Source organism: Benincasa hispida, chromosome 9 (assembly GCF_027475165.1).
Source record: "Benincasa hispida cultivar pf3 chromosome 9, pf3_genome.v1.1, whole genome shotgun sequence".
Taxonomy (NCBI): Eukaryota; Viridiplantae; Streptophyta; class Magnoliopsida; order Cucurbitales; family Cucurbitaceae; genus Benincasa; species Benincasa hispida.
The window spans coordinates 69,151,858-69,223,946 of record NC_143486.1 but is presented as its reverse complement, the minus strand read 5'-3'; the positions used below and the strand labels follow the sequence as shown (position 1 = coordinate 69,223,946).

The following is a 72,089-nucleotide window of genomic DNA, read 5'->3' as shown; positions in this document are numbered from 1 at the left end:
TTAATTATATAAATCTCATTCGTACAATTAGTATTTGAATCATATTCAAATATTTAATTACTCTCAAAATAATCTTTATATTATAATGTATCAAATACATTATATTAATTATATATGATATATTAATTTAAATTAATTATATCATATATAATTAATTCACTCGATTGATTTGATCAAATTAATTCTCAATAATCCTTGTTGAGTTACAGAGGGAACCTTATGGACCTGTAGATTGAAGCTCCAGTGGTACTTGGATAATTAATTAAACTCTTTTAATTAAATTATCCAACATCCATTAACTGTCAGTCACTCCACTAAAGATCGACAGCTGCACTCTTCACACCACAGATATTTTTCTGTGTTCGTTAGATATAACCAGTCAACGATGCGATGACCCTTCACAAATTGCTCATAAGTACAGTTGGGTCAAAATCACTGTTTTGCCCATGTAGTTACATCTAACTTCTTAAGTACCACTGATCCATCTAATGAAGAGTAAGTCATAGTCCAACTATGACCAAACCCCTTTTGGCCCATGAGAGGGTGTGGCGCCACATTATTCATGCCTCAGAATCAGCCCTTAAATGAGCAATTTATCTATTTACCCTAACATTAGGGAATGAGCGGTTTCCATCTTGTGTAGTTGTGTTCCCAGCTCCCTAATTAGATGAATCGCCAAATTTGTAGGCTTATTCAGTCGACGATCTAGCCACTCTCACCCATACAAATCAAATGACCACCTTCATAAGTAGGAGTTCACAACTCACTCAAGATTCAGGCCATATCACCTATGGTCATCCTGTTTGAAATATAAGTCTCTAGTATTAGTGACATTATATAATGAGACTATTCATTTCATGGTCCGATCTTATACAAACCTCTTTATTTAGAATACCCTCACTCACATGTCTCTACATGAATGATCAGGATCATATCATTTGTAGCATTTTACAATAATTGTAACGTCTACAAAGCGGACCGTATTCGTAGTGTCACAAGGATAAGGTATCCAACTTTATTCATCTTCTACAGACCATAAACATGATTGATCTACATGTCTCTACATACATGTTTAAGCTACAAAAAATAACATTGAGTTAATGATACTAAATGTCAAATAAAATACCTCATATTTTATTAAATAAATAAATTGTTTGTACAATACAATTACAAACTACAGGACTCACGAGATTTAGGGCATTAAACCTAACACATACTACCTTGCACGAGACTTTACAAGGTAGAGGAATAGAAAAATGTCTTTGTTAAAAAGAATATTCAATATTCTCTTTGCTCTCTTAAATAAATAAGCTTCAAGTGTTCGACGTCGCCTACTTTAAGTTCAAGGCATTGCTCACCTAAAGTTCGACATTTCGTCTTCAACATTCAATATATCTTCAAATTCAAGTTTGGAGGCTTCGACGATGATATATCTTCAAAACTCAAGTGTGAAGGCTTCAATGACGCATTTTCAAAATCAAGTGCAGAGGATTCGATGATACTTCATCAAGTAAAGTGCAGAGAATTTGTTGGTGCTTCATCAATGTTCGAAGAGTTCATCGATGTTTCATCAAGCTCAAGCTCAGAGGATTTGTCAAGGCTTCTTCATGTTCAAATGCAAGGGATTCGTAAGTGTTGCATCATACTTAAGATTGGAGGTTCCACGAAGTCAGATCAGATGCTCAGGTCATGATGTCAAGTTTAATATAGAAGGCACAAATCCATGTCTGATGCAGGAGGTGAAAAGCCATATTTGGTGCAAAAGGTGAAAATTCAAGGTGAATAATTAAAATGTCCCTTTCTAATAAGGAGAACCATTATTTTGCAAAAAAAAATGTCAACGTAGAGAAGTAAGTCTTGACTACACAATCTAAAAGAAATAATGACGTGAAAGGCTTAAGAAAAATAGTGAACTTCATAAGGTTTGGACATATTCTGAGTCCAAGTAGATGGAGAATACTAAAATGTACATATGTCCAAGGTGTTGAACTTATAATGTCACTATCCTTAGACAACAACCAAACATTGGAATATAATCCAAACCTCTCAGAGTTTGACGTGGCTCGCTTCATCTCCCAGAGTTTGACATGGCCCACTTCATCTCCCATAGTCTGGTGTGGCTCGCTTCATCTCCCATAGTCTGGCGTTTTCTTCTCTGCCTTCTCCTCTCAAAAGACCAAGGGAGAAACAACATCTCTTAACTTCGGCGTGACTCACTTTATCTCTCATAGTATGGCGTGACTCGCTTCATCATCCCTATAGTCTGGCGTGACTCGCTTCATCCCCATAGTTTAGCGTGGCTCTCTTCATCCCCATAGTCTAGTGTGGCTAACTGCATCCCCACAGTATGATGTGGCTCACTTCATCTCCATAGTCTGATGTGGCTCGCTTCATCTCCCATCTTCAAAGCACAATGGTATTCACGCTTCATTTTTAAAGATAGATGGCGTTTCTGCTTCATCTTCAAAGCTTAATGACGTATTCACTTCATCTTCAAAGCTCGGCATCGATATTTTTGTTGTCCCCCTTTCTTTAAAGCTTGGGATCAATGACTTTGGACACCACCTTACTTTCAAGTTCATTTCTCATTTTCAGGATTGGTTGGATAACTTTGTTGTCGCCTCATTTTAAGCTTGATGATTAAAAAAAAAAAAAAAAAGTTGGGGCAAGTTATTTACCAAATAGTGAATTAAAAACAATTATATAGGCACAAAAAAATGTAGAGTTGCCAAAAATGTTAGATTCAATTCATTACCTGACTTTGATTTGTTTCTAAAAGGGTGAGAATAAAATAAGTTGAAAAAAAAGCCATTAAAAAAGGATATTGTAGAAAAGGTGGAAAAATAAATTATTAAAAAAAGAGTTTTCAAACAAACTAAGAAATAAAATACTTGTTTAAAAAAATTGAAAAGAAAAGTCCAAAAAAAGTGAACAAAAAAATGAAATTGAAAAGGCAAAAGTTATAAAACAAATTCTATAAAACTAAAGAAAATGGTAGAAAATTTAATGAAGAAAAATTAATTAAAAGAAAAAAAATGGTGAAAATAAAATTAAAAAGAAAAAAAGAAGGAAAATAGTTTGAAAACGTAAAGAAACAAAAAGTTTTAAAAAAAAAACAGTTAAAAAAGAAAGAAGTAAAATAAAAGAAAATAAAACCAAAGAAACAAAAAAAAAGAGTGAAAACTGTAAAATTAAAAAGAAGAAAAAAATGTAAATATATTTTTTAAAAAAATTACAAAAAAAGTGGGAAAAAATAAAGAAAAAAAATTAAAAAATTTAAAGAAAAATCCCTAATTTCCCTCATCTTTTCTCTCTAGGCTCGCAACGCCCCCTAAACAAAAATTCCTCTCTTAAAATCACCCTTGCCGCTTGAAGTTTGTGTTGTGCTCCGTCCAACTCTTATTGGCCGATTGATTTGCAGATTGCACCGTCGTGTACTAATGCATCATCTTCCTTAACAGAAGCTTCAACCAAACAGCGACGATCCATAGCCTCCATTAGTAGCACTAAAAAAGGGAATGAGAAATAAAAGGAAACAAGAGTCAAAGATTAATTTGAATTGTTTAAATTAATTAAAGAGAATTGATTATATAAGATATAATAAATATAATGTATGTGATACATTATAATAATAAGTTTCATTTTAGAGAAAATAAATATTATTCAAATATTAATTATATGAATGTGATCCATATAAAAACTATATGTTAAAATTAATATGAATACGATTTATATTAATTCTATAGGTTGTTTGAGAGATTAAAAACTACAAGTTATATTTCAAAATTCAATTAAAATTAATGAGAGGGAGTTATTTTGATATTAATAACATAATGTACTTCATCTTCCTCGATTAAATTTTTTCGGTGGACTCTCAAAGAAGAAATTGCTCTCAGAATCAAAAGCTCTCTCCTTCAAAAAATTAATCTCCTGAAGCCCACACCTCTCGACAATTCTCTATCTTGAGAATAACGGGGAAGAACTTGTGGTAGTGTACGGGTTTTGAAGTTCAGTTGTTTTTTTTTTTTTTTTTGGCGTTCATGAGTTCGAGGTAAGAGTTCGAACCGTTCGTGTTCGTGCAGTGAGTTGGAGGAGAATCATGAAGAACTTGGTCTTCAAGGGTAAGTGGTACTTTAATCCCTTCTTCCTCTCAATATTATGTACAAAGAATGTTGTATGTGTTATATCCTAGTTTTCGTCCTCTGATTGTTCTGCAAAATTAAAATTGGGACACGATCTTTTGTTACGAGTAGTCACATACTCCTTTCAAGAACACCCTAAAAAAAACAAAAGTTCTATATTACTTCATAACAAAAAAGTTATTGTTACAACTCTAAAATAGTTATTTATAACTTTACAATAAAACAAACAATTAACCAATTAATTATAAAATAATAATTAACACTAATTAATATTAACAAATAAATAAATATTAAACTTAAATAAGCTAATTTTCTTTTTATTATTTCCATCACATACTACATTAATTGAGTTATGTTCACTTCAAGAATATAAATCTAGAGCATTACTCATCAATTCTTTCAATATAAAATATGTACATATATTGAGAAACATTATCAGTTGTATTTTATATAATTTAACTTCACTATATTTGTTAAAATGATCATAACTCAACTGTCATAATGAACTATCAATCTCGAAGTTAAAAATTGATCTTCCTACCCAAAAATTATTATTGCTTTTTAATTAAAATATATATACTTTTGTTTAATAAATATAAACCGGAAATTTCCAAGCCGTTGGGAGGAAAAAACGAAGAATGAATAAATAAATTAAAGAGGGGCCGTTTCATCGTGTGGTGTTCAATAAACGGGGCAGATGAATGAATCTGAATCCGCGTTGGGGGTGAAATTACAATTAAGGAAAAGTACGGATTCGCTTCCCAATGATTACAAAAGGGTTTCCTTTCAAGATTTTATTTTATTATTTTTATTTTTATTAATAATAAAAACAAGACACGGTAATTCATACTTGTTTGTGGGAAAATTCTTATAGATAGACAAAAACATTTTCGGAATTTTTTTGTTATAAAATTTAAATATTTTTAAATATTTTCAATTATTTTAAAATGATTATTAAATTACCATTTTAGTCATGCTATCTTTAAAAAATAACAAATATGTCAAACTCAAATATACTTCTTCTTTCTTTATTCTTTTTAGTTTGGTTTGGAAATTAAACAAATCATCTTTTACATATAATAATTTCACTAAACACTGAATTAAAATATACACTATTATTTTAATATTTAATAATAGAAATTAAATTACAAATTTAATCCATAAACATTTTCAAATTTGTGTCTAATAGTGGTTTGAAGTAAACAAAAGTATTCATGATGTTTCAATATTGTATCTAATAGATCAACTTTATTAAAAGAGTTTAATAAAATTTATTTCGTATCGTTCAAATTCTTTAGACCCCGTTTGATAATTATTTTGTTTGTTCTTTTTCTATTTAAAAATTAGGACAAAAAATTATCATAGTATGACTGTAGATACAATTATACCCTTAAACTTTCAATTTTAAAAATCAAACCCTCAAAATTATATAAATCTTAAAATTGTGTCAGCTTGGACTTTCAAACTTACATAATTGTATATAACATTTGTTAAGTTTAAGAGCCTAATTCCCGTCATTTGTGGGTCCAATATTTATAATTGAGGTAAGTTTTGGGTCCAATTTTAACATTTGTAGAAGTTCAGAGGTCCAATTTTTAGAGTGTAATTGTAACTATTACATACTTCAGGAGTGACTTTTGCAATTTACCATAAAAATTAAGTCTATAGTCATCACTTCCAACTCTAATTTGCTTACTTTCTTGTCTACTTTTTGCCAGTGGTTTTAAAAAACCAAACAAAAAAGTAGCTTTTAAATTTTGTTTTTGTTTTTGAAATTTAGTTAAGAATTCGACTATTATACTTAAAAAGATGCAAATCATGGTAAGAAATGAGGAGGAAATATGCTTAATTTTTTTTTAAAAAAAAAATGAAATGATTACCTAACGGAATTTTAACTTTTAGTTGTATATTTAATGAATTTCTGAAATATTCACCATTTTATTAAACTAGTAGATTTATTAATCATAAAATAAAATTATGGATTTACACATTTATATAGTCTATTAAAATTGGTTCAAAATTGTATTAAATTAAACTTGTAATTTAATGAAAAAAATGAAATACAAACATTGATCACGGAAGAAAAGTAGTTCAAAATTCAAACGTACGCCATTAGAAAAGAAAACAGCGTGGAATTTACGTTCAAAATGGGGGAAACGAGGTTTGGGAAATTGGGCATGTATCATTGTTATATTATTATTATAATCTAACGTAATCATATTGTTTCAAATTCCTAGCATCGCATTCACATCTTATTAGTGGATTTAATTTAATCAGCTATGGCTTATTGAAAAGAATCATAAAATCATCCACTTAAAACTTAATAGGTTAAAATGTCGTTTCATTTTGGCAAAAATATTAGAAGTACAGTTGTCATTTATTGAAGAAATTCAAAGAAGTGATGGATTTCAAATATTAAAAAATGAGTCTACGCCTTCGGTTTCAATTTGTCGCGGTTATAAACACTTATTAAGTGTGTTAATTTTAATTGAATTCTCTTTGCGTATTTTATAGTTTGAGAGTGAAAAAAAAGCGTGAATAATATAAAACCTTCGAGAGAGTGTTCTTATAATTTGGATTAAGAGAGAGAATTATTCTTTGTGGGTGTAATAAAATTTTCATATAGTAGAATTTTTTTGGTTCGTGATTTTTTTCTCAAGTTTGAAGTTTTTCAAGTTAAATCTTGTGTTTTCAGTTTTATTGCTTTCTTTTAACTTCTCAATTGTTTTTCTTCTTATTCTTGCAGTAGTAGTGGAAGATTTTTCCCACCAATAAATTTGTTCGATTTTAGTCATGTACTTTCAATTGTTTGATTTTAGTATTTGGATTTTCAGTTAATGTGAAATTTAGTCCCTCGATGTTAAATTTTGAAATTGATTAAATAATAATAATAGTTTTAAGAAAATTATTTTAAATGACAAATTGCTAAAGATATTTACAGATGATAGCAAAATATCATAGTTTTTCGGTGATAGACAGCTATAGATAGCGATAGATTACTATCTGAGTCTATGTCTATCATAACACAAACAGACACAAATAGATATTTTGCTATTATGTATAAATATTTTGGTTCATTTTTCTATATTTGAAAACAACATTAATTTTAATACGAAGAAAGATGGTACGTTTAATACGTTTTAAAATTTACAGGAAAATTATTATTTTAATTATTATATAAATTTTGGAAACATATTTACATGTTATATTTTTTCACGAAAAATATTATTATTATTTAACTAATTTTATTAAACTTGAGTTTTTTTAATGACTAAATTTAAGATTTATTGAAAATATGAAGACAAAAGTTGAACCAACGTTAAAGTATATAGATCAAAATGGTATTTAAAAAAATAAAATTATTGGGTAAAAAAAAGGAGATTTGATTTGAACTTCTAGAAAAATGCATAAATATATACCAACCTATAGGAAAATATCTCTCTAAATGTGAAGAAACAAAGGTTAGTGGAGGTAGATGCCCCCATTAACTTGACATGTTCCTTTATTGAGTGGGTTTAATGGATATTGTTTTAAGAAGCAAAATCATTGTGTAAAGATTATAAAATTAGCTTTTGAAAATATATTATGGTCAAATGACTTAATCATTACTTTATAGAAGAAAATAATTAATAAAGTTTTTTTAAAAACCTTTTTAAATTAATTAACACGTCATATTTTAGATAAATAGAAATTACTTTTTTTAAAAAAATTGAACTTCTTGATGTTGATAGCAAAATTTAGTCAAGAAGGCATGCTCATTTTATCTTTACGTATCTTTAACAATAAATTTGTATTTTGCAGATTGAATATAGCTTGCAAAACAAAGAAAAATGAGCATCAGTGTGGTGCTTGACACGAGAACTTCGATGCTTAAGTCAATATTTAACAAAGAGTTTGAGTAAGCTTTTAGGGGGAAAATAACTTACCTTTTTATGTTGTCATACGGTCTCTTATTTATAGAGAAGTGAACCCTAGGGTTTCTATTTTGAATAGGACTTGCATATGTTGGTTCTAATTGATCATGTCGGTTAAGATTGTGGCTCCTATGGTCGAGCCAGGTAATGGTATACTGGGTCCTTTCGTCCAATCACTTATCTTTCACTTGTTTTATCTCTCTTGGTTTGTTTCCTAGACTCTTATAATTCTAATACTACTATTGTATTCAAAATTTACCTTAGTTTTATGCTTCTTTCAAGCTTGTAACTCTTGGTCCAAAATGACCTATAACATTAATTATCGTTGAACTACACATATGTTAAAACAAAATTACATCTTTTAATGAATTTTCCTAAAGCATTATATGGAAAAAGTATATATATTCTTAGTCATTTTTATTTTTGTTTTCATTAATTATTTAATAGAGACAAATAAATATTTGGCATCTATTAAATAAAAAATTAGCAATTTGTAACAATCTAGTCTTGTATTTTACGATTTGTAACGTTTTAATTCCTATCTTGAAAAATACTAGTAAGATTTAATAATAAAATTTCTTATATATGTAAATTGATAAATTAATTAAAAGTCAAGCTTGATTATAAATGAGATAAAAAAAATTAGACCAAATCATTGCATAATCAAAATTGAAATTTAAGTTAGATGAGATTTAACTGATATGATATTAGCTATCAAGACATCTACGGTTCAAATCCTCTCATATCTTGATGGATACTAAAAAATAAAGTTTGCATTGTTTCCTTTTACCATAAGATCTAAATTGTTACAAATTTAAATTAAAGTTTAAGAACTAAATTTCTACTTATATAAAATTTCAATAACTAAAAGTGGTTTTTAACCTAAATAGATAGGTATAAAAGTAAAAAATTAGAGCTAAATATAACCAGTCGATGTCAATAGACGTTTTAATTAAATTTCGGTTGCAAAGTACAAAAGAGAGAAAATTACTTTTTTTAATAATAGGTATCGAGTTTTTATTTGTTTCAAAATATTACATTTTTACTTTGAATTTTGAGTTTTATTTAATTTGATCTCTAAATTTCAAGATTTATACATTTAACCTCAATTTTAAATAAATGTCAATTTTTGTCATTGACGATAATAGGCCATTAATTAATTTAAAATCATTATGAAGTGAAAATTTTAAATTAATTTTAATAGTCGTGAATAATAGTAAAATTTAATTAATTATAATTCTTTCAAAATAATTAATAGATATTAACCTTTAAAATTAAAAACGAGAATTTATTAAAAAATTAAGGTTAAAAATACAATTCTTAAAATCTAGGCACCAAATTATAACCAAACTCAAATCTAAAAGTATAATATTTTAAAATTTAAGAATTAAATGAGAGTGAAACTCAAAACTCGACTACTAAAAGTATATCATTTTGGATAAAGTTATTTATCAATAAATTATTAATAAACAAAAAGTTATAATTAATATAAAATCCAAAAAACAATATGCCTCATCTTGAATATTTCTTCATAATTGCGTACAATGTACCTTTCCCAACTTGTAAGCACATCGCCCTAGATGGTAGAAAATGGAATAAAACAACTCAGAGAATTTGTTTTAATCATATGAATTTTAATATTTACTTCCATCTTAATCTTAAATAACTTTATGATAATAATAAAATATCAACACGAGAAAGCACCATTTATTATTATTATTATTATTATTATTATTTTAATCAAAAAGTCAGACCTTAAAATCTCCAATCTCATAAATCATTGAATTAAAAAAAGGAAAAAAATATTTTGACAGTATAATTATACCCATTGTTTTAAATTTTTATTGAGATTTCTATATTTCACATGTGTATGGATTGATATAATGGCAAATTGAAATTTCTATTATATTATTAAAAAAGAAAAGAATTTTACAGATAAAAAAATGTGAAATTATTTACAAAAATATATATAAAAAAATTGATAAACACTTATAGACTTCTATTCGCGTCTATTGCATAGTATCAACGATTGACTTCCATCAATTTCTATAATTGATAGATATTAATAGACTTCTATCCGCTTTTATTTAAGAAGATTAAATTTTGTTATTTTGTATAAATAATTTCATTTTTTTTTTTTTTTGAAAATTTCCCTTAAAAATGGTTTTTTTTTTTTAATTATTATAAGCAAACACTGTGAAAATTCCAACAAATTAAGGTTGTGTTTTGGATGGATCCTACACACACATGCCCAAGCACAAGTGGGTTTTTTTTTTTTTTTTTTTTTTGAATAATAATAAAAAATTAAAAAGTACAAAATCTCTCAAAACCCCAAATACAAAAATCCCAACTTGGGACTTATTTGATTTGATCAAACAATAATCAAATACAAAAAGATGTGAATTTTATAATCCATTTTTGCAGATTTGGAATAATGGGTTAATTGATTTGAAGATCAAATGCAATAATATTCATGAACTTGTGCTGGCTTCTAAGCTTTCATTAGCTGTAAAGGTTTAATTCATAATCAACTTGCAAAATTTCCCATGCTTTCATGGAATAATGTGCCATCTTTTCTTTTAACAATATTTCATGTGATTTCATCTCATCTAAGTTTCTACACTAAATTATGTTTTAAGTTTGGTAGGTTAGTTTAGTATTAATCCTAGTTTAATTTATAAGTTTATTCTATAAACTTTTATGTTCGAGTTTAATAAATTATGGAATTAAAAAAAAACTATTTAATAAGTATTTGTGTCTGAGAAATTCCTAGTATGTTCTACATTTTTCTTAAAATTAACAAATCTATTAGACATAATATTGAAAACTTTATATTTAATTAGGAATAAAATTTAAGTTAAGGTCTAATAGATTTATTTGTTTTTTTAAAATATTGAACATATCATATACATATGGAAGACAAAATTGAAAACTCGATGACATACTAAGATAGGAAAATTGAAAGTTTATAAATTAATTAAACACTTTTTAAACGTTAACAACCTATCAAACACACCCATCTGTATATACCATCTCGAAAGTAGGTAGTTTATTTTCCAAGCATTTAATAAATGTGTTACCAAAAAATTACCTAAATTGAAATACTACACTTGTACTTTAATAATCAAAGTGATCACAATTTAATTAACCTAATGTATTTACTTCTCTCAACTTAGGAAGGTAAAATCTCGTATACTTCCGTTTATTATACTAAAAAAAAAACTTGTAATACAACGGTTTAATAAATAAAAAGTCTATTCTAGCTAGACTAGTTAAAATGATCATTATTTATATTGTATTTACATCATTGTCAAAATAAACATAATTTGATATTTAAATGTGTTAATAATTACGAGACTTGTGGTTCGAATATATTTATTTAATTGTTGTATTAAAAAAAATATTGATGAAAATATAAGATATTATCTCCGTACAATGAATTAAAGTAGAATATAAACGTTAGAAAATATAAGGTTTAAACATGTGGTCAACCGACCAAAAATTTAAAAACGGAAGTCGACAGAAAAAAGAAACGGAGTTTGAGTTAAGACGGCACGGAAAGCACTAAATACGGAACTGAGTCGGGCTCTGAATCCGGGTTAAATTCATTGAATGGCGCGTGTACGTCAAACCCTTTTATTTTTATTTTTTCCAAATAAAATGCCACTTCAAATGTATGTACCATTTTATTTATTATTATTATTTTCTGGAACAATGTATTTACCGAATTTTATTTATTTTCATTTAATCTTCCTGAAAATAAAATAATTACAAATACATTATAAATATATATCATTCATGAAATTAACTATGTACATTGAATAGTTTCATCCTAAACTTCATAAGTTGAATGGACCGAAATTGATACCAAAGGTCAATTGGTATTTCGGTATATTGTATAAATAATGGTAGCTATATATTGAAAATAAAAAGTCAATTTATACAATAATTTTTTACTAGAATATTATTATGCAATAAGTTAGAATAGTCTATGTGAATATAGTTATGTAGATAAAATATAAATTATTATATTAAAAAAAGTTGACGATTCTTATTCAATGTAATTGTTAAACTAAAAATAATAAAATTGAAATAAGAACGACTATCATTCTGTTAGATAGATCATTAAACTTTAATAAGGGTATAATATATTTATATATTTTTAAAATTGTTTATTTAATAGATTTTTGAATTTTGAATTTTATATCTAATAGATTAATTTTTTTTACAAGGTTTATAAATTTATTGAATAAGGGTAAATGTCTTATTAATCACGATATTTAATTGATTTTTAATATATATATATTAAATGTTAAATAGATTAGGAGCTATTTGACATAATTTAAAAGCTTGACTTTTGTTTCTAAAGTAAAAAAGAAAATGTTTACCCCTTAAAAAAAATAATGGTTGTCAATTCAATCCTGCGCGCCAAATGCTTTTATACTAAACTAACAATTTAGGTATTGTTAGTTTAGTGTTTTAATTGACACGACTAAGAAATTGTTCATGCCTCCAATTCAAGTGGGTGAAATGAGTTATTATAGTTCACTCCACGTTTTTTGAGGCTTTAATTATAATAGTTGTGTTCTCGACTATTATAACTTACTATTAACTACAATATTACTATTTCATATCCATCTTTATTATGGTGTTTACTATTTTATACTCAAATTATCTCTCCATCTTTGTTAGTGTGTTTATCCTTCCTTATCAAAACTAAAATAATTTGCATCTCGACTATTATAACTCATATTAAAATAGTATATATCATAAATACAAACGGTTATAACTTCTAAATTACAATAACTATTTATTATAATAATCAATTCAACGTCTCGATACACCAATAGTTTAGAGTATAATTATAAGGTATTTTCACTAAAATTTAACAATGATATGAAAGACAAACTTTTCATTTCAGATAAAACAGAATTTTTTTCTTAAAAAAAAGTTTAATTTAAAATTATAAAGTTTATTTTTAGCTCCTTTGTACTCATTAGTCATTGCATATGCATATTATGTCACCAAAAGTTGAAAATAAAAATACAAATAAAAGGGTTAATTCCAAAGCTGACGCGACACCCAAACACTCATCACTTTGGTGGAAGGAACCACAAATTAAGAAACACAGAGAACTAAAATTAAATACGTCATTTACACTTATTATTATTTTAAATATTAATATGGATTGCACTCATCTTTATACATTTTATATGTGATAAATTAATTTTAATTTTTTTAAAAATTTTATTTACGTTTTTTTAACATAAATTTGATTGAAATGAGCATGGTATTACTCTTCATTTTAATTACTATGTTGTTTAGCATTTGAAATGTATATCATTATGTGCTATGATTTTTTTTCTACTGATTTTCTTTTTTAATGGAAATGGAGGATCGAACCATTGTATTTAAATAGTTAAAAATCATTTTTAGTCTCTAAACTTTCATAAAAATAATGATTTAGTTAATGAACTTTGATTTGTAATGATTTGGTCCATATATTTTTAATTTTGTAACAATTTAGTCCCTGAACTTTACTGTGTAACAATTTAGTTTTTGTCATTTAGAATTTGTAACAATTTAGTTTTTGTTGTAAAAATTAGTGTTAAAATTTAATGAAATTATTTGGATAGATAAATCGATAAACTAATAAGAGAATTGATATTTTTTTATAAAATACAAAGTTTACATCATAAAATAATAAAAATTGACATTTAATCTTAATGATTTTTTTTTACGTGAGGGATTAACTTGTTATAAATTTAAAAGTATAAAGACCAAATTGTTACATGTCAAAGTTTAAAATACTTAATTGTTACAAAATTGAAAGTACAGGAACTAAATCATTACAAACTAAAGTTTATGTACTAAATTGTTACTTTCATAAAAATTTAGAGACCAAAAGTAAAATTTAACCTATTTAAAATGATAATTGGTGCCTTTATCCACTCACATGCGTTCATATTAATGAATTTTCGTTAATTATGTGTTTATAACTTTTTTATAATATGTAAGTTGGAGAATCGAACCTCTAAATTGATAGTATAAATTATAGTAAGCAACTATGCTTATTTTATAACTTAATTTCATAGTTAAAAAAATAATAAATTTATTTAATTTCAAACTCACTCTTTAGTTTAAATTATATTTTAAAAAACATACCGTATAAAAAATGAATCAAAATATTTATAAATATAATTTTAGCATAGAAAATGACTTGATAATTTAGTTTAAAAGATGTATATTAACTTTTTGAACCTATTTAGGTTCATTGTATTCTTTTTACTTTTAAATCATCCATTCCGAAATTTTAATATTTATTTATTTTAGTTTATGTACTTTACAAAGTTTATTTAAGTTCTCAATTTTCATTTTCATTTTTATCTTACTCATTTCTTTATGAAGTTTAAAATTACACTTCAATTACTGAACTGTATTAAAATGTAAAAGCAAATTTATACTATAAGATTTCAAAATTTTATAAAATTTTGTAATTAAAGATCAAAATAGCCCCATTTTGAAAATAAAGAGAAAAAAAAAATAGATGTTTAAATATACATGACTAAAACGAATCAAAATAAAAAATAAATGAAGTAAAATATAAATATTTTAAAAGTATATTGATAAAAAAAATAAATGAAAGGTATATAAATTAAAATAGTATTCTAAAATAAATTTTAAATGATTTAAAATAACGTCTATTTTTAAAGTAGAACGATTAAGAATATAATTTATAAAGATTCGAACTTAGAAGAGAAACAATGCATGTCAACTATTATTGAAGTTTATTTGAAAAATATGATATTTATTAATAAAAAACACAAAAATACATTTAATGGAACACTATTTGGCAATTAATAACACCAAAAATAAGGAAAAGGAAAAGGAAAACAGAGTCTGGTTTTGGGTTTGTGGTTTTTTCTTTTCTTTTATTATTATTATTATTTTAAATTAAATTAAAATTGATTTATTTATTTGGTGGGAGAATATTACAATGAAACCCCACTTTGTGAACAAATACAATGCACTTGGGTTTTTATTCGGTGTATGTGCATGTACCGTAACTTTCTTGAACCCACCATAAAGCCTTTTTCTAGAGTAGACCGCTTCAAGCCTTCCATTTTTCCTCTCTCTTCTTCCATTTTTTCCCTATCTGATAGGGTTTCAACGATCTTCTTTGCCCGTTTTTCTCTCATGCATTCACAATCTCAGGCTGAATTCATCTTGATCGTGTTCATCATCTTCGTTTCCTCTCTTCTTTTTGCTCTCTTTCGAGGGTTTTTGGGTGCAAATCCGTGCAGATTCCACCTCCCGGGGTTTTTTGAGCTATACTCATGTCGAAGCTCTTTGCCTATTCCGGTAAGTTAATGGGTTTCTTCTGAATTTATATTTGGTTTCCCTGTTGTGTCATGGAGCTTGTGAATTGGACTGTGGAGGTTCTTTAGATTGTGAGAGGCAGATTGGATATGGTTTAGATTTTGAGTTTTAAGTGCCTTGTTTTGTATGGTTGTAGTAAATTTTTTTTGGGATGAAATTATGGATCGTAGGGAAAAATTTGGAATTATTGATTTAGTTATGCGGTTTCTCGATTCGCCAAGTGGCGGATCATGTCTTGGTATGAATTACGAGGGAGTATGGATGTGGGTTTCTTATCTTAGGATTGGATTTTGGTGTTGATTGGCCGTTTTATTGTCTTGAACAGTCCAAGCTAGATGTAACTTTCGGAATCGATCGGTTTATGTATCTTTTTTGAAAATAGAAATCAAAATTTGAAGATAGGTTTAGTTAAGTGATATGTATGTGTAGTTGATTTATCATCCCAATTCAACTTAGGGTTGATTTTATGTTTTAAATATTACCTTTAGATTTGAGTTTAGAAAAAAATAGCATATCAATAATAAATTTTGAAGGATCAAATCATGGATTTGCAGAGATTTCTTCCTGCCTTTCTCTCTTGATAAATTTTGAATAATTTAATCTGGAAGTTGAGCGGTATTTTTGATCTGAGGATTTTAATTGTGAAGTTGAACGATGTATCTAAGCTCTAGTTCTTGTTGTTGAAATTTCAGGTAGTGAAGATTTTTGCCCTGGAGGGTCAATATATCCAAATCCCAAGGACTCAAGTTTATTCTTGTCCCTTCCTTACCACGTCGATGTCTATTTTCCTCCTCGCAAGAAGTCTCGCATCATCGCTCCATTTGTGTTTGGTGGAGGAGTTGAATCAAAGGCAAATGTTTCCATCGAGATTCTTCCAGATGAGTGCTTGTTTGAGATTTTCAGACGATTGTCTGGTGGCAAAGAAAGGAGTGCCTGCGCAAGCGTTTCTAAGCGATGGCTTATGCTTTTGAGCAATATATCTTCCCACGAGTTGAAGTCCAAGGATGAGGTGACCTTGAAGGAGGTTGAGGACATTGAAATTGAGAGTGATGGATATCTGTCTAGGAGTTTGGAAGGGAAGAAGGCAACAGATCTCAGACTTGCTGCCATTTCGGTTGGAACTGCAAGTCGAGGGGGTTTAGGCAAGCTCGTGATCCGTGGAACTAATCATGTCAGCAAGGTTACAGACCTCGGACTCAAGACAATTGCTCGTGGGTGTCAATCTCTAAGGGCTCTTTCTTTGTGGAATCTGTCTTCAATTGGAGATGAAGGTCTTTGTGAGATTGCCAAGGCATCTCACCATTTGGAGAAGCTTGATCTCTGTCGATGTCCTGCTGTATCTGACAAGGCTGTGGTTGAGATAGCTAGGAGCTGCCCAAAGTTGACTGATATTACAATAGAATCTTGTGCGAAAATTGGAAATGGAAGTCTGCGAGCTATTGGGCAGTTCTGCCCCAAGCTGAAGTCTATTGTGATTAAAGATTGCCCGCTTGTTGGAGATCAAGGAATTGCAAGCTTATTGTCTTTGAACACTTGTGCTTTGAATAAGGTGAAGCTTCAGGCGTTGAAGGTTTCCGATGTGTCCCTTGCTGTTATTGGGCACTATGGCAAGGCTGTTACTGACCTTGTCCTCACCGATCTTAAGAATGTTAGTGAGAAAGGGTTCTGGGTCATGGGAAATGGTCATGGACTACAAAAGTTGAAGTCATTCACAGTTTCCTCCTGCAATGGAGTGACAGACATGGGGCTTGAATCTGTTGGAAAGGGTAGTCCAAATTTAAAGCATTTCTGTCTAAGGAAGTGTTCATTTTTATCTGATAATGGCTTAGTCTCTTTTGCAAAAGCTGCAAGGTCTCTTGAGTGCTTGCAATTGGAGGAGTGTCACAGGATTACTCAGTTTGGATTCTTTGGTGTCCTTTTAAACTGCAGTACAAGCTTGAAGGCTCTTTCTCTCATAAGCTGCTTGGGAATTAAGGACATGAACTCAGAATTGGCTATGCCGGCCTCTAGTGGATCCTTGCGGTCGTTGACCATCCGCAACTGCCATGGTTTTGGCAATAGAAACCTTGCTTTACTGGGCAAGCTGTGCCCCCAGCTACAAAATGTGGATTTTAGTGGACTTGTTGGAATTGACGATTGTGGGTTGCTAGCTTGGCTCCAAAACTGTCAGTCAGGTTTAATGAAGATCAATGTTAGTGGTTGTGTCAACCTGACCGACAAGGTTGTTTCATCCATGACCGAGCACCATGGTTGGACCCTTAAAATGCTTAATCTCGACGGTTGTAGGAAGATCACAGATGCTAGTTTGACTTCCATCGCAAACAACTGTCCGTCACTCAGTAATCTCGATGTCTCAAAATGCTCAATCACGGATTCAGGAGTTGCAGCTCTAGCTCATGCCAAGCAACTGAGTCTGCAGATCTTTTCGATTTCTGGTTGCTCATTCGTATCAGACAAAAGCTTGGCAGACTTGATAAATTTGGGTGATACTCTTGTGGGTCTGAACATCCAGCATTGTAATGCTATCAGCAGTAGCACTGTTGATCTGCTTGTGGAGCAGCTCTGGAGGTGTGACATTCTTTCATAAATTGATGGCACTCTGAAGCTAGTCGAAGAATTTTGAACCGTAACTTAACCGCGAATGTCCGTAACTCTAGCTAGCTGTTCCGAGTGAGGGCCAGTTCACAAAGTTTTGGGGTATATATATATATATATTTACCAAAGATCATCCCAGTCCATGCAGCATTTTGGTTCTTTTTTTTTTTCAGGGTATATGGCCATCTCCCTCTCATTTTTTGCAGATCTTCAATTCCTTGGCGATCTGTTGCCTAGTAGAGGGATGTGTACCTCTTTCGATGGCCAATTTTCCCCGAGAACGACAGTACCAGAATCTGTGTCGCTGGGTCTCGATGCCTGGATTCACCCTGCCCCTCGAAGATGCCACGTCATAGGTCCATGCTTTTCCCGGTTTGCTGATTTGGTTTTTTTTAAGGAGTCTAAGTTCTAGAAATTGCTCTTGCATGTCATGGTTTTGGCTTGTAGGATTTTCCTCATAAAGGGTATGGTTATATATATAATGTGAGTGTTTTGTAGTGTTCATGGGTCATTGTTGTGGTTGCTTTGGACAGTTCAAAAACTATGGTGCCTTGTGTTTCCATGGGCTTTGGCCATCACAGCTCTTTTGGGTTGTTTTTTTCCTTATTGCCTGCCAAGCCCTAGTGTTTGAGGTACCTCTTTTTTTTTCCCCTCATTGGAGAACTGTACATGCAACCTCCTCATTTTACATGTAATAAAATCTTCACTCTGCCCTGCCCATTTTGTTTTATGTTTTGCATCTTTTTGTGTTAATAATTAAACTTCAAAAACAAAACAAAACAAAACAAATTTGTTTACTTTTGCCCCAAGGATGGAAATAACTGGTATAAGAGTAGAGTTGGTAAGTTTGGAGTTCATATCTGTTTAAATTTTTTTTTTTTAATAATAATAATTATTATTATGATATGAACCAAAAGTGTAGATGGTAAGAAAAGAAGTTATTCGATAAATATAAAAAGTAGAAAAAATAGTTCAGCTGTCGTCGTATAATCTAATAATTATATAGCCTTACAAATATAAATTATATTTAGGTTCATTATTTTCAAAAATTATATTGGTTTTCTCATATTTTCTTTATCAGAAAAATTTTTGAAAATAAATTGAATAAAACTAATATTTTCCTCCAAAATTCAAACTTTATAAACTTAATATAAAAATAGTTTGATAATGGAGATTTAGGTTTTACATTAAATGGAGTTTTAGACAATGGGTTCGTACCTATCTACATTTTCATATTATCAATTAATACTTAAAAAGGCAAACGTAGAGGCGGGACAGCTCCATTTTAGATTAATAATTAATATTTTGATTTTGATTCTGATTTTTTTTTAATTTGTTATTTTCAATAATTGACATATCATCTACCTCCTTTATTGCTAAGTAGCTAACGTTGAAGTTGACCGAATAATTTGGTCCTAATGTTCATTTCACCTAATATTTCTAAAAATTCATACTGTATTTTCCCTACTTCAAATTTTAATCTCTTTAATTATAAAGATTTCTAACATTCATTTTTTCAAATTACTGGGAAACGCTTCTTTATTCATTTATAATTTATTAACATTTTATATTATACTTTTAAATAGATTTTTTTTAATCAAAATCGGTTTTGAATGATTAAAAGATATTTTAGAGTGATTTTGAAAATAGTAATAGTGATTAAAGAAGAATATAAAATTTTATTAATTAAAGAAAATTGTCTATAGTCTTTATATTTTGTGGAGAAGGGGTCGATAGTACGAGTTCTCTTGTTAACAAAAGAAAAAGAATTATAAGAAACTCTTGTTCATGAAGTAAATGAAAAAAAAAAAAAAGTGTATAAACAAACCATATGTGTTAAAATGAAAAATGTTATTTTTTGAAAAAAAACGCCAACAGTTGTTGGAAATGTCAATTTATCAATTGATATATCAATAAAAGACAAATGAATTAGTAGATATTTAATTGAAAAGATATTTCTAATTTTGTAAGACCACAAAAGAGACTTTTGCTATCCCTTTTTCTTTCATTTTTTAAAGTAACCAAATCACAATAAATTAAAAAGAAAAAATAAAAATAAAAAAAATAAAAATAGAAAGTAAAGAAAAAGATGATATATTTGAATATGGAGTTCTTTTTTCTTTAAAAACTTTTTCTAAAACGTATCTTTTTGTACTAAATTTAATCAAAAGAAAGAAAGAAAAAACGTTAAATTACAAATTTAATCTTTTAATTTTCAACTATTATAGATCTTAAGCTTTCAATTTTGTGTCGGTTAAATCTTTTACAAGCTTTATATTTTGTATCTAATAGATTTTTAACATTGACATATTCAACAATATTTTAAAAAATCAAGATCATGTTTGATAATCATTTTGTTTTTTGTTTTGAAATTTTGAAAATTAAGCCTAATTTTTCCCTATCTTTTACGATGATATACATATTTCTTAAGTACAATAGTTAAATTCTTAGTTCCAAAACCAAAAACAAATTTTTAAAAGCTACTTTATTTTAGTTTTCAAAATTTGACTTGGTTTTTTAAACCATTGATAAGGAAAGATAAAAATGGAAGAAATTTGGAGGTAGAAGTAGTGTTTTATAAACTAAATTTTCAAAAATAAAAAATAAAAAACTAAATGGTTACCAAACGAGGTGTGCATATTTATTAAAATAAAATTGAAGTTTGTGTTCTAATAAAATTCTAATTTGTATGGCTAATAAAATCATAAACTTTTTTGAAAGAATATCAAACACGAATAAATACTTATTAGATATAAAATTGAAAGTTCAAAGACAACAAAATGAACAGTTAAATGACTTTTTGAACAATTTTTAAAATTAAACAACATATTAGACACATGTATACAATTTTAGAAGAAATTATAATTGGCTAAATTTCAAATTTGTTCTCTAAAGCTTTAGATTTGTGTCAAATATGCAAAATTAAAAGAATTTTAATAAATCCATAAGCTTTCAATTTTGTAATAGATACGTCTCTAAATTTAGAAAAATATCTAATATGACCCCAAATTTAAAAAACATTAAGTTCAAAAACTTTCAATTTGTATCTAATAAATTCTTGAGTTATTTAATATTTCTTCACTGCTCACATAATTATGAACATAAATTTAACTTTATGCATAATAGAATCATTATTTTATTTTAAAACCCGTTGAAATATTAGATACATAACTCACAGTCAACTGTTTATTTAGACATTTTAAAATCGAGAAACATATTAGATACAAAATTAAAAATATAAAGACCCATTAGATATTGTTTAAACTTAAAAAAAAAACTATTTCTAACACAAACATGAAATTCTCATAAGAGTAATATATTGGATGCATCATGAAATGCACCTATCTCAGTCTCGTTATGTAAGATAAATAAATAAATAACATATTTAAAGAGAGATGAAGGAAGAATTTACCACATGACAAACTATAATTGAACAACATGATGGGATGCACAAAAAATGAGTGTAATGTTGGATGATACACCTAAATATTTTTCTTCCCATAATATCTTCATTTATTTTTACTTTCCATAATTGTACTAGTTAATAATAAGGTTTAAATATTATTTTAGACAATATACTTTTGGTTTTTGATTTATTTTGGTCCTTATACTTTCAAAATGTTTATTTTGGTTCCTATATTTTTTGTTTTGATTCATTTTAGTCATTGTACTTAAAATTTTTCATTTTGGTCTTTGTAATTGAAACTCTGGTTCATTTTTTTCTCTCTACTTATAAAATGTTCATTTTTTCTTTGGACTCTTAACTTTTGGTTTATTTTCGTCCTTGTATTTTTAAAAAATAACTATTATTTATCACTTCATTTTTTTAAGGGATCAAAATAGTCAATATTTGAAAGTTCAATAACCTAAAATGAACAAAAGTTAAAAGTATAAAGACTAACATACCCATTCTAAAAGTACATAAACGAAAATGAACCAAAACTTGAAAATATAAGACCAAGACTAACATTTTGAATATACAATGACTAAAATGAAATAAAGCCAAAATTATAGTAACCAAAGTAGTATTTAAACCTAATAATAATATGCAGTCTAGCAAGTAAATTGATAGTAAAATAATATATCATTTATTGACATGTTAAATTATGAATGAGAATAATGATATATTACTTTAAATTTTCTCGTATTCAAATAAGTTGGACCGGCGACGGGAGTACTAGCAAGTACAACGTAATTTACATTAGTAATTTAAATAAGATCAAAAATTACTTTTGGTCCTTAAACTTTTAGTAAAGTAACAATTTAGTCCCTAAATTTTAGTTAATAATAATTTAGTCTCTACATTTTTAAATTTGTAACAATTTAGTCCCTAAACTTTATTAAGTAACAATTTAGTACTTATGTTTTGAAAATGGTATAATTTAGTCTCTATTATGAAATTAAGTGTTGAATTTTACTATGTAACGATCTAATCTTTATAGTTTATAAAAAAATTGATTTTCATCAATATAACGATCTACATCTAAGAAATTTCATTAAATCTTAAGAATATTTTCATAAAAATGACTAATTTGTTACACATGGTAAAGTATAATATCAAATTATTATTTATTAAAATTCAATGATTAAATTGTTACAAATCTAGAAGTAAGACCAAATTGTTATAAATTTAAAAGTTATAAATATAAGTTAAGTTAACTAAATCAGTATTTTAACGGAAGTTGAGGGAACAAAAGTGGTTTTTTATGCTACGTGTCGTAATATTGTAAGCCCACTCAAGGGATCACACGTGTGAATGCCCGTACTTAATCATCGCCTCGTCTCACCTCTTTTTTTCTCTCAACGAAAAAGTAAGAACCGATCGGAAACGGAGCATTTTACCCAAAACCCAAAATCTTTCTCTCTCTCTGTGTTTTGACGAATCATAGAGATGAAGATTTTCACCTTCCTCCGCCGTCTCCGCCATCTCCGATGATTCGTCGTCAACCGCCGTTATGATTCTACCGAATATGCTTCCGCCAACTTATTCGGCTATGAACTCGAAGTTATGTATTCATCGATCATCGCCGGGATTTGATCTGGTTCCGATTTCTCGGTTTCAGATTATCAGAGTCGCGTCTATGTCCGTCTCGTGCGGCTCACTAACATGTAGAGCCTCTATGTGTACGCCTTTTAATTCTGGAAAATCGTTCTCGTTGCCGATTATGGTGGAGAGGAAAGGAGGAGAGATTGAGGTTAAGGTTTCATCAGAGAAGTCGAAATTCGAGAAGTGTGTGATGAAAAAAGAGATGATGATGGAGGAGAAAGAGGCGTGTGGAGATTTTGAGGTGGAATCCGTGCCGGAGGTTCCGGTCGGCGGTGGAGTTGGAAGCGGAGGTGGCGGTGGTGAAAATTGGTTCGGTGATAGCAATGGAGATTCAGGTCGGGGAAGTGGAAGTATGGATGAGTATTATCAGAAGATGATCGAAGCTTATCCTGGCGATGCTCTAATCTTAAGCAATTACGCGAGGTTTCTGAAAGAGGTAAGGATTAAAGAATCATCTAGACTAAATCTGAATATTTAAGCTTCGTTTAATCTAAGAAAAACGCATAAATATGATCTGTGCAGGTGAAAAAGGATGCAGTGAAAGCTGAAGAATATTGTGAGAGAGCGATCTTGGCGAAGCCAAATGATGGAAATGTTTTATCTCTCTATGGAGATTTGATATGGCAAACTCATAGAGATGAAGATCGTGCTCGTACTTACTTTCATCAAGCTGTTAATTCATCCCCTAATGACTGGTAAATCTCCGTTCTAAACAGTCTGTATTTTCTTTCTCATTCGTGATGCAGAATGATACGATATGATCATGTTCTTCATTTTCTAGGGAATTCAGAATCATGACTGGTAATAAAATTCCATTTCAGACTGTTTTAAGTTCATGATTAGGGTTTCTTTGATTCCTTGGGATGCAATAATCAATGCAGAGTGTTCTGTAGATGAAGTTTTAGAAATCCAATCAACTAAGGAACTAAACTCAATAATTCAAAAGATTAATTCGAAATGATTTGAAATATTGCAGTTATGTTCTGGCTTCATATGCTAAGTTTCTGTGGGATGCTGGAGATGAAGATGAGTCTGAAGAAGAAGAAGTAGAGATTACTTAAAACAAAAGCAAACCCTTCTCAACCAGATTCCAATATGAAAGCAAGAATGTCAAAGTATGAACTCCATGAATTAGATCTAAAGATGACCCTTTATTAGCTGAACCCTAATTGGACATTTTGTAATAATGTCTCCTTTTTGTAACATGTTTCTAAAATTCCAATGTTATTAATAGTTTACTAATTTGGTACTGTGTTTTCATAGGTTCAATTTGGTCGCTTTTAAATTTGGTTTAGTTTGAACTTTCATACTTTTAATAAGTTTACTTCCATTTCAGTAGTTTTCAAAGGAGAATTATTATAATTTCAATTGGTAAAATCTTAATTTAGGAAAGAAAAACATGTTAAAGAATGAAAATTAAGATCCAAAATGAACAATTTAAAAGTATAGTGAGCACGAAGACCACGTATTTTAAGAATTATAAAGAGATTTTAAAGTCTTTTCAAGTTTTAGCCCTTTCTCTAATTCATATCCCTTGCATGATGAGATGGAGATGAGATGGGGTCATAGATTTATAAATCACAATAAGCTTGAAATCGCATCAAGTCCTATCATCTTCCATTATCACGTCGGGGTGGATTTTTTTTTTTCTAAATAAAGTAATATTTAAATTATAAATTCAATCCCATAACTTTGAGAATGCCATCTTTTAATTTCCAAGTTTCAAAACTACAGATTTAATCTTTGAACTAATATTTCTTACCACTCAGAGAAATGATAAGTTGAAAAACCTATTGATTTACTAACCTTCTTTCTAAAATTCTAGGATATATATATTGTAAAATATGCTCTAAAAAGATAGAATGGCTAGATTTTCAGATGATATCATCGTACAAAGATAACAAGGAAAAGGGTTAGAGAATTTGGAAGCTCATCTAGATTAAGTTCCCATTAGAAGAAGCACAAAATTGTAAGAAAGAAAGAATAAAAGAGAGGATTGATATCACAAATAATTTTTTTTTTTGGGGGGGGAATATTATAATGAAAAAAGAGGCAAAAACATAAATTAGATCAAAAAAAGGAAGTGACAAGAGAAGTTACATACAAATGGCAAATCCCTTCTTCAGTGAGGCAACCGGCAACTGTGAGAAGTTGAAAGGCACACAAAGTGAGAGAGAACTAATTGCTGCTATAGACAGAAAACACATAATAATACATAATAACAATCACAAAAGGCAAATCCCTTCAGTTCACTTCTTAAAATGTCAAAATAATTCATTCAGGTCTCATACCATTTTTTTTGTTTTTTGCCATTTCTCTCTTCTTTTTTTTTGTTTTTCCAAAATGGCATCACGATCACGGCACCCGTGGTTGGCTGCTACTGTTTCAAACGGTGTTTGATGACTGCTCCAATTCTGCACCTTCTTCTGCCGAGCTCTGATGCTGATCTTGTTCTTCATTTTCTGGTTCGTCGTCTGTCTGATTCTCTGTTTCGCTAGGCTCAACTCCATTCTCCTCCTGGCTGAGATTGACGACGTCGTTTGTTGCGTTCGATGGAGCAGTTTTCTCTTCTATTGATCTTAAACTGGCAGACTTCTTTGTTGTTGCTGCATCAGATGACACTCTTTTTTCTTCTTTCTTTCCATTTGTAGTAGATGCTGCTGCTGCTGCAGCAGGCTTCTCCACATTTTTCACCTTGGTCGCGGAGGATTTTCCTGCATTTGTTACGACACCAGGTATCGTAGTTCTCTCAGAAGGCAGATTAGGAAGAGACCTGCGTTTCGGCTTTTCTGAACGGGCAGGATAAACCCCCTTAGAATTGTTATTCAGAGCCACATTCTCGTCGAGACTTAAGCGAGCTGATCGCACATCACCGCCATCATTACTTGAAGAGTCTGCTGGGGTTGAACTCTTCTTTCGGCCAAGTTTGGGAGACTTGGCTCTTGTAGGAGGTATCTACACCAACGATTTGTTGTTACCATTAGCCACCTTTAGATCAACTTAATAAATCCATAAAAAGGATCAAAATGCCCACGTTTGCTTCTAAACCATTATTCTACAAGAAATCTTCAAAAATGCCACGAAACTAAAATCAAGAATGAAAATATCCGTCAACATGTCGATATATCCATAAATCAAAGGATTCGACATCAAATATTTAATATCCATAGATATCTCTAACATCTTTTATAAATGCTTGTAAAACTTAAATAATGTCATCTATTTAGTCCGGAGTAATAATAACATATCCATAACTTAGTTTGAGAGTAAAAACAACTTAATTATCAATCTAAATAAATTGTATCAATTTCATACTTCGAGAAATATACGTTGATATCGTATATTCGTAAAATTGTAATCTGATATCGATGTCATCGTTGAAATCATGTAATGTAAAAACCAGTCACATGATATGCAGATGAGTGACAGCTAGAATGCAAAAGACCTACAGGGTCCACACACCATGGTAGATATTTTATAAAAGACACTGGTAAATCTACCCAGTGCCTTCTTGAGACATAATTATAATTCAGACTGAGCAGCAAAAATACAAAAAATTGTCTCCACAAGTTCATGAGAGAAGCAATCACAATTTAGAAACCGATATTAAAGAATTCCAAACTCAAACCTTCTTTTCAAACGTTGTTACCTTTTTCAGTTCTACTTTGGGAGGAGGTGGTTCCTGATAAAAGCTCGGCATGGGAGTTGCTTTAAAGTTCAAGCTCTTTCTAAGCATTTTAATCTCAGCCTCTTGAGTTTCCTGTAACAGGCGACTTTCTCACAATATGAATCAAATGCTGAACAAATTAAAGTGACAATATAGACAGTGATACCTTGGATTTTGCCTGTAAAGTGTTCTTCTCTACTTCCTTAGCTTGTATCTTTTCCTCAAGTTTCGAATAGAACTGCCCCACATTGATTATGATAACATGATGATGACAAAAATTTCAACACGGAAATCATTGGAGAAGAGTAGCAGTAAAAATAACAAGAAAGAAGTGTCCGAAAACAAACCTCTTTTCTTTTCTCAGCACGCTCATTGCATCTAAAACTAAAACCATAGTTAGGAAGTCTCCCAACCCTGTTTGGTTTTTCATCTCCTGCTCTGGGACTTCTATTAACAATTCAAGGATAAACACTTGGATCCAACAAACAACAACAAAAAAGATAACGTGAAGCAATGTCTAAATATTACCACTTTTTTTTATTTATATTTCAGGAATATCTATGTAATAGTAGGGTAAGAAACGAAGGATACATAGAAGATTCCGATTCTCCTTCTGATTTACTAGGTTGACCTTTCTTCAAAGGTTTCAGGTTCGTATTCTCCCTGCACAAAATGGGGCACAACTTAGTGATCTCTGGAGTATTAATTATATTCACTTTCAATAATTTAGTGGAAAGTTAAAGCTATCTCCATTCATTATATACGCAAAAGTAGATCTCAAATTAGATATAAAACTAAAAAAATATTTAAACCAACCAAGAAGAGAATAAAATCATAAAAGCAGGCAGAACATACTTGGAGCCTTCCCCATCAGACTTCTCAGGTTGCTGCTTGAAACAGACGAAAAGATTATGAGAACGAGACCCACAAGCAGATTAAGAAATAATCAAAACTACAACCTGCCCACGGGGGGATTCGGGGGCATAGGCAAGTCAAGAAGGCAATGTACAGAAACTATTACCTTTGGTACTTGAGGTTGCCTCTCATTGAATGATCTACTCTTACTAGGCTGCTTTGGGTGTGGATGTGATGTACCTGTACCAGAACCATTTAAAAGAGCAGCAGTCTGTTCTGCATCTTTTCCATCTTTATTCTTATTCATCCCAGTCGAAGAAATGTGTTTAGGGCCTGATGACTTTTCATTCTTGCTCTTGATTTGACCCTTCTCTGGTTTCACTTTCTTGGGAGGATCGACATTCTTTTCCTCTCCTTCCTAAAAAGAAGGCAATCAAAGAATAAATTGCACCTGTCAGAGTCGAATCAGATAAACTACTTCGTCTAAAGAAATAGATTAAACAAAGTAGGCTGCCTTAGAAAGGGTTGATATATCGCTTTCTGCCAGAAAATCTGATCCCTCTGTGAGTTCCCTTGTGGTCGATTCATTAGCTGCACTGCCACTCAATTTGATATCATTTTCGATATTTTCTTGCTGCATCGTATCCCCTGTGTCTTTGGTTATGCCCTCACTCACAATCACTTCAGGAACAATTTCCTCTGAGGAGCCAGAAACAGGCTCATGAAACCCATTTTGAAGGGTCAGTTTGAGCCCATCAGCAGGTACAAGGATTTCCGATTCCATCATTTGGTGTAAACTACAACAGATCAATGAAATATATGCCCCAGAGCATATAGAAGAAGAAACAAGCATTACAAGACATCAAACCAAATCAAGTAGCATTGCATAAGTTTTCAACCAAAACCATTACGACTTGGGAAATAATTTTCTGATATATCCTCCATAACATAAATTAGAATTACGTCAAAATTAACAGTCTTATAACACATGAGAATTCTCAATTGCAAAAATTTTGCCATTCATCAGGTCGTTGCCATACATTTACATTGAACTTAAAGAAATTGTCAATTGAAAGACAAACAAAGAAAATCATTCGCCCATTTCATCGTCTTCAAGATTTATACGACAACGGAAGAGCACGTCCAAATAAACAGAATTTATTAACAGCAAGTTAGTTCCAAAATAATTTAAAGAACAAGTGAACAACACATTTCTAGAACTAGGACACGTGGTATAGAATGGTTTGAAAACCGTCAACCATTTCTTCCCAAAGAAACCGTGAACAAAGACATAGGCAATGATTTAAATAACTTCCCGTCGACTTCGTCATTCAACCATAAACCGAAAAAAAATATTAATTAGCAACACTCACTCATCAATCAATCACATTACAGAAATTCCGTCACCAAACAGCCAAGCGAAATCAAGAAAATCCAAGCATCGCCACACACACCTCCGATTTGCAGATTGAGGTAACAAATGCCAAAATCAGAATTTCACCATTTTCATTCCATTATCCAGATTCAAGCATAGATAACAAATGAAAAACATTATTCCAACTCGATCTATTCGTACAATAAGCATGCGGCAAATCAATCCATCTCAAAATAAACCACACACACAAAAGACATCTACCCTTCCGCTCAACCGCAGTAAAAAGAAACCACAAGAAACATACACTAAAACTTTCCTCTCACAAACACAATCACACAAAAACGATAAGATTCATCACTACCATCAACCACTCCATCTCCTCCTCAACCACAACAAGCTCAAAAACAAACAAAACAACACCAACACACTCACTCACTCACTCACCTCGAGAACCGCGCAAACGATCAGAACTTCATGAAAAACAAAACCGCGTAAGCTTGGATTTGAGTTGGCGAGATTGAAGAAAACAGCGGAAAAGATCTGCAACAGAAGAGAAAACAGATAATGCCGGAACAAAGATCCACGGATCCGAAACAAGATCTAGCGATTCCAACAATGGAAGAACAAATTGAAGAGGATTGAAAAGGAATTGAAAGAGAAAAATGAGAGGGAAATGGAAATCTCAGAAGCGGGGAGTGGAGAGAGCTAAGCATTCAAATCCATTTCCAGGTCAAGTCCGCTTTCTATCAAAGAAGAAAGAGAGGAAAAAAAAAAGATGAAGAAGGCACAGAATTTTGTTTCTTAAATTATTTATGGTGTAGATAAAAAAAAATTAAAAATAGAAAAATAGAGAGAGGGGGAAAGAAAAAGAAAAAAAGGGGAAAATATATATACGGTTAAAAAAAAAAGAAGGAAGATATTTACGGTTGCACGATTTTACCGGGGTAAAAAAATGTTAACACGGTTAATTAACTGACGGGCCTAGCCCACTCTTCTTCCTCATCCAATCATCCCAAAACTGAATTTCTGTTTTATCTTTTAACATATATATAAAATTTATTTTTGGTTAAATTGCAATAAGTATGGTAGTAGTCATAATTCCACCTTCAAACATTCAATTATCAAAATTAGGCCCCAAACTTCTACAAATGTTAAGATTGACCCCAAACTTACAATAATTTTAGAAATTAGACATACATATAATAAAATAGAACTCTCAAACTTATGTAAATGTTTATACCATTATGTTAGTTTGAGGGTTTAATTTTAACACTTATATAATTCTGAGAGCTTATTTAAAATGGAAGGTTTAAGGGTATAACTGCAATTACCACTATTCTTTATGGGTGATTTTTGCGATTTTTCCCTTATTTTTTTAAACCAAACATTGCATTCCAAGTTTAATAGTTGAATTTTTAGTGTTGTGTTGGATAAGTTCATAGGGTTTTTTTTTTTCAAATACTATTTTTTGTTTTTGTACTCTCAATGTTGGTTCACATTAATTAATGTATTTTCAAAATGAATATTAAAAAGTGGGGGAGTTTGTACGAACGACCCAAAATTTGAGAAAGATTTGAAATTTCCCCTCCTTTTTTAATTGAGATTTAAAAAAAAAAAAAATTTTACTCTTTACTAATGTCCAATTCGGATAAAATCACCAAAACGAACTTGCACACGTGGAAAAACCCATCTCGCTCTCATTCTCGTTCCTCTATTACTTCCTTTCTTTACTCATAGATCGCTCTCATCTCTCCCGTTCTCTCCCACTTTCGCTCTCGCACTCTGGTTTTATCAAAGTTGGTTGGAGTTGCTCTCCTCTTTCATGGCCGGAGCTGCTTTTGTGGACTCATTGGAGCTAGTGCGTAGTTTCGTCAAAGTTAGTTGCGTTGGAGAAGTTGTGGTCACGTTAGTGAAGAAGAATAAGGAAGGAGGAAAAAAAAAAAAAGAGAAAGAAATCTAAAGAAAGAGCAAATATGTGACTTTACTCGTTCATGACATCAACAACAGGTCAATTAACATTATTTTTAAAAAAGTGGAGCATTCTTCATTTTGGGCCTCTAAAATAGGTCACATGTGGAATTTTCTCTAAAAAGTTACAATTGTAGTGGTCCATTTTCACTTTTATTTCATTTTAAAAATCAAAATAGTCACTTTCTCGTAAGTACATATATCAAAATGATCTAGAGTGAAAAAAAGATAAGGATAAAATGAATATTTTGAAAGTACAGATATCAAAATGAACAAAAATTAAAAACACAAATACTAAAATGAACATTTTAAAATCGTAAGAACCAAAGTTAACTAAGAACCAAAAAATATAGGGACCATAGATATACTTAACTTTTTTCTTCAATTCGAGCATAGCTCGTGGATAAGGCACCATATATAATCTTCATAATTTTTTTCCAACATCAAAGAAATTAACAACTATAGTTTCAAAAGTTGACGATTCTATCTTTCACTTCACAATTGTTGAGGTAAAAAAAAAATAGTAAAATTTAATTTGTCTAACATATCTTTTATTGGATATGAAAGTAAAAATATAAATATTTATTTAACATTTTAAAGTTTAGAGACTTATTGAATACGGATTTCAAAGTGTATGAGCCTAATAAACAATATTTTAAATTTAAAAATGGATGTTGTTGTAGTTTAACCTAGATACGGTTTAGGATCTCTAAAAAATATGTAAAGTATCTTAATAGATTGAATTCTCAAGTTGAATATTAATTCTTAAGCTTACAACAAAAATATAGTCATTTCATTACCTTTATATTGTCGTGTAACCTTATATTTTTGTATCATATTACAAAAAACAATATAAACTTAAAAATATGATCGGAACATATCTTCAAAATACCTAATAATTATATATATATGTATCGGAGACATCTCAAATTTATATAGTAATATATATACAAATCAAACTTTCGTTTAAGTGAATAGACAAAAATAGACATGTCAAAATTTAAAAACTAAAGTGAAACAACAGGGAGTAGACCTTAAGTAAATATTATATTTGTACTCCAAATCTAAGTACAAAAATATTTGTTATTGATATTATTAAAATTATATAAAGTAGTTTTACAATATATGACCATGTGTTTGCTGATTGCTAACAACCATTTTTTTTTTCCAGCTTGTAAAAACATCTCTGAAATAGGACTAAATTTATTAAACAAAAAAACAGAAGGTTTGAAAGGTACCTTTTTGTGTTTTTTAAATTTTGTTTTTTATTTTAAAAATATAAAAATATAGAAAACAATTCAAATTGATTATGTTTCACATTTTTCATTCAAACATTCTTTAGTACAATAATTGTAAAAGTGAAGGATTGAACTTCAACTTCATAAAAGAGTATGTCAATTACTATTGAATGAAGGTCACATTTATCCCAGGTGAAATATTATCCATCAATAGTAATCCGAAAAGATGGGCTCTATTTGATTACAAGTATGTTGGGAAGTGATTCAAAAATTGTTAAAATAACTTTTATGTTGGGAAGTGATTCAAAAATTGTTAAAATAACTTTTGTCATTTCTAAAATCATTGTAAAACATGTTTTTATTCATTAAAAACTAATTTTGATGATATGAAAATTGTATTTAATAGTGTAAATTTTAATATTAATTAATTAATTTTGAGCGATTAAGAGCATGATTCATAGTGATTTTAGAAATGACAATAGTGATTTTCACGATATTAAAATCACTCAAAACATACATTACGTTATTATTGTCCGTAGTCGTAATGAACTGCGAGACCCAATTTCTAAGATATAATCCAAACATGCAATCTGATGAACAGATGGTGCACAATTTGATTGTATTTGAAAATTATGTGGGGTCCACTACCTTTACCGTTAATGCTATCGTTATTGTTACAGTAGGAAAATTATGAATATGCCACTGCTACTATTACCTTCACATTTACCATGTCCTATTGACCCTAAACAGAAAAAGTAAGCGTAACGATAAGAAGAAAATGCAAAGTAAACAATCTCAAGCATGATTAGATTACCTTGGCAAAATGCTTCAGTAAACGCGATCAAAAGCAATCCAATTATATTTGCGATTGACACCCATTTACGATTGATTTATTAATGGAATTTCATTGCAATTACACCAATTTTGATTACGAATTGGTAAACATGACCTAAGTTCGCTTGGACTTAATGTTGGGGTTAATGCTTAAATCTCGTGGGTTTCATAATTTGTAAATTATTTGTACAAAAATTATTTATTTAATGAAATAAAGTGTTATTTTATTCGACATTTGGTCTACATTAACTCAATCCAATGAACTAAGATCCACTGCTATTTAATATAACTTAAAAATGTATATCGTTGACATACAAGTGGATCATGTTTAAGTGATAACCTTAAGGCACTGTAATATACGTATATGGTTGGATATCTTATCTTGGAATTATATTTGCGATTGACACCCATTTACGATTGATTTATTACTGGAATTTCATTGCAATTACACCAATTTTGATTACGAATTGGTAAACATGACCTAAGTTCGCTTGGACTTAATGTTGAGGTTAATACCTAAATCTCGTGGGTTTCATAATTTGTAAATTATTTGTACAAAAATTATTTATTTAATAAAATAAAGGGTTATTTTATTCGACATTTGGTTTACATTAACTCAATCCAATGAACTAAGATCCACTGCTATTTAATATAACTTAAAAATGTATACAAGTGGATCATGTTTAAGTAATAACCTTAAAGCTCTGTAATATACGTATATGGTTGGATATCTTATCTTGGTGACACTACGGATACGACTTACCTTGTAATTGTTACAATAGTTATAAAGTATTACAAATGATATGATCTTGATTATTCATGTGGAGACATGTGAGTGAAGGTATCCTATACAAAGAGTTTCGTATAAGACCGAATCATGGAATGATTAGTCTTTCTTTATAATGTCGTTACTTGAAAAGACTTACATTTCACTAGGATGACCATAGGTAACTTGATATTAATTTTGAGTGAGTTGTGAACTCTTGCCTATGAGGGCAATCCTTTGATCTGTATGGGTGAGAATGACCGAATTCGGCAACTCAATAAGCCTACCATTTTGAGATTTATCTGAGTGGGAAGCTGGGAACATATGTACACAAGATAGGATTCACTTCTTCCTTTCTTGATAGTAAGTAGATGAACTGCTTCCTTAAGGGCTGATTTCGGGGCTTGAACAATGAGGCGCTTCACTATCTCACTAACCAAAGAGAGGTCTAGTTTATAGTTGGACTATAACTAATTGTTCATTAAAGGAATAAGTGATACTTAAGGAGTTAGATTTAACTACAGAGGTAAAACGATAATTTGATCCAACTGTAGTTATGAGCGATTTGTGAATGGTCAACTTATTATTGATTGGTTATATCCATAGATACAAAAATATATCTATAATGCGAAGAGTGCAGTCGTCGATTTTTACTGGAATGGCCGACAATTAATGAATGTTGGTTAATTTAATTAAAGAGCTTAATTAATTAATCTCGTATCAGTGGAACTTCTAATCGGTAAGTTCATAAGGTCCCCTTGCTAGCTCACACAGGATAAACACAATGGATAAGTGTTTTTAGAATAATTTGAATTGTTCAAATTATTTGAGAGAATTAATGTGTTAATTATATTAATATGATTAATATAAAGTATATATTGATACATTATAGTATATAGTTAATTATAAATATGATTTATAATTAAAAAAAACTATATAATATGTGAGAGATAAATATTTTCATTAGATTTGAATATTATTTATATGGATTAGATTCATATTGGCCGGTTAAATCCCAAGTGCAACAGAAAAAATTTCAGACCATTTTCAGATTTTAATAACAAATTAACAGAGAAAATAAAAATCTAGAAATCCTTACTCTCGTTAATGACTGTGGAGAGTTTCACCTACATTTTAGATATACGAACTCGATTCCTCTGCTGCACGAACTCGATTCCTCTGCTGCAAAGTAAGTGAACACCACCCAAATGATTTCACCAGTATTCTCCTTGGGCTAGTGAGGTAGAAGCTGGTGGGATTTTTGAAGTAAATTTTCTTAAGAGAAAAATCTCAGAAGACCAAAAACTAGTGAGATCAACAACTAATTTTGTGATACAAAGATAACTAGGAGAGAGAGGGAAGTTAAGGAGAACACCTATCCCACTCCCAAATCTCCCCACATTGGAGAGTTTGTTATAATTAATTTATTTAAAATCATTCTATTTAATTAATGAATTAAATCAAATTTAATTTATTTAGTTAAATAACGATAAGTTTATCTAATTTAAAAAATAAACTAAATCAAATATTAATTTATTAAAATAAATTAAATAGTTATTAATTAATAATAATCAAATATGTCATATTTAATTAATTGTGCATTAGAATCATATTCTAATACATCCATCTTTCATAACCTATAGTTTTAATTCAATTAATTTAATTAAATAAAATAAATAATTAATTCTCCAATTAATTGATCATCAAATTAAATATTACATGTTTAATTTAACCTTATAATTGAATCACAAATTATTTTTATCTCGTATTACCTATAGTTTTACTGTGCTTCTAATATACATTAATTTTAATATATAGTTTTAATATGAATTCTATTCGTATTAAATTTAATATTTGAACTCTTTCAAATATTTCATTCTCCCATTAAATTAATATTTGAATTAAATTCAAAATAAATTTATATTATAAAGTAATATTAAAATATAAACTTTATATTATAATATATCACCATACATTATATTCTTTCTCTTAGTAAATTTGAACATTTCAAATTACTTTAATTACTTCAAAACCCTTTATGAGCTACCAGTGGGACCTAATGGACTTACAGATCAGAAGCTCCAACGATATGAGATTAATTGACTAAACTCATTAACCAAATTAATCAATATGTGTTAACTTTGGGTATACTCCACTATAGACCCACAGTTGCATTCTTCTTACTACAAATATATTTATGTGTCTATGGATATTGACCAATAATAACAAGTTAGTCCTTCATGAGTGTTCATAATACTAGCTGGGTCAAATTACTATTTTACCTCTATGTTATCCTTAAATACCAGTGCTCCTCTAATGAACATCCTGCTTGTGGTCTAACCATCAAATAGAAACCCTTTCGGGCCAGTGAGAGGGTAGAGCGCTTTGTTCAATTCTCAGAGACACCACTTAAGGGAACACCCATCTACTTATCCTAAAGTCAAGAAAGAGTAAATTCCATCTCGTGAAATTATGTTCCCAACTCCACACTCGGTATTGCCCCCAAAATGGTAGGCTTATTGAGTCGGTGAACTGGCCTTTCACCATACAAATCAAAGGACAATCCTTCATGAATAGAAGTCCATAACTCACTCAGGATTAAGATTAAGTTGCCTAGATCATCCTAATGAAATAGAAACCTAACTAATCAATGGAGTTACATCTAGTGGTTACTATTTCGTGGTCTGATCTTATGCAAGCTCATTGCATATGATACCCCCACTCGCATGTCCCCTACACGAATGTGTTAGATCATTGTATTTGTATCAAATACAAAGTGGGTCATATCCATAGTGTTACTAAGATAAGGTACCCAGCCTTATCCATAAACTATAGACCCTTTAGGTTGTATCTGTTGGGGTTAATGCCCTAAATCCCATGAGATCCCTTTGGTAGCTCAATAGAATTAATTGAGAATCAGTTTTTGGATTAATTTGAATTGTTCAAATTAGTAGAGGGATTTAAATATATATGATATAATTAAGTTGTATTAATTATATGTGATATAATTATTATAATATATTTGATCCATTATAACTTTAGTGAGAGGAAATAAATATTTGAATAAGATTCAAATATAGGTTCTATGAATTGGATTCATAGTTGTTAAATTTAATATAAATTGATTTATATTAAATGTCATATAAGAGAGAAAATAATCTATAGTTTATATTGTATATGATACAATATTAAAACTATAGATTATATGTTATATTTGATATAACATATAATTTAATATATATATAATATGATAAGTTAGTTATCATATTTATATTTATATTAATTATTTTTTTAATAATAAGGGGGGAGTTACAACTCCCTTCCCATTTTTTCTCTCTCCACGTAAGTGGGTGGTTGTTAGTTTTTTTGGCATGTAGAAAAAGAAAAGGTTTCTTCTTGTTTGCATGAAGTTGTTTGATTGAGCAAGAAAGAGAAAAGGGGCAGAGGAGTTATGGGTTGTGAAATTGTTTTAGAACAATCTCCATATCTCTTTTCTTCTTTCTACACAAAATTCCCTCTTATTCCAAAATAGTCAGGGCCCACCACTCCTGGGTTCTCACCTTGAGAATATCAAGGAATTCTTTGTGGTCGTGTTTGAACTTGTTCGAGGTTATTCTTGAAGAAAGTCTTCAAGTGGTTCGTGTGCTGTTCAAGGAAATTCTTGAAGAAAGATCTTCAAAGGTAAGGTTTCTAAAACCTTTTGTTGAACATGTTGTAATTTACATATAAATGCATATCTTGTTTATTGCTTTACTGTAAAATTATTCAATGAAAAATAGAATTTGGGTTGATATTGTTTCCGCTTACGGTTCCCTCCCATTAGGGATCCTTCAATTGGTATCAGAGCCAGGTTGTAGGCTTTCTGATCCCAAATTTCATTTTTTTATTGAATTGATTTTACAGTAATAGTGGGTTTTATAAATTCTGCATTCTGTTTCATGTGAAATTGTTGTGAATGTGGTTTTCTTGATGGATATTTCGGGATAGGATACTTTGTTTTAAGGGTTTCTTTGTTTATTGGTTTGTAAAGGCCACTGTATTTTTGGGCATTATCTTGCTATATATTCTGTAATTCGTAAGTTTGAGTCACTCGTGCTGTTTCTGAGAAGCTTCAAAGAAGAGTTGCAAAGCACTGCTTTGAAGAAGAAGAATAAGCAATTCTACAAGATCGTATAGCTTGTGCTAAACGATCTTGTAGCTTTTGTTGCACAATCATATAGCATTTGTTAAACGATCGTGTAGCTAATGCTACAAGATCGTGTAGAATTTGCTACACGATCAGGTAGCATTTGCTACAAGATCGCACACCAGCTTGCTACATGATCACTGCAAGATGGTTCGTTGAAGGGCGGTTCGGTTCGAGCAGTTCAAGGCCTGGTTCACCTGTTTCGAACTAGAGGACTCTTGCTTATGTAATAGTTAACCTTTTAAATTTCCTTTTAGGTGTCCTATCTCAGTCCTCAACTATTAGTATTAAATATACATATGATGTATGTTTATTGTTATATGTCATATTGTATGCCATATAGTTTTTAAATCCACCATAGGTTATGCATTTATATTCATGCATCATTTTATATTATAAATGTTATAATATATGATTATGCATGATTTAAATTACATATAGCATACTCATGCATCATATAGTATAAATGTTATAGTATATGTATGCATGCATTATAGCATATCCATGCATCATTTATATTATAATTATTATAATATAAGGTTGAATGAATGTATGGAAAGGATGCTATAACATGATTCATTACTTAGTTATATAATTGTTATATATTAGTAATGAATAGAGATTGCATGTAGCATGACATTACCTTAGGTTAATTTATAAATGTTATGATTAATTGAAGTATGTCAAGCATGTAATGGTTGTTTTTAATTGTTTCATTTATTTATAATCGTTATAACTAAATGAAATTAGAATTAAAATCAATAATTAAGAGTTGCATACAAACCTTAGGCTATAATCATTTTTTTAAAAAAATTATTTTAAAATATGATTGAGATAGACCTAAGATCACATTTCTAATGAGATTAGAAATCTAAGTTTAATTTTTTAATCGATTGAATAGGATTAAATTGATTCTTGATAAAAGACTAAATATGTAACAAATGTATCTATAAGAGACCTTTTGACTAAGGTGGCTTCTGGCTAAGTTGGGGTATTCAAGTTGATGGAAACGTCGTACCCTTACATGGGAACCTACCTAGAAAGGTGAATTAGATAGTTTTGTTACATGCATGCAAATTTGATCAAAGTCTATTAAAGAGTTTAATGATACTTAAATCAAAATTGTTTAATCATCAAAGACAAGAGTTGATTTTTAGCAAATTAAACAAACACACTTAGATAAAATCAGTAGCCGAATTTTTTCTAAGTTAATTAACACTAGGTAAAACACTCAGTGGGAGGAAAATGAGTATATGATACTTCATTTTAGCCTCTACACGTTTCTTCTTATAAGTTCACATCGTGAGATCTACACTCGGCCTCGAGGCACCATGGGTGTAACACCCCTGATTTATTTTGTAATTAAGCTTTAATTTATTTTGTAATTAAGCTTTAATTTATGTTGGACTATTTGGATAAATCGGAATTTGAGATTTAAGTATTTGGCTAAGTTAAATTTAATTTAATTATTTGGAATTAATTGGGTTTTAATTTGACTTGCAATTGGAGATTTGATTATTTTATTGAGATAATTCAATTTGATTTTTTTTAATGGAAGATTTAAAATATTTTGGAAAATATGTGAGTTATTAAATTTGAATTTATCCGTGAAGAGGTTTTACTGGGTTTTATTTGGCTTTGGTTTATTTGGATAGATTTTTTTGACGTAATAAAAGAATGTGGAATTCGGAATTTAAAAGGAAAAAGGAAAGAGGTTTAAATGTTATATATTTACATAAGTGGAAAAAAAAGGAAAAAAAGTTAATTAGAATTTCTCTCTCTTTCTTTTCAACCCACGCGTAGACCCCCCCAAAACCCTATTTCGTTTCGCATGCGTTTAACTCTCCTTACCGCCGCTGCTCACACTCAAGCGAAGAAGTCGTCGCCTCATATCGTCGCTGTCATCGAAGTCATCGTCTGGGTTAGCCGCGAGCCAGCCAACATCATCGTCTTCTAGCTGGGTCGCCTGACACCATCTCGTTCGGATCTTCGTCAAACGCCGCTGCCATCTCGCGCCGCCGACTCAAAGCTGCCAGCGATCGATTCTATTCGCGAGCCGCCAGATCGGATGAAGCCCTGCTGTACGCCGCTTCTCGTTTGGTCAGTTGTCGGCGTCAGACTACCCTTCGTTCGCGCCAGTCTGCTTTTTTTTTTTTTCAACCAACCGCCGTTTTTTGGTTTGTAAGTAAGGTTTTTGTGGTTATTGGATTAATTGTTGGGATGTCTCTAATGCCCATTAATTCTTGGTTTCAAACTAACATTAACGTTGACATTTCGGCTTCTAGGTCGAGGATTTTGAGTACTTAAGAAAGTTGTCCAACACCTTAAGCGTGAATTTGGGTAAGTTTTATGAGGATTATGGAATAGGTTGTGAACACTTTGGAGTTGTGCCTAAAAGTTTTAAAATTGAAGTTTTGGGGTCGAAATTGAAGGCTGTGTTTATGAGTTAGGAACTTTAATTAAAGTTGTCGTTGGTGATTCATTTCTTGAATTACTCTTGGACTCGTGACTTGAGGTAAGTGGTACTATTATCGATGCCTTCATGCCAAGCGGCCTAGATTAGTTTTATTAAGTTAATTAATGAACTCTAGAAGCATGATTTTGTTTTTGTGACACACTTGTTGCATGACAGTTATGGGTATTATGAGCATGTTTGAACTTCAATGTTATGCTATGATTTGTGCGGTGGGGACAATACTGAAATTATGTATGTGATGCATGATTAGACCAGTAGGGGTGATTTACTGTCTCGCTTTGACGCATGTTATTTCAGAGGACCTACAAGTCTAGTTTCATGTCTTGACGGTGAGCCATTAGGTTCATTTGCATGTTACGATTTTGTGAACTGACAGGTTCACTTTCATGTTTATTTCTATATTTTGACGGTGTGTCATCAGGCCATTAGACATGTAAGGGCACCAAAAAGTGGTACCCTTGGTTTGTCGAGGCAAGATAAGTAGTACCCTTGGTTTGTCTTTTAGAAACAGTTATAGTTGTTTGAATCACGGGCCTAAACATTCTCTGCTTGTGGATGCATAGCTTGATCTCGGTAATTGGACCACTTACTGAGTATTTTATACTCATCCTTTATCTTTATATGTTTTTCAGGTAAGGGCAAGGATACTCGAGCGACTGACAAGAGGAATCCGTGACAGTGCCAAAGGAACTAGGAATGCTTCCGCATTTGAACTTATATGTCTTCTCATTTTTTTTGTATAGTTTTCTTTTCACAAACCTTCCATGACTGGGTCTAGAAGATAGAGATTTCTTTTTTAGTTAATATTTTTCCCTCCCTTTTTATTTTCATGTTTAAGGGGTACCCCCGATTCAAACGATTTGAAATCTTGAGTTAAAGTCCAAATAGTTTCTTTATACACTTAATCAGTCCAAAAACCTATTAACTTATTTTATTTATTTCTTTTTCTTCAATGTGAAAAATTATGTCTACATGTAGTAACGATCCCCTTTTTAGTTGTCCTGAGGGGAATGTTCAGACAATCGTCTGCACAACTCAGGCATGATGCTCTAAAACACATCTTCAATGCCCGTATGCAAGAAAGGGCATCTGTTCGAGAACATGTTCTCAACATGATGGTCCACTTTAACGTGGCGGAGATGAATGGGTCGAGCGTCGATGAAGCTAGTTAGGTTAGCATTATACTGGAATCTTTACCTAAAAGTTTCCTGCATTTCCATAGCAATGTTGTTTTGAACAAAATTGACTACAACTTGACCACTCTGCTCAATGAGCTATAGACCTTCCAATCCTTGTTGAAAAACAAGGAGTAGAAGGGTGAAGCAAATGTTGCTTCATCTTCTAAGAAGTTCCATAAATGTTCGACCTCTGAAACTAAGTCTGTACCTTCTTCCTCCGGCACCAAAAAGTGGAAGAAGAAGAAGGGTAAAAAGGGGAAAGCTAACCCCGTAGTTGCTGCTCATAGGGGTAGAAAACCCATCAAGGCTGCAAAGGGAATATGTTTCCATTGCAACCAAGATGGTCATTGGAAAAGGAACTACCCCAAATATTTGGTAGAAAAGAACAAAACCAAACAAGGTAAATATTATTTACTTGTATTGAAAACATTTTTAGTGAAGAATGATGATTCTGCCTGGATTATTGACTTTGGGACCACAAACCATATTTGTTCTTCATTTCAGGAAATTAGTTCCTGGCGGCAACTAGATGCTGTTGAGATGACGATGCGGGGTGGAACTGGACACGTTGTCTCAGCTGTGGCAGTGGGAGGTCTCTGGTTGACTTTATAGAACAAATTTCTTGTATTAAAAGATGTATATGTAGTTCTTGATTTAAAAAGGAACTTAGTTTCTATAAAGTGTTTGCTTGAACATTCTTATAATATCAACTTTCTTTTTAATAAAGCATTTATTTCTAAGAATGGTGTTGATATTTGTTCTGCAAAATTGGAAAATAATCTTTATGTGCTAAGACTGTTAGCAACTAATGCCCTCCATAACATAGAGATGTTTAAAACTGCAGTAACTCAACATAAAAGACTTAAAATTTCTTCTAAAGAAAATGCCAAACTTTGACACCTAAGAATAGGACACATCAATCTCAATAGGATTGAGAGGTTGGTGAAGAATGGAGTTCTAATCGAGTTAGAAGAAAATTCTTTACCTGTATATGAGTCATGCCTTGAGGGCAAGATGATTAAAAGACCTTTTACTGGAAAGGGTCATAAGGCCAAAAAACCTTTAGAGCTAGTGCATTCAGACCTTTGTGGTCCGATGAATATAAAAGCTAGGGGAAGTTATGAATATTTCATCACTTTTGCTGATGATTATTCAAGATATATGTACGTTTATTTAATGCAATATAAGTCTAAATCTTTTGAAAAGTTCAAAGAATTCAAGGTTGAAGTTGGAAATGCATTAAATAGAACGATTAAAATATTTTGATCTGATCGAGGTAGAGAATTTATGGATTTAAAATTCTAGAACCATACGATAAATCATGGAATTATATCCCAACTCTAAGCACCTGGTACACCTCAGTAAAATGGTGTATCAGAAAGGAGGAATCGAACCTTGTTGGACATGGTTTGGTCTATGATGAATTACACTTCCTAACCTAAGTTGTTTTGGGGTTATGCAGTAAAGACTGCAACGTACATCTTGAACTGCGTTCCATCCAAAAGTATTGCTAGAACACATTTGGAGTTATGGAATGGTCGTAAAGCTAGTTTATGACATTTCAGAATCTGGGGTTGTCCAACACAAGTGCTTAAGGCTAATCCTAAGAAATTGGAACCACGTTCAAGATTGTGCCTATTTGTAGGCTATCCCAAAGGAATAAGAGGTGGTTACTTCTTTGATCCTAAAGAAAGCAAAGTGTTTGTATCGACAAACGCTTCTTTTCTTGAAGAAGACAACATAAGGGAGCACAGACCCAGAAGTAAGATTGTGTTGAATGAAATTTCCAAAGAAACTACTAAATCTTCAACAAGAGTTGTTGAAGAACCTAATACCTCAACAAAAGTTGTTGAAGTAGGATCATCTAGTTGGTCAAATCCACCTCAAGTGTTGAGGGAACCTCGACGTAGTGGTTGCGAACCCACCTATTTGCTATATGGGTTTAACAGAAATCCTGGCTATGGTAGCTGATGGAAAAGTTGAGGATCAATTATATTACAAGAAGGCAATGGAAGATATTGACAAAGATGATTGGATTAAAGCGATGGATCTCGAAATGGAGTCTATGTATTTCAATTTCGTATGGGATCTTGTAGATCAACCTGATGAGGTTAAACCTATAGGTTATAAATGGATCTATAAGAGAAAACAGGTTGCTGATGGGAAGGTGCAAACCTTCAAGGCTAGACTAGTGGAAAAGGGTTATATCTAAGTAGAGGGAACTGACTATGAAAAGACTTTCTCACCTGTTGCCATGCTTAAGTCTATCCGGATCCTCCTGTCCATTGACTCATATTATGACTATGAGATTTGGCAAATGGATGTCAAGAATGCTTTTCTAAATGACAATCTTGAGGAAACCATTTACATGGTGCAATACGAGAGATTTATAACCAAGGTCAAGAGCTAAAGGTTTACAAGTTTAATCAGTCCATTTATGGACTGAAGCAAGCATTTTTTGGAACATAAGGTTTGATACTACGATAAAACCTTATGGCTTTGATCAAAATGTTGATGAACCTTGTGTATACAAAAAGATCATCAATGGTTTAATAGTTTTTCTAGTGTTATATGTAGATGATATCCTACTCATTGGGAATGATGTAGGTTTATTGACTGCAGTTAAGAACTGGCTAGCGACCTAATTCCAAATGAAATATTTGGAAAAGGCTCAGTTTGTTCTAGGTATTAAGATCTTTAGAGATCGAAACAACAAAATGCGAGCTCTATCTTAAGCATCGTATTTGACAAGATGCTTGTCAAATATTCAATGCAGAACTCCAAGAGGGGCTTATTGCCTTACAGGCACATAGTTACATTGTCTAAGGAATAATGTCCTAAGACACTTCAAGAGGTTGAGGAGATGAGATGGATCCTCAATGCATCTGCTGTGGGCAGCTTGGTATATGCGATGTTATGTACAAGACCTGACATCTGCTATGCAGTGGGGATAGTCAATAAATATCAATCTAATCCAGGATTAGATCACTGGACCGTCGTTAAAAACATCCTCAAGTATCTACGGAAGAAAAGGGACTACATGCTTGTATATGGTTCTAAGGATTTGATCCTTATAGGATACACGAACTCTGATTTTTAGATTGATAAGGATTCTAGGAAATCCACATCATGATCAGTGTTTACTCTTAACAGAGAGGCAGTAGTATAGAGAAGCACTAAGCAAGGGTGCATCGCTGATTCCACCATGGAGGCTGAGTATATAGCGGCTTGTGAAACTGCTAAATAAGCTGTTTGCCTCACGAAATTCTTGACTAATCTGGAAGTTATTTCAGACATGTCAAAGCCCATCACACTTTATTGTGATAATAGTGGTGTTGTGGCTAATTCCCGAAAGCCTAGGAGTCACAAGCATGGGAAGCATATAGAGTGGAAGTATCATCTCATCCAAGAGATTTTTCATTGAGAAGATGTGATTGTCACGCAGATAGCTTTGGAGCACAATGTTGTTGACCGTTTACAAAGACCCTGACGGCTAAGGTGTTTGAGGGTCATCTGTAGAGTATGGGTCTATGGGGCACGCCACGTCTAGACTAGGGCAAGTGGGAGATTTGTACTGGGCGCGTATTACGCACTAGTTTCTTATTTGTGTACTTTGTATTTTGACTATATTGTACATCCCACTAGCTTTAGGTCAAGTGGAAGATTATTTGGTTGATGCTCTAAATCTCATAGGGTTCTATAGTTTGTAAAAATTATTGAACAAACTCATTGTTATTTAATAAAATATATGATAGTTTATTCAAACTCATTGTCTATAAAATATGTGATATTTTAGTTGCATTAACCACAAACCAATAAACTAACATCCAAAGTTATCTTTGTAACTTGAACATGTATGTAGAGACATACGGGTGGATCACGTTTAAGTGATAATCTAAATGGTCTGTAGTATATGGATAAGGTTGAGTATCTTATCCTGATAACACTACGAGTATGGCCCGCTTTGTAGGTGTTTCAGTTGTTGTAAAGTACTACAAATGATTTGATCTTGATCATTCATGTATAGCCATGTGAGCAGGGATATTCTATACAAAGGAGTTTGTATAAGATCGGACCATGAAATGTTTAGTCTCATTATATAACGTCATTCATAATAGAGACTTACATTTCACCAGGATAACCATAGGTAACATGACCTGAATCTTGAGTGAGTTATGAACTCTTGCCTATGAGGGCGGTTCTTTGATTTGTATAGATGAGAGTGGCCAGATCACCACCTCAACAAGCTTACCATTTTGGGTATTCGTCTGGTTGGGGAGATGGGAACACAACTACACAAGAAGGAATTCACTCCTTCCCCGAGGTCAGGTTAAGTAGATAAATTGCTTCTTTAAGGGCCAATTCCCGATCTTGAATAATGTGACGCCACATCCTCTCTTAGTTCGATAGGGGTTTAGTCATAGTTGGACTATGATCTATTGTTCATTAGAGGGATCAATGGCACTTAAGGACTTACATGTAACTACAGAGGCAAAACAATATTTTTGGCCTAGTTGTACTTACGAGCAATTTGTGAAGGGTCGTCGTACTGTTGATTGGTTATATCCAATGGATACAAAAATATATCTATAGTGCGAAGAATGTAGTTGTCGGTCTTTAGTGGAGTGCTCGACAGTTAACGGATAGTGAATAATTTAATTAAAGAGTTTAATTAATTATTCATGTACCGTTGGAACTTCAAGCTACAGGTCCATGAGGTCCCCTTGGTAGTTCAATAGGATTAATTGAGAATCAATTTTTGGATTAATTTGAATTGTTCAAATTAGTAGAGAGATTTAAATATATATGATATAATTAAGTTGTATTAATTATATGTGATATAATTATTATAATGTATTTGACACATTATAACTTTAGTGAGAGGAAATAAATATTTGAATAAGATTCAAATATAGGTTCTATGAATTGGATTCATAGTTGTTAAAATTAATATAAATATGATTTATATTAAATACCATATAAAAGAGAAAAGAAACTATAGTTTATATTGTATGTGATACAATATTAAAACTATAGGTTATATGTTATATTTGATATAACATATAGTTTAATATATATATATATATATATATATATATATATATATAAATAATATGATAACTATTATATTAAGTATTATTTTAACAATAAGGGAGGGAGTTACAACTCCCTTCCCCTTCTTTTCTCTCCACCCACGTAAATGGGTGGTTGTTATTTTTTTGGCATGTAGAAAAAGAAAAGTTTTTTTTTCTTTGCATGAAGTTGTTCGATTAAGCAAGAAAGAGAAAAGAGACAGAAGAGTTATGGGTTGTGAAATTATTGTTGAACAATCTCCATATCTCTTTTCTTCTCTCTACACAAAATTCCCTCTTAATCCAAAATAGTCAGAGCTCACCACTCCTGGGTTCTCACCTTGAGAATACCGAGAAAGTCTTTGTGGTCTTGTTCAAACTTTTTCAAGGTTATTCTTGAAGAAAGCATTTAAGTGGTTCGTGTTTTGTTCGAGGGAATTTTTGAAGAAAGATCTTCAAAGGTAAGGTTTCTAAAACCTTTTTTTGAGCATGCTGTAATTTATATATAAATGCATATCTTGTTTATTGCTTTACTGTAAAATTTATATTCAACGAAAAATGGAATTTGGGTCGATCTTGCTTCTGCTTACGGTTCCCTCCCATTAGGGATCCTTCAGTATCTTGAACGCTGATCCCCATATGTCTCCACATAAAGTTCAAGACTCATACAACAGTCTAGAATGTTAGTTTATTGGATTAGGGTTATTTAGGCAAGATAAATACAAGATGAACAATAACTATGTATTATAATAAACATTATTAACACTTTACTAATGATCGGTCAAATGTTACATTTACCATCTACGAGTTTCAGGGCATTAAACCCAACACATATAAATATGATAGGTTAAAATTAATATGATATTATTAATTATATTAACTATAGGTTACACGAGAAGTTGTATTTTGAATATCATTCAAATCATATTAAATATATAGTATTTAAATGGTTGGTTAATTAAATATTGATTAACCTTCTTAATTTAGTTATATATTAAAGTAGTTTTATGTGTAGTCTAAATTAATTAGAATAACTCCCACATGAGGCGAGGATTATATTTTTTTTATAACTTCCACTCTATCTCTCTCGTTTAAACAAAAGGGTTTTTTTTTTCTTGCAGAGCACGAATCAATCACAAAAATTAAAAATAAAAAATTTAGAGAAAAAAATTCTCTTAAAGTCTCTTACTCGCTCTCAAATCTCTCTGCCTTTCCCTTATCCCAAAAGCAAAAAGGATACCACACTTCCCATCTCTTATCCTAAGAATAGGAGAGACTCCAAGTGATGGTGTCTTGTTCGTTGGAGAAGTTGTTGTGTGCGGGCGTTGCTGTATTCAAGCTTTGGAGAGGATTTTTGTGAAGAAGGACAATTCTACAAAGGTAAGTCTACTTCTTCATTTCCTCTTTAGAGCACCATGCTTATAGATTATACAATGTTTATCCTATTCTACATTTTGAATATATGTAATTTCTCCATATTTTATGTTTTTCAAATTAGAAACCAATTATAAGATATTCACACGGTTCCGCAAAGGAATTTCATTCCTTCACTGAGATCAACCATTTAATCATTACACATGAAATAAATTTCATGATCTATATGTTAGTATGAATTTTTCGTGTCGATGAGAAAGGGACTTTTAACTTTCATTGACCTACCAATAAAGTTTCTTGTTTGTTAATAGTAAATAGAGATTATTCGACCATGAAATTGGCAAGTGAGTTGCTTCCAACTTAAAGATTCTTTTTTTTTTTTAGATATCTAATATCTAATATCTAATAAAGTAATTTCAAGTTTGTGTTTTCTTTTTTAAATATAAGTTTTTCATTATCGGTTTAACTTCCTTCACTTATACATAAATAGAAAGAAGGTATCATAACGAGCATAGCTCAACTACAAAATTTCTTATTTACCAAATTTGGAGCTTGATATGTAATTTTTTAATGTATTTCCTTCTCTCATATTTCTAGACTGTGCAATAATGTAGTCGATTGTGCTACTAAGCATGAACAGGAGTCCATAACTCACTTAGAATTAAGACTAAGTTACTTAGATCATCCTAATAAAATAGGAACCTAACTAGTCAACGGAGTTACACCTAGTGGTTATTATTTTGTGGCTCGGTCTTATGCAAACTTATTGCATAGGATACCCTCACTAGCATATCCCCTACACGAACGTGTTGGATCATTGCATTTGTATCAAATACAAAGTGGGTCGTACCCATAGTGTTACCAAGATAAGGTATCCAGCCTTATCCATATACTATAGACCCTTTAGGTTGTATCTTGAACGCTAATCTCTGTATGTCTCTACATACAGTTCAAGACTCATCAAACAGTCTAGAATGTTAGCTTATTGGATTAGGGTTATTTAGGTAAGATAAATACAAGATAAGCAATAACTATTTATTATAATAAACATTAATAACACTTTATTAATGATTAGTCAAATGCTACATTTATTATCTACGAGTTTTAGGGCATAAAACCCAATACATATAAATACTATAGATTAAAATTAATATGAATATTATTAATTATATTAAAACTATCGGTTACACCAGAAGTTTTATTTTGAATATGATTCAAATCATATTAAATATATGGTATTTAAATGGTTGGTTAATTAAATATTGATTAACCTTATTAATTTAGTTATATATTAAAGTAGTTTTATGTATAGTCTAAATTAATTAGAATAACTCCCACGTGAGGTGAGATTTATTTTTTTTAATAACTTCCACTCCATCTCTCTCGTTTAAACAAAGGGAGTTTTTTTTCTGCAGAGCACGAATCGATCACAAAAAAAAAAACTTACGAGAAAAAAAATTCTCTCAAGGTCTCTTACTCACTAGCAAAAAGGAGACCACACTTACTATCTCTTGTCCTGAGAATAGAAAAGGCTCCAAATGATGGTGTCTTGTTTGTTGGAGAAGTTGTTGTGTACGGGCGTTGCTATGTTCGAGCTTTTGAGAGGATTTTCGTGAAGAAGGGCAATTATACAAGGATAAGTCTACTTCTTCACTTCCTTTTTAGAGCAACATACTTATAGGTTATACAACGTTTATCCTGTTCTACATTTTGAATATATGTAATTTCTTTGTATTTTACGTTTTTTAGATTAGAAACCAATTATATGAAATTCGCACGGTTCCGCAAATGAATTTCATTCATTCACTGAGATCAACCATTTAATCATTCCACATGAAATAAATTTCATGATCTATATGTTAATATGAATTTTTCGTGTCAATGAGAAAGGGACTTTTAACTTTCATTGACCTACGAATAAAGTTTCTTGTTTGTTGATAGTAAATAGAGATTATTCGACCAAGAAATTGGAAAGTGAGTTGCTTAACCAACTTAAAGTTTTTTTTTTTTAGATATCTAATATCTAATATCTAATAAAGTAATTTCAAATTTGTGTTTTCTTTTTTTAAATATAAGTTTTTTCATTACATGTTTAACTTCCTTCACTTATACCTAATAGAAAGAAGGTATCATAACGAGCATAACTCAACTATAAAATTTCTTATTTACCAAATTCGGAGCTTGATATGTAATTTTTTAATGTATTTTCTTCTCTCATATTCCTAGATTGTGCAATAATGTAGTCGATCGTGCTACTAAGCATGCAAGGAGATAAGGTTTCTTTGTCGAGTGGTTTCACTCTTTTCGCAAGTGGCTTTGTCTTGCTTCTATATTCGACTTAATTTTTGTTTTGTGGTGTTATAAAGGTTTCCTTTCTAAAAAAAAAAAAAAAAAAAAAAGAAGAAGAAACAATTGAACTTTTACTTTTGTATCTAGTATGTCATTAACATATTTGGCATTTTTAACATTCATAAACTTATTTGACATAAATGGAAAGTTTAATGTCTTTTTTAGAGAAACCCCCAAGGGCTAATTCATTAGGGGATATTTAACAAATCCTTCTCAACCCCAACAAGATAGAAAATCTAATCAGGAAAATCCTTACACCAAGTACTATAGGAAGAAGAGACAAACACGTAGTTGGCCAAGTCTTGAGTCATCCTATTACAACCACGAGGGATGTAATGAAAACTCTCGATTCTCAATCTTTGCAACAGTGAATAAACCTCAGCATAAATGACCCCAAAAGGGGAAAGAACAAAGGACATAAAATGAATTTTTCTCTCTGCACTCTTAACATTAGTTTCCATCCAAAAATTGTCAAACCCACACACATCAGTAAGCTTTAAAACCTATCAGAATTGCCAGCACCTCCCTTGTCTCTACATTCAATCGACCCAGATGAGCAATAATCTGAGCGACAACTGCATCTTCCCAATCATATAGGATAACAATGCTCAACCCAACTCCTTCATTTGCTCGATTGACACATAGTATCAACATTCAACTTTAAAGAACCTCTCGCCTTCAGACCCCACACAAACACACAGATCTAGGCACCCATACTCGTTGGGTGATGACCATCCAAATACAAGCACATCAAGACCGCCCCACTCCTAGCACTTCGACCACCACCCTGAACTTCAGAGGTATAGTTCAAAATCCATTCTAGCTTATTGTCAATAAGGGTTATCTATTACACGCAAAATTCAAGTTTATTATACAAAAGACCCGTTAAAAATATGTTAAATATATCACAGAGTTATTAGATATACAATTACAAGTTTTAGAACTTATTCAATGCATTTTAAATGTTGATGACGTATATTTAAATACAAACATAAAAGTTCAAATATCAAATAAGCATAGTTCAAGGCATACGAGAGTGTTATGATTACGAAGATTGTGATTCAAATCTCGATATCCTTATTCTACTTTTAAAAAACGTTACGAAAATGGACTAAATGCATTATTGAGATTTATTGTAACTAATTAGAAATGGACATATTCGAAAAAGAAATTATGATACCAAATAAAACTACTCAAAAAAAGTGAACATAATTAATTATGTTATTATCTAAAACTTTATCTTCCCAATTTGTTGGTTGTTTACAATAATTTTCCAACTGCAAAACAATGATTGGTCTCATTTACAATAATGTTGTTTGAATCCTTCATATCACATCATTTGAATTTGTTTGGAGTAAATAAAAAATTCCAAAAAAGAAAAAAGTTGACCAATTTTCAAAGCATCTTAATTTAACCATTTATTCTCAACTTTGTGCAAATTAATGGATGAATGTAAATATCTTAAAAATTATATATTAATGGTATAAATTACTTTAGATTATATTAATTTCATTTTTTTTTCTGCATTTTTTCGTCGTAAGTTTGAATCTCTCTCTTTATTTATTATAATTTTAAACCCAATTTATTGAGAATCGATTTGAAAAACTAATATGATACATAAAGTTAACAACAAATAATTATAAAGTAAAAGTTCATAATAGTAGGCATTAGGTTTTCAACAAATTCCTTTATTTCTTATTTACTAAATGATAATCATAATTTCCTTAAAAAAATATAATAAATAAATCAAAATACCATTTTGGTCAGTTCTATTTTAGTCCATATATTTTTAAATATTTAATTTAGTCTCTATACTTTTAAAAAATCTTTAATTTAGTCCATTACTACTGGTTTATTTTTTATTAAAAAAAACATTTAGTTATTTATCAACATTTTTCAATCTAATTTTTGAAAACATTTTACACCTATTATATTGTATTGTATGAACATTATTTTTAAGACCATTTCCAAATATAGGAAAATGAGCCAATTTGTTTATAAATATAGGAAAACGTCTTGACATCGAGATGTCTATTAGTGTCTATCACTAATAGACAATAACATTTTGCTATATTTAAAAATATTTTCAAAAGTTTTGCTATAATCAATTATCATTATTTTTGTTATTTAGCCAACTTCGATAAAAAGAAAAAAAAATTAATTTTAAAGAATTGAATTTAAGATTTATTAAAAATAAAGAGTAAAATATATGGACTAAAATTAAAAAAAAACGATAACTAAAATAGTACTTTTTAAGTTAAGAGAATAAAATGGTTTATCTCTTTCCTTACCACAAAATGAAAAAAGACAACATTAATTATGCGTAGTAAATTATATTGCATGTCCATCCAAAACCATTAATGACAAATTGATTTTCAATTCATTTCAAACCACTTAAAAAATCACGAGAAGCTAGTATTGTTTGAAAACTATTTCTAACTTAGAGAAAAGGGGAAAAAACAATAAAAATCAATTTAGGTATATCCTCATGTTATTTGTCAATAGGATTTCAACGTGGCATAATGACATTAATTTGTATAATCAATTCAATCACCCACTTTTAAAATAATTTTGAAGATGACAACACAAAATAAAACCATAATGAAAATTAATGTAATCATAATGAACTTTTATTGATGGATGAATTGTAATAGACTTGAATTGCGAATACAATTGAATTACTTTTCAATGCATTTACCTATAATTATGAATCCATCACATTTTACTATTATTGTTACCATTACTGTCACTGTTTGACCTTAATGGTAATAGTAACAGTAACGATAAATGTGAATATCTATAATGGTTAAATGTGAATATCTATAATGGTAACAATAATGGTTAAGGTAAAGGTAGTAGGTCCCACATAATTTTCAGATTTAACACCTTTTATTCATCAATTAGATTACACTTATTACAAATTTCAAGGTGGACCCCACATCTGAAAGCACAAACAACAATAAAAATAATAAACTGGGATCCACTTTTTACATTACTATTGATGAATTACTTCCAACCGGTGTGGACGTAGCCTTAGTTCGCTGGTAATTATATGCATTCTTTTTTTGACGTCAGAAGCTCAATCTTCTATTTATACAATTGTTGTCCTAGATTTTTTTTTTTTTTTTTTTTTTAAATATGATGAAAAATAGATTATTTTTCAAAATACCATAAAAATGTCATGTTTTAAACCACATTATCTTCTTAAAAATTTAGACCTATATAAGAGTGAAGATTTAAACTTTTAACTTTTTGATCGAGTTTATAATGGTTTGACCAATAAAATTATGCTCACCTAAAATTTAAATAATATAAATTAATAATAAATTCAATTATTTCTATAGAATGCAACTGGGACAAAAGGAATAAAATTTAAATTACACATGTGTTCTCTATAGTTTGGACATGGTTTTATTTTATCCCCTAACTTGTATTTTTACAAGTTTCAATGTTGACATCAATATAATAATTGAACCTTACTAATTTTGTATATAAATGATTAATAACTTTAATGGAACTAAATAAATCCAACTAAGAAAAAGCTATAAATATCAAATTAAAACGTTTGAAATCACACCATATGAGATAAAAATTAAATCGCAAATACTAAATCCATAAAGTATCAATAGAGTTGCTTATTGAAGATCACCTTGTTTCCTCTGTTATCCCCTTGAATTTTTGGGCTTAATTAATGAAGTTATTTGTTTTTGTTTTTTTTTTTTTTAAAAATTAACCATCGAAATAAAAAAAAATTGAAAATACTGTTTAGATCACTAAATTTTGGATCTAGTTTTCATTTGGTCTCTAAATTTTAAAATGTTATACATTTACTCAATAAATTTTAAGTTTTCTTAAGTTTCAAAATGTTATAATTTTAACTTTGAGATTTTAGTTTGTTTCAATTTGGTTCAAAGATTTGCACTTTTTAACTTCAATTTTTCACTAAATAATTACATTTTATTTTTAGTATTAATATCTATTAATTAACTTAAAAGAATTAAAGGAATTGCAATTAATTAAGCTTCGCTAATATTTATCACTAGCGAAGATAATCAGTTTGGTTTTGTCGATTTTGGGGTTAATCAAGAACCAAACCAAACAAATAGTTTTATGAGGAATGAATCCAAACCAATGTCCAATAAAGAACAAAGGCAATGAATTGCTTTTTATTTGGTTTGATTTATTATCGATTTGGTTCTCGAGTTTTGGTATTTCTTGTTTTCTTCATAATTTTTATTTTTATTTTTGCTTTTATTTTGAGTTGGTTCTTTTTGGTAATTTTAAGTTAAAATAGGATCTATTTCTTACATCTATCTATACATTGAAATTTAATTTTTTTTCATGCCACTTTTTTAAATTAAAAACATACCAGCGTCATAATAATTGGTCTTTTTTTTTTTTTTTTAAATAACAAATATATATGTACCATAATAATTAAAATATTAAAAAATACCTAATGTTAGAGTTTATTTTTAAGTATATTACCCTCAAAAACCGATTTAAATCATTACCTTTCTATTTTATCGAAATACAAATCAATATGTTTAATTTTATATTAAAAAACCAAATCAAACCATTGGATCGGATCGGATCGGATCGATTTGATTTTTTAATTTTTGTTAGTACTCCTATTCATCCTTATTAAAATTTTCCTTTATTATTATTTTAAATCTCGAAACCTAATTGAATCGAAAATAAAAATTTAAGTACTAAATGCTTTAACATTTCAAGATTTAATAATCAAATAAAAATTATACAAAAAAATTTAGGAACGTAGAAGGTAATTTATTTTGGAAAAAACATATTTAATTAAAATTTATAAAATTAAGTAAAGAAAGAGGAGAAGCGCCCTATTTATTAGGAACGCCACCTGACGGTAACAACCGCTCCATTTCATGTTTCCGTAAATGACCCCACCGCAATCGCCGTTCAACGTTCACATCTGAGGTCAATTTGGTCAAAGCACTTGCCACCACTTCACATTAAAAGCTACTACTTTTCCCGCCGGTGGTCGCTATGGATTTTTGTATTTTCCGTTTTGAATTTGAATTCGTAATTCTCATTCAATAATAATTTTCTTCTATTATTTTATTTTATTTTATTTGAGGAGACTATTGGTCAATGGAAATTCAATTTTAATAGATAAAATATTTCCAGCACGGAGTTAGAGAGTTTAACAATTATTATTATGTATATCAAACAAAATATATTAATATTAATTATACAAACTAATATATAAACGTCAATTGTTTTTTGTTTTTTTGTCTAATTAGGTATAAATTCAATAGTAATCAACTTATGTAATCTTCTTTGGTTCAAAATCCTCTATTATTTTAATTGAATCCAGTCTAGTAATCATTCCGTTTATCAAAATTACGTCTATTTTTTCTCAATTTTTTTAGTATCTATTTTTTCTCAATTTTTTACAATGTTTTATATTTTTATTTAGTAGAGTTGAATTCTTAGCAATTTTTTTTAAATATATATATATATTTAATTTCAAAACTCGGTTGGTTCTTTTAAAACATTAACAAAAAGTAGATAATGAAATATTAAATTTAAATGTGAAATTTTTTTTATAAGCTCGCTTTTCAAAAACCAAATAGTTGTCGAACCGAACCTAAGATCTTATGACCCATTTGGATTGGAAACATTGTCTAATGGGTATAGATATTAAATATCTAGGATTTGAACGTTTGGATTTTAAATGTCGGGAATAATTAATGTCTGTATTTGGATATGCAGGATAATTAATGTCTATAACTTAAATATGTGTGTTCAATTTACCAATTTTGTATATAGAAACAAAAATTAAATAATTACTTAATTAAATACAAGAGATCAATTATTGTAGTCATCAAATAAATTTAGCATTATTTAATCAATAAAAATAAAAATAAACGAATACTTTTATATTAAACCTTTATTAAACATAATTAATTAATTTAAAGTAATTACTAAAAATAATTAAATTATTATAAATTAATTAGAATATTGATAATCATAATAATAATAGTAATTTATATTAAATAGTTAATATTGCATAAAATATTAATTGTAAATATATTAGTTGAAATTTATTAAGTCTAGTTAATATATTTATATTTAATAATTTATTAAAATTAATAATAATGAGTAATTAATATTAATTTTATTTATTAATTAAACTATATTTTTACGGGTTATCTTCATACATAAAAATCCCACATTTTTTTCAGGGTACTAAAAAAACCATGTAATATGGGTTTTAAAGTTCTTTGGACAATAATATCTTGGATTTTAAAAATTGAAATTCTATAAAACAAAAGGGTATTAAATGTTTGTATGAAATCCCATGAGAAAACTTGTGAAACAAACTGACCCTCAATAATTTAGGCCTCATTTAGTAACCATTTGGTTTTTGTTTTTGTTTTAAAAAGCTTATATTATTTACATTTCTTACAATGATTTGTATCTTTCTTAAGTATAATGGTTGAATTCTTAGCCAAATTCCAAAAAGAAAAATAATTTTTCGAAAGCTACTTGTTTTAGGCCCCGTTTGGTAACCATTTTATTTTTAGTCTTTGTTTTTTTAAAATTAAGCCTATAAACAGTACTTTCATCTCCAAATTTATTTCTTTGTTATCTACTTTTCACCATTTTTTTAAAAACCAAGCCAAATTTTGAGAACTAAAAAAATTAGCTTTCAACAAGTTATTTTTGTTTTTAAAATTTGGCTAAGAATTCAACTATTGTATTTAATAAAAATGCAAATCGTTGTAAGAAATGTGGATGAAATAGGCTTAATTCTTCAAAACAAAAACAAAAAATCAAATGGTTACCAAACAGGGCCTTAGTTCTCAAAATTTGACTTGGTTTTAAACCATTGGTGAAAAGTAGATAACAAAAGAAGAAATTTGGAGGTGGAAGTAGTGTCCATATACTTAATTTTCAAAAACAAAATGGTTACCAAACGGGGCCTTTGATTTTAGTTTTCAATTTTTAAAATTATGTTTCTTTCCTCCCCAATTTTTTTTATGATGGTTTTCACAATTGTTAGAGAAAACACTTAAACTCTTAGTCAAATTCTATAAATAAAAGCAAGTTTTTGAAAGCTAATTTTTTTGTTGGGTTTTATTTCCTAAAACTTGCAGTTTGTAAAATTTAAACATATTAAATAGAATTATATTAAATATAATTTATAAAAACCCTAATTTGAATTTGAACTTATCCAAATTCAAACCCTAATTTCAATTTGAACATTTCAAATTGATATCATTCCAATTTCACTCAATTTAATAATTCAAGGTGTTCATGTTTTACGAGCTAGTAGAAGGACCTTATGGACCTACAGATCAAGAGCTCCAACGATTAAGATTAACTGGCTAAAACTCTTTAGACTAAATTAATCAGCATTAGTTAACTATCAAGTCACACCGTTATTACGCTCAATAGTTGTACTCTTCTCACTGTAGATATATTTGTATCCACATGATTTAACCATAAGTAGTAAGTCGATCCTTCACAGGTTGTTCGTAATAACGGTTGGGTCAATATGTTGTTTCACCTTTGATATTACGTCTTGTTTCTTAAGTTCCTACTGATCCTTTAATGAACAATTGATTTATGATTTAATCACTAAACCGGATCCCTTTCAGGCCAGTGAGAGAGTGAGGCCCCTTGTTCAAGACCTGGATTCAGTACTTAAGAGAACAACCTTTCCTCTATCCCTAAATCGAGTAGGCGTGAATTCCGTCTTGTACCCTATGTCCCCAACTATCTACCCGATCTTATCCCTGAAATGGGAGGCTTATTGAGCCGACGCTATAGAGCCAACCCTCACCCATGCAAATCTAAGGATAATCCCGAATAAACAGGAGTTCATAGTTAGCTCAAGATTAAGATCGAGTTACCTAGGTCATCTAAACGAAATAGTCAGTTTTAAACAATAAACAACGTTATAAAGTAAGAGTGACTTATTTCTTGGTTTGATCTTATACAAACTCTTTGCATGGGACATCCCCACTCCTCATGTCATTACATGAACGAATCTAGATCACTTTATTTGTAGTATCTTTATAACAACTTGTAACAGCTACAAAGTAGGCTTTATCCAATAGTGTTACCAGAATAAGGTACCCAACCTTAATCATATACTATAGATCATTTTGGTTATTTACTCGAACTTGATCCATCTCTATGTTTCTACATAAAGTTCAAGTATTCATATAATAGCCATGGATCTTAGTTTATTGGATTTAGTCTTTATGAATGCAATTAATAGATTCAATACCTTTATTGAAGAAATTTTGAATAACATCTTTTATTTGATAATAGAATATGTTTAATTTTTACAAATTGCGAGTTTTAGGACAGAAAACCCAACAATTCTCCCACTTGGAATAAAACTCTAGTGAATCAATATATACAAATATATACAATATTGAATTTACACAGAGAGAACAAAAAGAATAAATATAATAAACCAGGGCATTAAATATCCATAAATTCTCCCACTTGACCTAGTGATAAATATCTCGTAGACCTAGTCCTACTAGGTGACCCTCGAACACTTTAGCCGAGAGGGTCTTTGTAAATAGATCAGCTAAGTTGTCTTGTGAGGCTATTTGCATGACGATCACACCTCCTCTATGTACAATCTCTCTGATGAGATGGTACTTTTGCTCGATATGCTTTCCTTATTTATGGCTTTGAGGTTCATTTGAATTTGCAACTGCTCCTGTAATGACCTGACCTTTTGAGTACTCTGATAAGGGTCGTTACTCATAATTACACATTTACATTCAAAACATTTTGACCATTGAGGAAAATAAATTTTCAATAAATAACAAATAAGAAAAACCTTTGTTTGGGGCCCCTAAAATAATGAAGAAAAAAAATAACTTAAATAAATACATTTTTGACCAACATTGAGTTTCAAATCAAAACTTTTAAATAGCTTGAAAACGTAAACTGAGCGGAAGCGATTTACATGTCCCATATGGCACGATCACAGGTCCCTCTTGTCACCCACGATCCGTTCCTATCATTACCTGAAAAACACAAATTAAGAAAGGTTGAGTATAAAATACTCAGTAAGTGATCCCATTACCGGGATCAGGTTATGCATCCACGAGCAAAGAAAAATAGCCCGTGGCTCATATAGCTACATCGATTTTTGATGATGAAAGGAAAACCAAAAGACGTACTATCTTGCCTTGATACGCATGCCTAGCGACTCGTAGGCACACCGTCAAACATGAAAATAACATAAACGTGAACCCGTCGACTCACGTATGTCTAGCAGCTCGTAGGCACACCGTCAACATGAACGTAAACCTATTGGCTCACGCATGTCTAGCGGCTCGTAGGCTCGCCGTTAAACATGAAAATAACATGAACGTAAATTTGTCGGCTCACGCATGTCTAGTGGTCCGTAGGCACATCGTCAAATGTGAAACATGAAAATAAAAGTAACATGAACGTAAACCTGTCGGCTCACGCATGTCCCGCGACATGTAGGCACACTATCAAACATGGAAAAATAACACGAATGTGAACCTTTCGACTCACGCATTCTAGCAGCCCATAGGCACATCGTCAAACATGAAACTAGACCCGTAGGTCCTCTGAAATAAAACATGCGTCAAGGCGAGACAGTAAACCGCTCTATTGGTTTATTCATGCACCACATACATAATATTAGTACTGATTAGAAATTCGAACATGCTCATAATACTTATAACTGTCATGCAACAAGTAAAACATAATGACAAAATCATGCTTCAAGAGTCCATTAGTTAACTTTATAATTCTAGACTAGGTTGCCTGGTACAAAGGCACTGATAATAGTACCATTTACCTCAACTTAGTCACAAAAGTCCACGAAAATAATTCCTTAAAACCTTTGGAAAACTTGAATCAACCCAAAGTTGTGGCTTGGTCCAAGACAAATTCCAAAACTTGATTCAATTAGCCAATCTGATCAAGAATTAAATCCAAAATCAATAACTTAATTTTTCCACTATTACTCTCAATCCAAAAGAATAACCAACCAACAACTTATCCAAAACTTACTAATCTCTACAATTTTCTGCAAAATGAAAAATGGTCTCTCGCTTGATGGTCAATGCCTCAAAACTTCCAAATCTTGAATTCAAGATTTTTCTCAAGATTCCGGCAAAGATCGGGCAGTGGTGGCTGGTGGTGCGTCGGCTCGTGGCTACCATAGATAGGCAGCGAGTGTTGCTATCAGACGACATAAATTGTTTAGGCTCGCGACTAGTAGTGAGGGTCTTGCATGAGGAAGGTTTGTGAGAGATAAGGGGAATTTCTAGTTTTACAGATTTTATTCAGCAGCGATTACGAAAAAACCAGTGCTTCAAACAATGATTCAACCGTTCAAAATAAAACTCTATATGTCTTGAACAGACTGACCAAATTTGAGCATGATCCAACGGTTTAAACTACGGCAATCGACAATTCTGTGGAAGTTGTCGCTAAAAATTGAATTGCTTTCTCCCCAATTTTTGACCTCTTTTCACTCTCATTTGATTTCGAAAAAATCTCAATTCTTTTATTTGTTTCAAATTTTGAAAAGATAAATAAAATATTTTATCACAATATCTCCAAAATCTCCAAAGATTCTATTAAATTTAGAAATCAATTAACTTTTTAAATTATCTTAATTTAGGCTTCAAAAACCAAAATTAAAGGGCATAATATCCATCAATTTGATATAAATTAAATCCTTCCAAATATTTAAATCAATTCAAAACCACATGAAATTAATTATCTCTTTAATTTTTTTTAAGTTGGCCCTAAAACCCAAAACAAAAGGAAGTAAAATTCAATATTTTCAAGATAATCAGTTCGAATATCTAATCAATTAAATTCAATTTAATCAATAAAAGTTTTTCAATTATTTCAATTTAATCTCAATTTCTCAAATGAAAGAGAAATTTAAACTCAATAATTTTAGATAATTAACTTAAAATTTCCTAAAATTCGGGATGTTACAGCTTCACTGTTGTCACAATAGAGGGTGATAGGCAGGTGCATATTAGGAACTACTTCCAAGTCAGTCAAGAACTTTCTGAGCCATACTGCTTATTTTGCTGCTTTACTTGTGTCTACATACTCAACTTTCATTGTAGAGTATGCTATACAACTTTGCTTGATGTTTCTCCATACAAAGCTCCTCCATTCAGAGTGAACACTGACCCCAAAGTCGATTTCCTAGAATCAATATCGGTTTGGAAGTCAGAATCAGTGTATCCAGTAAGGATCAGATCCTTAGTACCATACACGAACATATAATTTCTCATTCTCCGAACATACTTGAGAATGTTCTTTATGGCAGTCCAATGATCATATATGGGATTGGACTAAAATTTGCTGACTATTCCAACTACATAGCATATATCAGGACGAGTACACAACATGGCATACATCAAGCTCCCTACCGCTGATGCATATGGAATTCGTTTCATATCCTCAACCTCTTGAGGTGTCTTAGAACTTTGTTCCTTAGATAGGTGAATTCCATGTCTGAAAGGCAACGTTCCTTTCTTGGAATTTTGAATTTGATATCTAGACAACATCTTGTCTATATAAGATGCTTGAGCTAGTGCTAATGTTCTGTTTTTGCGATTCTGAACTATTTGGATCCTAAGAAAATACTGTGCTTCTCCCAATTATTTCATTTGGAATTGCGTAGCCAGCCATCTTTTAACGTCAGCTAGAAATTCTACTTCATGTCCTATGAGTAGAATATCAACATACAACACTAGAAAAGCGACAGTTTTGTTAACGATTTTCTTGTAAACACAAGGCGTCAACATTTTGTTCAAAGTCATAAGATTTGATCGTAATTTCAAATCGCATATTCCAGGATCTAGATGCTTGTTTCAACCCATAAATGGATCAATTAAGTTTGCAAACCTTTTGTTCTTGACTCTGTTCAATAAACCCTTATGGTTGATATATATAGATACTTTCTTCAAGATAGTCATTCTGAAAGGTTGTCTTGACATCTATTTGCCATATTTCATAATCATAAAATGTAGCTATGGGCAAGAGTATTCTAATTGACTTTATCATGGCAATCGGAGAGAAAGTTTTTTCATAGTCTACCCCCTCTATTTGGGTAAACCCTTTTGCCACAAGTCTTTCTTTGTAGGTCTATACCTTACCAGCTTGGTCTCGTTTTCTCTTGTAGATCCATTTGCAACCAATGGGTTTTGCCTCTTCAGGTTGATCTTCAAGATCCGATACAGAATTGAAATACATAGATTCCATTGCAAGGTCCATGGCTTTAATCCATTGGTTTTTATCCACATCATTCATTGCTTGTTTGAAAGACAATGGATCCTTCCAGCCATCATCTGGTATGATGACTTGAGTTTCAGTTAAACCCATGTACCGGTCAGGCTGTTGCACAATCCTCCCACTACGACGAGGCATTCTCAACTCTTGAGAAGTATGTGAAGTACTAGTTTCATCAATAATTCTTGTTAATGGATCTACTCTGTCAACAACTTATGTTGATGTATTTATCGTTTCTCTTGAGAAGTATGTGAAGTACTAGGGTACAAATAGGCATATTTTTTTAATGACGTTCCAACTTTTTAGGATTTTGCATCAACACATGTGTTGGGCAACCCTAAATTCTGAAGTTACGTAAATTTCCTTTACATCCTCACTAGAGCTCGTAAGGTATTTCGGAAACACTCTTTGAGGGAACTATGTTCAAAATATACACGGCAGTTTTAACTACGTGTTCCCAGAAAGAATTTGGTAACTGAGCATAACCCACCATAGGAAGCATGTTACATGCATTATGTATATGTTTAGGGTTTCTGTTATTCAATATAACTGTTATATTAAATTTGAATGCCTTTGATGCATGTTGTAGATGTAAGAGCATGTCTAATTTTTATAAGTTGTTATAAAATTGAGTTAGACATTAAAATCCATAACGAAGATAAGCTGCATGCTCACGTAAGTTAATCACCCGTTTTAATAAGTTAAAATAGGTTGACATTTTGTAAAACCTAGTTACAAACTCAACCGGTAGATAATCATGTCTAAGGTTGGAGGTACTTAAGTTAACGGTCTACGGAACACCTCCTAACTGGGGATTATGGTCGAATAATTGAATTTTGTTAACTAGTTTTATAAGCGTATGCGAGCGGTGTGAGGTAATAAAACGGTTTACCAACTAGACATTGTAGGTTAAAATCCAATTATAAGCGTTATACTTGAATAAACCACTTAGACTTAGGGTTGTTTTAATTAGCCAAAAAGAACCTAAGTATAATTTTACCCATATTAATAGAACACTTCAATGGGAGTCTAATAACTTATATATGATAAAGTTATCAGAACACTTAAGTGGGAGATTAATAACATATACGACATGTTATTTTTAGCTCTTATGTCACTAAGAGTTCATAATCAAGATTTAAGCGTTACTTCGTGTCACCCTGGGAGTGACCTCCATACGAAAAGTATTTGCATAAATTTGGAATCTGGTGAATAAGAGGAAGTCGTTCAAACATAAATCAAATATATGATAAATAGATTTAAACTGCCACGTCTCCACATAGTTCACACTGTGTGATTCATATGATGCTTCGTGTCACCTTGGTCCATATGGAAAGTGTTTATATGAGTCAATAACAAGGTGAATAGGGGAAGTAGTTCATAGTAAGTGGGTGAAGGATTTGTGTCAACCTGTCCTCGGTCTTTTTCGTTAGTTCATAGTAAGTGAGATTCCTATGTTGCACCTGTTGGTTTCCTTTAGACAACCCTTGCTAGTCGTTTAACGACGGCTATCCCCATGGAGGGTTGTAACATAGGATTCAGAATAACTCAAACTCCAAAAATGGTAAATAACCAAAACGGTCTATATTATATGATTAAGGTTGGGTATCTTATTCTGGTAACACTATTAGATACGGCCTACCCTATACTGTAACAAGTTGTTGTAAAGATACTACAAACGAAGTGATCCAGATTTGTTCATGTAATAACATGAGAAGTGAGGGTGTCCTACGCAATGAGTTTGCATAAGATCGGACCAAGAAATAAGTCACTCTTACTTTATAATGTTGTTTACTGTTTAAGACTAACTATTTCGCTTCGATGACCTAGGTAACTCGATCTTAATCCTGAGCTAACTATGAACTCCTGTTTATTCGAGATTATCCTTAGATTTGCATGGGTGGGGGTTGGCTCAGTAACGCCGACTCAATAAGCCTCCCATTTCAGGGGTAAGATCGGGTAAATAGCTGAGGTCATAGGGTGCAAGACAGAATTCACGCCTACCCGATTTAGGGATAGAAGAAAGGTTGTTCTTGTTGGGAATGTCTTAGAGCTCGCAATTCGTGTTCAACATTCTATTTATCAATAAAATATTATTGAGTAATTTATTCAATAAAGTTGTTGATTTTGCATTCTATTATGAAAATCCAATAAACATATCCATGGCTATAGTATGAATACTTTAACTTTATGTGGTGACATAAACAGGATCAAGTTAATAGTATATAGCCTAAATGGTGTAATAAGTATATGAATGGAATTGAGTATCTCATCCTGGTAATACTATTGGATGCAACCCATTTTGTAGGTAATACAAATGATGTAATCCACAGATCATTCATGTAGAGATATGTGAGTGGGGGCATCGTATGCAATGAGTTTGTACATAGACTGCATCACGAAATAATCACTTTTCTTTATAACGATCGTTTACTGTTAAAACTGACTATTTCATCTTAAGTAACCTAGGATAACTCGATCTAGCTAACTACGAACTACTATTTATTCGGGATTATCCTTTGATCTGTATGGGTGAGAGTAGTCCAACGAATAGCTGGGGACATAGCCTTACAAGATGGAATTCACTTCTACCCGATTTAGGGTTAGTAGATAGGTTGCTCTCTTAAGTACTAATTCCAGGTCTTGAACAATCGGGGCCCCGCCTTCTCATGATAGAGAAAGAACTTGATTCATAAGTATTATGAATCAAGTTGGTGTTCATTAGAAGGTCAGTGGGAACTTAAGGAACGAGATGTATTCACAGGGGTAAAATGATGATCTTGACCCAGCTGTAATTACGAAGACCTGTGAAAGATCGACTTACTGATCATGGTTATATCGAGTGGACATAATATATCTACAGTGAGGGGAGTTGAACTATGGACTTTAGTGGAGTGATTCATTAGTTAACTAATGTGAGTTACTTCGGTGGAATGAGTTTAGCCAATTAATCTCATATCGTTGGAGCATATGATCTATAGGTCCGCGAGGTCTCCCTACTAGCTCGTTAATGGATTATCTTTAGAGTAGCGTGATAAGTTAATTTGAAACATTCAAATTAGAATTAAAGGAATTAGTAATTATATGAGATATAATTACACGTCTAATTTTAAGAATTAAACAGAATAGAAGAATTAATATTTAAATATGATTTAAATATATGAAGGTAGATTTGTGTAAAATTAATTTAATATTTGATATTAAAGTAATTAGAATTTATTAAATTAATTAAATAATTATTTATTAATTTTATTATAAAATTAATTTTGCAAAATTAATAATATTTTTAATTTTTGAAATCATTTGGTAAAAGAAAGTTTGAAAAACAACATAAAATGGAATTGTGGATTTTTCCATTAACACCTTCAACTAGCTTACACCAAAGTCACTTAAATTTGGCTTCAATAACTCCAAGCATGGGCTGTATCTCATGCAGTCATCTTCTTTGCATGAAAGACCTGCAATAAATAGAGAAGATTGGAGTGGAATTGAGGCATGCATCTATAGAGTTTTTGTTGGAAAATTCGAGTTTAAGAAGTTGCTCTTCAAGTGGGTTGTTGTAGTGAGTTCTTCTCAAGTTCCCTTCATTCAAGCTTATTTTGAGTCCCATAACTTAATTTAAAGCTCTAAGAGAATAGAGGGAAAGATTTTAAGGTGGTTCACAGCAAGATTCATAGAAGTTTATGTTGGGGTTGATGCCTTAAAGTCTCGTATCCTATAGTTTGTAAACAGTTTGTACGAACGCTTGTGTTGTTAATATATGAAATTTACTTCACATCTTGTATTTTTGCTCAATTTCTTGTTTTATTTGCTTTACACAAATCAAGAAACATAAAATCCCTGGTTATCTGTTTGTGACTCAAGCATGTATGTGGTAACATACAAGTGGATCATGTCTTGAGTGATAACCAAAATGATCTGTAGTATATGGACATAGGAAGGAAACCTTATCCTAGTAACGCTACGGATGCAACCCTCTTTGTGGAATGGTCACAAGTGTTGTGACTTGTCATAGATGGTCTGATCTTGATCATTTATGTTGGAGACATGCGAGCGGGGGCGTCATATACAAAGAGTTTGTATAAGACCTGATCACGAAGTGTTAACGTCTCGTTATATAACACCGTTCATGATAGAGATTTCACTTCACTAAGATGACCAAAGGTAACATGACCTCAATCCTGAGTGAATTGGGTACTCCTGCCATTGAGGGCAGTCCTTTGATTTGTATGGGTGTGAGTGGCCAGGTCGCCGATTCAAACCTACCATTTTGGGGATTCGTCTGATTTGCGAGCTGGGAACTCAGTTACACAAGATGGAATTAACTCTTTCCCTGAGGCAGGGATAAGTAGATAGATAGCTCCCTTAAGAGCTGATTCCGGGGCTTGAACGATGTGGCGCCACACACCTTCTCTTGGCCCGAGAGGTGTTCACACATAGTTGGACTATGTTGTATTGTTTGTTAGAGGAATCAGTGGTACTTAAGGAGTGAGATGTAACTACATGGGCATAATGGTAATTTGGCCCAGCTGTACTTATGAGCATATGTGAAGGGTCATCGTACTCATGATTGGTTATATCCAATAGACACAGAAATATATCTGTGGTAAGGAGAGTTCTGTTGTTGGTCTTTAGTGGAATACTTGACAGTTAACGGATGGTGGATCTCGTGGCTAAAGAGTTTAGTCAGCTATTCATGAACTGTTGGAGCTTCGAGCTACAGGTCCACTAGGTCCCCTGGGTAGCTTGGATAAAGTTAAGAACCAGTGTTTAGGTTAATTTGAAATGTTCAAATTGACAAGAGGAAGTTCGATTATATACGATAGAATTGGGCTGGTTAATTATATATGATATAATTGGCTAAATGTATGAGATACATTATTTTGGAGGAAATTAGATATAAATATGATTTATATCAAGTAGAGGAGAAAATACTATAGTAGATATGTGATATCAAACCATAGGATAAAAATATAATATGATTATATTAATTAATTAATTAGTTGGTTAATTATATGATAATTAATCCAAAAATCGTGTTTGGACGTGGGTTAGTGGAAATGAGTCAGTTATTGTAACCGATGAAATAAAAATGAAAAGAGTTTTCATTTTTGCGTCGTCCGTCAATCGCCCAAAAAGATTTTGAGAGCGCGCGCTGGTGATCATTCTAAGCGATCACTTAAGAAAATCGAGAGACTATACGATAGCACTCTCCGCCTAAACGATCGTCTTCCTCGTGCCTAAACAATTGCACACTGTCGCCTCCACGATCGCATAGCTTCTCTAAACAATCGTATAGTGTGCCGATTTTTCTAAACGATCATATATGTTTTCCTAAACGATCGTTTAGTAAATCCTACATGATCGTGTAGCTTCTCCTAAATGATAAGCAGTCTGCAATGTCTTTCTCCCTCCCACTTATTTATCGCCTACACGATTCGAGAATACCCAGGGCTCTTTAGTGGTGGTGTCGTCCCAACGACGTTCGTGTTCGTGCGGTTGTTTGTGTTGCTGTTGTTGACGCTGCTGCTGGGTGTTGGTAGATCACTTGTAGGGTTTCGCTGCTTGGAGTGCTGAAGTGTGAAAAACGTCTTCAACTAGTATGACACTTTTTCCCTTGTTATATCTTTGTCTTAGCATGCCATTAATTAAGTTTTTGTTTGCATAACTGTTTGTATTGAATGTATAATATGTATTTTGGTCACAGTGAGATCGGAGCGATCCGAATGTGTACATGGAACTCTACGAAATGAGATCCCTCAATTGGTATCAGAGTCAGGTTCTGATACTCCGATTTCATTTGTTGCAATGAAATTTGATTTACATTTATGGTGGGTGCATTTCTACACTGGTTTAATAGTTAAATTTTGCTGTGGATGTACAGATTAATGGATGTTTTCAGGATGATTTGCCTCGGTTTGATTTAGATCCTTTTACGTTTGCGGTTGTTTGTAAAGTCCCCTGCGTTTTTGGGCATTAATAATCGTTATCGAGTCTGTATTCAAAGTTTGTTTGAATTTGAGTCGTTCGTCGAAGAAGTAGATATGTTCAAGCATTGCATAAGAGTGGTACACGATTTGGGCAAGCATTGCGGTTCTTCGAGAAAGGAGGCAATCTAGGGTTGATCGCATCGTGCAGAAGTTGTTATATGCGATCGCTGTTGATCGCATCGTAAAGATGAAGGAGTACACGATCGCTGTTAAACGCATCAGTTAAATGATGGGGTATGCAATCAAGAGTTTATCGTATCATGTTAACGATCGAGTACGTGATCGCTGAGTATCGTTTAACGTGCGCACGCTAGACGATCGTTTAGGTCAGCAAGCTTCATCGCTTATAACTGACTAAATGATCGCTTAGCATCACAAGATAAATCGTTTACCTGGTTGCACGCATCGTGTAGATGATGAGATGCTCGTAGATCGCTTAACGCGCGCGCGCTGACGATCGTTTAGGTCAGCAGGCTTCATCGCTTAGTAACTTACTAAACGATCGCTTAGCATCGCAAGGTAAATCTTTACCTGGTTGCACGCATCGTGTAGACGATGAGATGCTCGCGTATCGTTTAAAGTGCGCACGCTAGACGATCGTTTAGGTCAGCAAGCTTCATCGCTTAGTAACTGACTAAACGATCGCTTAGTAACGCAAGTTAAATCGTTTACCTATCGTCACGTTACACGATCGCATAGACGATCAGGCTTCACAGCCTTATCGTCGTCTACACGATCGTTTACTTATGCTTCTATCGTCTAGTGCGTGCTGAATGATCGTCTACCTACTGGGGTTTACTACTCGATGAAGACCTCATGGCGGTTCAAGACCTAGTTCACCTGTGAATCGGTTTGCTCGATGAAAAATGTAATAGATAGGATTTTTTCATTCCGATTTTTGGTAAAGGCTCATCTCGGTCCATTAATCCTTTACTTGTTACATGCGATATATACTTTTTATATGTCATATGGTATGCACATATAGTAAATCCTACCTTAGGTTATGTAATGGTCATGCATCATCTCTTTATTATAATTGTTATAATTTAGAGAAACATGATTTAATTATATAAGAGCATGCTCATGCATTATATATATAAGATTTATATTTATGCATGCATAAAAAGAATTGACATGCATCATCTTTATATTATAATTGTTATAGTATAAGGGTGAATGATAGCATGTTTGCTTGGTTGTTAGACGATATATAAAAGTTATATATAGTAATGATCGGACATTGCATGAAGCATGACACATAGGTTATTTTATAAATATTATAAACGCCTCGTTGTGCGCAATGGTTTTAGTTGTTTCTTTTTAAAAGTTAAAGAGAAATTAGAACTAAAAGAAATAAGAAAGAAATGCATGCTCACTTAGGTTTAATTCATGGTTTTAAAGTGTTAAAACTTGGATCACATAGACCTAAGATCACGGTTCTAATATGATTAGCAACTCTAAGGCTTTAATCTTTTAATCAGTTTAATAGGATTAAATTGGCTAATAAAAGGTTAAAATATAGCAAATCTATCTATAAGAGACCTTTTGTCTAAGGCAGGTTCTGTCTTGGCTGGGGTATTTAAGTTGACGGAAACGTAACACCCCTATATGGGAACTTACCTGGAAAGGTGAATTAGATAGGTTTGATGCATGCAGGCAAGTTAAGGACAATTCATTAAAGTGTTTAAATGTGACTACTTGAACTTGTTCATATTTCATAGACAAACGTTGTTTATGAGTAGAGTTTTAAAAGGTGACTTAGACTAAAATCAGTAGCCGAATAGTCTAGGTTAATGAATCCCTAAGTAGAACATTCAGTGGGAGGTACTTGGGGCATAAGATGCTTCACTTAAACCTTTCACGTTTCTCTTAAATAGTCCACACCGTACACCGTGAGATCTATCCTTGGCCTTCCGACACCTTTGGCGTGTCCACCAATGGATGGTGTTTGGGTTGGTCAATATCAAGGTGAATGGAGAGAGTGTTCATAGTAAATGGGAGCGGGAAGTACGACAGCATATCCCTTGGTTAATATCAAGATGCCCTAAAGTCTCATGTCTTGTAGTTTGTAAATAGGTTGTACGAACGCTTGTGTTGTTAATATATGATATTTAATTCACATCTTATATTTTGCTAAGTTAATTGTTTTATTTGCTTTACCACAAACCAATAAACATAAATCCCTGGTTATCTGTATGTGACTCAAGCATGTATGTGGTGATATACAAGTGGATTATGTCTTGAACCAAAATGGTCTGTAGTATATGGATAAAGGAGGGAAACCTTATCCTGGTAACGCTATGGACGCGACCCGCTTGGTGGAATGGTCACAAGTGTTGTGACTTGTCACAGATGGTCTGATCTTGATCATTCGTGTTGGGGACATGCGAGTGAGGGTGTCCTATAAAAAGAGTTTGTATAAGACCTGACCATGAAGTGTTAACGTCTCGTTATATAACACCGTTTATGACAGAGACTTCACTTCACTAGGACGACCATAGGTAACATGACCTCAATCCTGAGTGAGTAGAGAACTCCTGCCATTGAGGGTGGTCCTTTGATTTGTATGGGTGCGAGTGGCTAGTTCGCCGATTCAAACCTACCATTTTCGGGATTCGTCTCATTTGGGAGCTGGGAACTCAGCTATACAAGATGGAATTCACTCCTTTCCCGAGGCAGGGGTAAGTAGATAGATAACTCCCTTAAGAGCTGATTTCTGGACTTGAACGATGTGGCGCCACACACCTTCTCTTGGCCCGAGAGGTGTTCACACATAGTTGGACTATGTTGTATTGTTCATCAGAGGAACCAGTAGTACTTAAGGAGTGAGATGTAACTCCAGGTGCATAACGGTAATTTGGCCAAGCTGTACTTACGAGCATCTATGAAGGGTCATCGTACTCATGATTGATTATATTCGATGGACACAGAAATATATCTGTGGTAAAAAGAGTTCAGCTGTTGGTCTTTAGTAGAATCACTGACAGTTAACGGATGGTGGATCTCGTGGTTAAAGAGTTTAGTCAGCTATTCACGTACCGTTGGAGCTTCGAGCCACATGTCCATTAGGTCCCTTGGGTAGCTTGGATAAAAGTCGATATCCAGTATTTGGGTTAATTTGAAATGTTCAAATTGACAAGAGAAAGTTCTATTATATATGATATAATTGGACTGGTTAATTATATATGATATAATTCGCAAATGTATGAGATACATTATTTTGGAGGAAATTAGATATAAATATGATTTATATCAAGTAGAGGAGAAAATACTATAGTAAATATGTGATATCAAACTATAGGATATAAATATAATATGATTATATTAATTAATTAATTAATTGATTAATTATATGATAATTAATCCTAATATCACGT

At 31.3% G+C, this 72,089-nt stretch overlaps 3 protein-coding genes across 4 annotated transcripts; 2 read left to right on the top strand and 1 right to left on the bottom strand.

Moving 5' to 3' along the window:
- Nucleotides 1–15,070: 15,070 nt before the first annotated feature.
- EBF1 (EIN3-binding F box protein 1) lies at nt 15,071–18,761 on the top strand. The gene is made up of 2 exons (XM_039041635.2): nt 15,071–15,418; nt 16,129–18,761. Exons 1-2 carry the CDS (start codon nt 15,394–15,396, stop codon nt 18,021–18,023), a joined length of 1,920 nt encoding a protein of 639 aa, XP_038897563.1. The 5' UTR covers nt 15,071–15,393; the 3' UTR covers nt 18,024–18,761.
- A 3,907-nt stretch (nt 18,762–22,668) lies between these two features.
- Nucleotides 22,669–24,320, top strand: LOC120084935 (uncharacterized). 2 transcript variants are annotated; one of them, XM_039040747.2, is made up of 3 exons: nt 22,669–23,514; nt 23,601–23,773; nt 24,055–24,320. In XM_039040747.2, the coding sequence occupies exons 1-3, from the start codon at nt 22,987–22,989 to the stop codon at nt 24,137–24,139; spliced, it is 786 nt and encodes a 261-aa protein (XP_038896675.2). In that variant the 5' UTR covers nt 22,669–22,986; the 3' UTR covers nt 24,140–24,320. The 2 variants fall into 2 exon arrangements, with proteins under 2 accessions (XP_038896675.2, XP_090174050.1); XM_090317924.1 differs by having other exon boundaries at nt 22,788–23,514; nt 23,601–23,774; nt 24,090–24,320.
- A 926-nt stretch (nt 24,321–25,246) lies between these two features.
- Nucleotides 25,247–29,867, bottom strand: LOC120086039 (TPX2 (targeting protein for Xklp2) protein family). Its single transcript, XM_039042455.2, has 9 exons — nt 29,420–29,867; nt 28,115–28,397; nt 27,767–28,018; nt 27,601–27,632; nt 27,337–27,408; nt 27,093–27,192; nt 26,912–26,983; nt 26,728–26,838; nt 25,247–26,033 (listed from the first exon to the last, which is right to left on the bottom strand). Exons 2-9 carry the CDS (start codon nt 28,385–28,387, stop codon nt 25,464–25,466), a joined length of 1,482 nt encoding a protein of 493 aa, XP_038898383.1. The 5' UTR covers nt 28,388–28,397; nt 29,420–29,867; the 3' UTR covers nt 25,247–25,463.
- Between the last annotated feature and the right edge of the window lie 42,222 nt (nt 29,868–72,089).

Bases quoted from the DNA above. Each gene is read 5' to 3' on its own strand.
- LOC120086039 (XM_039042455.2), bottom strand. From the start codon at position 28,387: ATGATGGAATCGGAAATCCTTGTACCTGCTGATGGGCTCAAACTGACC. The intron at 26,984-27,092 runs GTTTGTTTTCGG...AATGTGGGGCAG, and splicing joins GTGCTGAGAAAAGAAAAGAG to TTCTATTCGAAACTTGAGGA. The intron at 26,034-26,727 runs GTAACAACGTTT...TCGTTGGTGTAG, and splicing joins CCAAAGTAGAACTGAAAAAG to ATACCTCCTACAAGAGCCAA.
- EBF1 (XM_039041635.2), top strand. From the start codon at position 15,394: ATGTCGAAGCTCTTTGCCTATTCCG. The intron at 15,419-16,128 runs GTAAGTTAATGG...TTGAAATTTCAG, and splicing joins GAAGCTCTTTGCCTATTCCG to GTAGTGAAGATTTTTGCCCT.
- LOC120084935 (XM_039040747.2), top strand. From the start codon at position 22,987: ATGATTCTACCGAATATGCTTCCGCCAACTTATTCGGCTATGAACTCG. The intron at 23,515-23,600 runs GTAAGGATTAAA...TGATCTGTGCAG, and splicing joins ACGCGAGGTTTCTGAAAGAG to GTGAAAAAGGATGCAGTGAA. The intron at 23,774-24,054 runs GTAAATCTCCGT...GAAATATTGCAG, and splicing joins AATTCATCCCCTAATGACTG to TTATGTTCTGGCTTCATATG.